A 72,089-nucleotide genomic window follows, 5' to 3' on the forward strand; every position below is an offset into this window, starting at 1 on the left:
CCATGGTAAGGAGGCTTAGCTCAAGCCCTTTTGAGTGTTGTTAAAGTGAACTGAGCTGTTAAGACAGAGCATCTGGACTTTGGAGGTGAATTGAGACGGTAGTGTTGGTGGTATGTGTTGCTGCCCTGTTAAGCTTTGTTTCCCCAGAAACAGAAGCTGTGAGCAGGAACCCCTGGAGCCTACTGTCAGGCAGGAGCTTAATAATGGAACAGTGTGTATGTGTATATATATATATATATATATATATATATATACACACATATATATATATGTGTGTGTGTGTGTGTGTGTGTGTATGTATACACACACACACACACACACACACACACTCTGAGGGAAGCATTTTGTTTTGGGGGCTCACTCATTGGAAGAGTGTATAATTTGGCCAGACAAGACTCTGGGTAGCTGTCAAGAAGCCTCCCAGGTTTGAAAATCCAGATGTTGGTGCTTTTCTCTCTGGTAACTATGTACATATTGCTATGGACAGACAGAAGCCCTGTCTGCTGATTTGTGTTATTTGCTCTGTTTATATAATTTCTGCTTGTAATTTCTGTTTGTGTTTTCTCTGAGGTTCAGGGTGCTGACTTTTTCCCATGAACTAAGTGAATGATACATGTATGTTTAATTAAAGTGAGATTGTAAACCCCTTAAAGTTGTTTTCCTTAGAAAAGCAGGTCAAAGAACCTGTGACAGTAGCCCTCCTATGTGCTGGTGTTGTTGGTCTTACACCTCCACAGCAGCTGCAATTAACAATGTTGTTACAGGGGTGTTCAGGGAGAACTTAGCACCTCTGGAATGACAGCTTAGCCAGCTCTTTCCAGCCCACTCATCCACCTGTGGTGTCCACTTGTTACTCGACTCTTACCTGGGGCTCCACAGAGCTGTAGCATGAACAGCAACCAAACTGTGGTGAAACCATCTCAGCAGACAAGGTAAACCAGACTGAGGGCAACCAGTGGGTGTCAAATATGTCAGAGTGTTAGGGGAATGTGAACCCCAAGGATGTGAACACTTCCCCTAGTAGAATGGGTGGATGAGAATAATTTGTTCCAACACCCATAAAAGAGACTGAAGTAGGTACTGTGGAGCACTTAGAGCTTGGTCAGACATGAGAGATACCAAGGTCATCCACTGCATCTTAAGTCATCATCAGTTGTCATGTCTTTTGTCTTGCCACTGGAATTTGATTACTCTGGAAGAGAGAGTCAGGCTGATGATTTTGTATAACCCTGCCTCACTTAAATCCAATTCATGTGTGAGGCATGACAACACACTGTGATGTCATAGGTCTTCTTTGAAATGGACAAAAAAATTTCCATAAAGTGTCATGAAAGGGCTAACCACATGACAGTGTTAAACACAATAAGTTAAAAGAAAATATCTCTTTATCCAAGACAACTGGTGTGATAAAGAAATGTAAAAGGAGATTATTACACTCAGTGACACTTGATATTATATTATTGCCTTTCAAAACCCATCATACTATTCTCAGTGTACAGATTTTAAACCCAATTAACCTGAATCTTCATGCCTTACCAACAAGTTTCTAAGAATCTGATTCTGATCCTTACCACCTCACATACTGATCTTTGTTGCCCAATCATTCCATTATCAGTTATTGCTTGCTATAGTCCTGATTTCTCTCTTGCCTTTAAACCTAGTGTCTTGGTCTCAACTGCCTGACCATTTGCAATACCACTCATTCCTGCTGTCGGGGAATTTTTCAGTCTGGGATCTTGAAGATCACTAGAAATATCTCATACACCAATTGGATCTGGTGACTAGAGGATGAATATCTTGAACAGCAAAACTGAAAAGAAAAATATTTAAGAATATGGTAAGGAAAAACAATTTCTTATAGTAGCTTTAGTTTCTTAGGGTATGGATTTAGTGTGTGTATGGTATCTGTGTACATGTATTTATATGTATATATATATATATATATGTATGTACATGTGTATCTCTATCTATATGTGTATATGTGTGTGTGTGTGTGTATATATATATATATATATATATATATGTATATATGTCTACACACACATACACACAAAGATATATATTAGACCTGCTTGGTAAATAGAGCCAGTTAATAGTGTTCTGAACAAATTTATAATAGATAAGTAATGTCTTTCAAAAAGATAAAGTATTACAGGAAATTGAGTGACCAAATGGGAACTAAAAAGAGGGGCTTTCTAGGAGAATGAGTGTCACACAGGAGGTAGCTTGTGTTATTGGGGTAGAAAACATTCTTCAAGAGCAATAAAGAGGGAGATGATAAGATATATTTATATTTTTTTAAAGATTCCATTTGATTTAAGACATCAGAGCTGAGGTAAAGATTTAGAGAAAGCTACAGAGGTCTTCTATCCAACGAGGCTGATTCTCTTATCTTGAACTCCTAGATTCCATACGTAGAATCTGCTTCCTATTTCTAATTATAGACAGATGTGCAACTGATAAATTGATTAATATGTAAATTTATGTTAAATATCTATAAAGTTATGGATAGTGGTATATAGATATATTAATATAGATGAAAAAAAATGAAATTACATATTCCACCATACTTGTATCACATACGTATTGTGTAGTTGTATCATGCATCAACGTTTGCCAAAATTTCTCTTGAATATATACTCAATGACTATGTATTAAAGCTAGTTAGATCTAAGAAGGGAAAGGTTAGAGAAGACCATGATTATGGCAAGCATGTTCCTTTGAATTGAATGGAAGTATGAATTCTAAATGGGGAAGTTTTATAATAGAGGGATCAGTGATAATATTTAATGCATATGAGTAGCGCATAGTCTACAGTAAGTAAGCAAAGTTAAAGTAAGTAGACAAGTACTTCATTTTGTTTCAGATTAGAGAAGTATGGGATATCATCATCATGATCTTAGTTGTAGTAGTAGTAATATTTATACTAAATTGATATTTTATCAGACATTTAGGGCTTTTAAGGCATTTTTACATATGTTCTCTCATTTGTTACAACCACATAGGGCTGATAGTAGCATTTTTATAATGATTAAAAATATGACACACAGATATTTAGTGATTTTCCTAGGGTTCAGAGCTCCACTGACTTGAGATTTGAACCCAGATCTTCTGATTCTAATACATTCTAATCAATCTCTTATCAAATACTTTTATTTCTGTCAATGTAACATATTTTGTACATACCCCTTTCTTCTGACATAGCCACCAACTTGCTGTAGATACCTCGTCTCATTTTGTGTAGACTATTGCAATAGCTTTTTTTTGTTGGTCTCTGCCTCAAGTCTCTCCCCCGTCATTACATCCACCACTCAGTAGTGAAAGTAATCTTTCCAAATCACAAATATAATCATTTCTTCCCCCTATACAGTGAACTCCAATGGCTGCATATAACTCCAATTACCAGAACTTATAGAGCCCTTTAAGTTTGCAAAACACTTTACAATTATTATCTCATTAGATCCTCACAATAACTCTTGGAGCTCAGTGCTAATATTTATTCCCATTGTGCTGATGAAGAAAATTCAGGATTAAGTGACACATCTAGTAAGTGTCTGAGGCAGAATTTGACCTCATGTCTTCCTGACTCCAAGTCCATGGCTCCATCAACATCACCACCTAGCTGTTTCATATCCGAAATAAAATCTTCTGTTTTGTGTTCAAAGTCTTTCATAACCTTCCTATATGGCCCCTTCTACCTTTCCCACCTTTTTACACCCCTACTTAGCCCTGTACACTTTGCATTCCAGTGACACTGGCCTCCTTTTCATTTATTCCTTGAGTAAGATATTTAAATCTGTGCTGTCTGGGCATTTTCATTGGCTAGTCCTCCATGCTTACAATTTTCTCTCTCATTTATACCTCCTGTTTTCCCTGGCTTTCTTCAGATTCAAAGTAAAATCTTACCTTCTACAGGAATCCTTTATTGATGTTCCTTAATGCTGGTAGTGCCTTCTTTCTAAGATTTACACACACACACACACACACACACACACACACACACACACACACACACACACACAGACATTTCCCTGTTGTCTCCTCCATTAGAACATGAGCTCTCTGAGAGGAAGGAATGCTTTGTGCCTTTGTTTGTGACCCCTATGTTGCTTTTTACTCAGGTGATGAGGAAGTGACTTCAACATTATAAGTCTTTAGTCCCTTGATCCAATTAAGTCTTGAAGAATGTTCCAATACCTATTCAGGAAAGAAAGAAAGATAGAAAAAAAGAGCCTAATTTAATGGGTGGGAGAGGAGTGGTCAGGAAATTGGTCTGGCCTGAGATACCTAGTATAAAATCATGCATAACCAAGTGTTTCATAAATATCATGATGCTGATTAGAGTTGATTTTGGCCAGCAATATTTATTTCAAAAAACTGAAACAAAATCTTAAGTTTGAATCAGTGCCTCCAATCATTCTTTCCCTCCATCCTGTTCCTCCCTACATACAATTCACAAACCAGTTCTAAAGTAATTGGAGACCTATATGCACCAGATTGTGATTAAGGGAATTTTAATTCTGTATGAACTTGGTGGGATTCAACATTTTCTGTAAAGATTTTTTGCTGCTAAGGGCAAGAAATACTTTATTTCAAACATCAAAAGGAAAACGTTGCTCATCTCATATGTCCAGGAATATATAACGGCAAGATTACCTCTGGAGATATATGTTAATATTTATTAACTCTCCAATCACATATCTTCCTTCATTCATCACTGAAAACTTTTGAAATTATAGGTGAAAAATATCCTGAAAGATACTAAGCTCAAATTATTGTAGATTTCATTTTTCTCTTTCTAATAACAGTATATTATATTGCTTAATATATTCATACATTCCCCAAAATGAATAAAAAAATCAATCCCTAAGGAACCTAGGGTATTCTGGGGCACCACAGGCCTAGAGTCCTACAGAACTGCAAGTTCTGTGCTCAAACATTTGATTTGGATAGAGTTTATTCCTGGGGTAGCCTACCTTGAATGAGATTAGAATTTCTTCATATTCATTAGATACCCACCCTTGGCACTTGGGGGTGGGGGATTGTACTACTTGTTTCATGTATTGCCCACAGGAGAGAAGAGAGAATTTTATGAAAAGGGATTCAACATACAATATGGGACAGGTAATTTATTCCTACACAAACACACATGCAAAAGTAACAACATAAACAAATCAGTATTCAATTATATAAATCCTGGAACAATCTGTTGGGAGGGTATAGTAGGATAGAGATGACTAAGTTGGCCTGATATCTCAAGTTTGAGGTTGGGATCAAGAAAGATACTCTTAGTCTGTCTAAAAGTCAACAAAAGGAAGTTTACTTAATCCTAGCAGAGGAAGAAAATTTAGTATCATGAACAGTGATTCAGCTGAGGATACAGCATTGATTAAATTGAGCTCAGATTTCTTGACTCTGTGTAGCCAATTATCATCTATCGATTAAATCATAGGTCACTGTTGGAGGGCATAAACTAGTTTTTTTTTTATTATTGTTATTATTCAAAAGTTCCAGAAGCTATCTAAAAAGTCTTAGCTTTAGTCCTCTAGGACAGTGAAATCTTAAGGATGGCCTCAATACCTTTTAAGAAAAACAAACAAACAAAACCATTAACAGAGTCTCCATTGAGGAACAGGAGAGGAAATATGTCCCCTAGCATATCTCCTCCCCTGGTAGAAAGGCAATAATATCTGTCCAGTGGATTTTATGCCATTTCAATGACTTAGGGTTATTACTAAACAATACTGACATACATACAATTTTTGAGGAGACTGACATAGAAACAACAATGACACTGACAACAACAATGTTTATAGAGTACTTACTATGTTCTAGGCACTGTGTTAAGCACTTGACAAATATTTCAGTTGATCACAACAACCCTGGGATTGAGGTGCCCATTTTACAGATGGAGAAACTGAGGAAAAAAGAGCTTAAGTGACTTGCCAGCACCTCCCCCCACCCAGCTAGTGATTATCTGAGGTCAGATTTGAAATTCTGAATATGATGGGGGCCCTCTACATTTCCACCAGTATCCAATGATAATTATACCATATGTTCTTGAAGAGGGCTCTCATGCAAAAGACCCTTAATGTTTACTGAATTGTATTGGGCTAGGTGGCTCAGTGAATTGAATGCTGGGACTGGACTCAGGAAGACCTGAGTTCAAATCTGACTTCATATATTTACTAGTTGAGTGACTCTGGACAAAACATTTAACCCTGTTTTCCTTGGTTTCCTCATCAATAAAATGAGTAGAAGGAAATGGCAAATCATCCCAGTATCTTTGTCAAGAAAATCCCAAATGGGTCACAAAGAGTCAGACATGAGTGAAAAAGACCAAACAGCAGCAACTGATCCTAGTTCACATTAATTTCTCTGTTGCCTAACTGTGTGATGTCCATGAAGTCATGCAAGATCTATAAAATAAGAGAGAGAGAGAGAGATCAGGTGACCTCTATGGCCCCTTCCAGCTCTAAGATCTTGTAATTTTGTAGGAAAAAATAACTAACAATAACAAGGACATAACTGGAATATAGATCTGGTTCTATGGTTGAGCAAGGTACTATAACCATTTAAGACAGATGATATGACTTGGAAAAACCAAGCCTACATGTAAACATTTGTCATATTAGTTTGAATATCCATCAGTGCCCACCCTAATGTCAGCATGAAATTTCTATCAACAAAATTATTTCTTTGATATAGATATTAAAATTAGGAAAATTTTGTTAACAATTTTAAAATATTCACAGCCTGTGATACCAAAAGAAGTGGAGGTAGGCTTTCCTCATTCATCTTTTATATTTTTTTTTTTGCTTTCTCATATTAACATTTATATTTGGATTAACTTCCCAAATGAGCAAAATATTTCCTTCATTTTCTTAGGAAAGTAGAGTCTTTAGGAATAAGATATAAGCTAAGTAATTTCCAACTACTTAAATGTTGACTGAGGAAACTGAGAAGGAAGCCCAAAGTAAAGCTTCAAGGCCATGAGAAAATATGGGAAGGCATTAGGGTTCTGAGTCAAGATAGATTGGAGTACAGCAATAGAAAGCCTCAACGAGGTATAGAAACTAGGGAAATATACCAAAGAAAAAAAAAGTAGAAGATGGAAGGAAATGCATATGGGAAATGGCAACTGAAGGAATATGTGTGTTTATGTGTGTGAGCAATTCTAATAAAATAATTAAGTTTTTTTGAGAAGAATGATCAAATTTGAAGTGAGGTTTTTTTGTCATTAGGATGTTTTGTGACGGTCATAATGTCAGAAGGTGGCCCCACCGAAAATGGAAATTCTTTTGGAAAAGAATTCATGCAAATGAGGTACAGCAGTAGCTGTAGTCATTGCTATCATCAGTAACAAACACTTTGCTGCAAACTCTATTTACCACAGACCTTTATATTAGGGCAGCAAATGGGCTAAATATTTGAGGGATAATATTTGAGGGATTAGATTATCTGACCAAGTAGAGCACCATAATTATGATTTATTTAAAATAATACCCTCTTGCCTTTGATACAATAATTCTTAAATCAGAAATCAGAACTCACAGCTTATAGATACCCATCTACAGGCGGTCTTCAGACAGCCTAGAGTATCTTGGGAAGGGGAACTATGTTCCTAATATTGCTTATAGTCTAAGGTGGCCTCTGCCAAACTGTGACACTTCGTCTCTCTTCTTTTTTTAAATAAATTTGTATTGATTTCTTCTTTTTTGTGTATTATTACAGTTTTATCCAGTATTTCTCACTCTTCCCAAGAGTCATTCTTCATAGCAAATATTATTTTCAAGGAAAAAAAAAATAGAAAAAGAAGCAGCAAATTCAATCAATTCTTTAAATTTCCCTCCTGTTTCTGATGTGAATGTGAAATACTAATGGCCTATGAAAATAATTTCATATGATGATTATTCAATTTTATATTGTCTTTAATTATGATTGTTATAACATCTTTTTTGAAAATATTTTTGATTTACTGATAATGTTAAAATTATACAGCTTTGTTATAATTTGAACTTCAGGTTTGCTACAAATGGATTTTTTATAGCTAATAGATCTTGCTGCCAAAAATAATGGAAGAGGATGTATTTTGTTCTTATAGTCTTATTTTGCAGTCTCACTTTTTCAAAAACTGATATTAGTTCATGCAAACAGATAGATTTCTTTGCATATTACCATATGAAGAACAAATATTCAAATAAATAGCCATGAAATATATAATTAGACATTAGGTCAAACTTAGATAGTAGATTCGATTATAACCTCTCTGGAATATTTAGTAGTATAAACCAATCTGATTCAGACAGGTGGTTATTTCAATTTCACAAAAATCATTTAGTTTAATTGATAGAGTTCACTTACAACTAAAAATAAATAAGACACCTGGCAAGTTACTTTGGATGTTAGCTATATATTATGTATTTTCATAGGAAATAATTATAACATGTCACCATCTATTAATTATTTTAAGCATAACATCTTCAATGATGGAAGGTAGAATTTGCTTAATTTTAAAATGATTGGCATTAATATACACCTCGTTAGGCTCAGACCTCAGACTCACGATTCTCTGTTTTGCTTCAAGAAAACTTAGATGTGCAATTGAAGTTTTCTCCCCTACCCCTTACTTCAAGGAAAGTAATGCAATTTCTTATTTTTTTTTGATTCAATTTTCATTGCTTAAAAAGATATCATAATAGTTTGTTAGTTACTATTCAAATAAAACAAGATGGATAACTTCTCTCCTGAAATTTCATCTTATTTGAGATTTTACTAGAGGAAAAAAAAGAGAAGACAAAGAAAGTTTTGACTAATATGTTATAAAACAGGGTGGGGAACCTGCAGCCTCAAGGCTACATGTGGCTTTGAGGTTGCTGGTTCTCCACTCCCATTCTAAGATGAGTTACATACTTTGTCATTTATGAAATTGGAGGAGCTGCACTAGTGGACAGGAAAAGATACACATATAAACACACACACACACACACACACACATATATATATATATATGTATGTATGTATATATATACACACACATATGTGTGTATGTTTGTGTATATATGTACATATATATGTATAATTTCAAATAATTCATGTGATGGCAGAGTGACAGGAATAGATAGAAGAATTTTGATGTGTATATGGGAAGCATCAAGACACAAGAAATTTCCATGGTAACTTTGCTGTATACTTGGAGGGAATAGCAAGTTTCCATATGCAATCATCTTTTTTATTGTATTACATTATGGAAATGCTTTTCTTGTTATATGAATTGAAAATAAAATAAATTCAAATAAGTATCATAGGAAAATCATAATTAAGTAGAAATAGGAGTATACCAAAACTCCACAAAGAAGAATTAAGAAGCAAACTATATGGGTTCTATGCTTGTCTCTATTGAGAACTCATGGTGTAACTTTGCCCAATTAGTGTAATAGTTCTTGATCTCAGTTTCTTCACCTGTAAAATGATGAAGTGAACCATATGACCTTTAGAATCCCTACTAGTTGTGAGATTTTTTATTCTATATAAAACTGAGCTTATAAACTCTGTGTGTGTGTGTGTGTGTGTGTGTGTGTGTGTGTGTGTGTGTGTGTTGCCTCTGGCAGTCTAGTGAAGCCTATGGACTATTTCTCAGAATACTGTTTTTAAATGCTTAAGATAAAATGAATTACAAAGGAAATTAATTAAATCAAAAAACAGATTTTAACATATTAAAAAGTAAAGTTTATAGAATACAGGTTAAGAACCTGGAAGAACCAGAAATAGAAATCACCTAGAAACCCAGATGAGAATTCAACAATAACAAATTTGACAAAGAAATTAAACAAGATATGGATAGAATGATAGGATGGAGGCTTTTATGGTTTTGTTCAAGTCTATGGATTGGGAGAGACATTATTAGCAGAAAACTGAATGAAGGTATTAAGAAAATATTTCATAAAGTGGAGGCCTCAAAAACTTGACTATTAAAAACAGCGCAACAATGAAGCATAGTGAGAAGCTAAAGAAAATATTCTAAAGAATAACACACTCTTGAGTAGGCCCAAGCCCCAATAAATGATAGGGTACAAGGAAAAGGAAAAGCAGGAAGTCCAAACTTCAGAAAGTGTAAGGGTGGAGAAGGTGTGAAGCTTAACAGATTGTATCATACATTCTAGAATTCTGTGAAACAAAAGAGAATTGGGAAGATGAATGCTGGAGATCAAACTTATTTAAAGTCACATTTTTGATATTTCCAACCTGGTTGGATGGCTCCCTTCACTTGCAGTTATGAAACCCCTGACAGCCCTCTGAAGTACCTCCTATAATTTGAGAGAGCCACACTGACAGGAGAAACTCCTTCAATTAGCATATTGTCACAAGTGGTTTATGAAATATGCATCCCCATCACAATCTACTTGAGAATGGTGCCTCTGGGGAAATCAGCAGCTGTCAGAGAGAAGACAGAGTCAGAAGCCATAAGGATGGAAAAGAGAAGAGAGCAAATGACTTTTAGGATGGAGCTCTATCAACTGCAGGAAGTATGTAGAGGGTAGAAAAAAAATCCAATCAGAGATCCCTAGTGTAGGAATGCGGTAAATGGAAGAAAAAAATAGATATCAAAACAGGAAGGAATGTCTCTGGGACTAGAGAAGAGATGGATAATCTCATGTCCTGTCTTCATCACAAGAATTGTCTGTCTTCGTTGACTTTTAATAGTAGCTAGCAGATTTGCCCATCTTGTAGCAACATAAGTTTAAGTACTTAAAACAAAACTATTGGAATATAATATATTCTACATTATTAACATTGTACAGTGGGGGAGGGGGGGTGGAACAAATCTTGAGCCACAAGTTCTAATTTCAACTCTTCTTCCTAATACCTGTGTGACCTTGAGAGAGTCATTTAATGTCTAGGCACTTCATTCAGTTTCCTCATGTGCAAAATGAGTAAGATGGGCTTGACTGTCTTCAAGGTTCCTTCTAAATCTAAATCTATAATGGCCCTGTGACATATGTCTTGAATGGAGCAAGAGAAAGATTTTTTTTTATTTTCTTCCTTTAATAGAGAACTCACTTGCCATCTTCTTATATTAAAGGCAAACCAGAACACTTGCTTCTAATCTCACTTCATACATTGGGATAGAAGACCAATACAGGATGGTCTGTATTGTTAGAAAATATCTGGCTCACTGTCCCAACTTTGCTCTGCTGAAGGTGACTGTGCTTCCTTGCTCCTTGTTTTGGAAATAATATCCAAAATATAAGAAATATTTCTAGTATATTAGGGGAAATACGCCTAAAAGGAGCCTTTGTCTCAATAGATGCTGGCTTAGGATAGAGGTCACTTTTGTGTTAGTCCTTTCCCCCTGAAACTACTGCACAGATATTTCCTGATTAGGTTCCCATCCCTTTAAGTGATTAACACCATAGCTGGGTTCCTGAATCCTATTGCTCTGTGATTATACTTCCCAGGATCTGAGGCCTCTACTGCCTGATTTTCTAAGTTCTACTTATTTAATGAAGCCTCACTAGTACGTAATTGCAATTCTGTCCTTGTGGTTACTTTCTGGAATATGGAATTTTCTTCCCTACATAGATATGGTATTTTTGTACTCTTCTATGTAATATATAGCAACTAGATATTGCCCAATACTTGCTTGTTTGTTTAGACCCCCCAATAGCTGTCAGATTCTTTGTGCTTGCTATCATTTCTTATCCAATCTCTCCTTGCTTGTCCTCCACCCCACCACCAAAACAGAACAGTCTGACATGATATATTATAATTATTTATCCAGACCAGTGTTTTCACTCATGTAGACAACTTTGAATGAGAAAAGTACCTCTACCAATGAAAACTCAGAAAGTGTCCTGAAACTTAAACTGTTGTGAATTTCAGAGGATTACAAAACCAGTATGTATCAGAGAGTGGTATAAACACACGTCTTCTTGAAATCATTACTCTACCCACCATGCAATATTGCATACGTACATAAATGAGAGAGGCAGAATGGCAACAACAGAAATAGAGATTTAGCTAACTTCGCTTGGTCATGTATTTTGTTTCCCTCTTTAAAGCAGTAAGCTTGTTCTATTAACACAAATCAAAGCAAAGATCAACAAAGTAAAATAAGTTTCTTTGTATTTAAAATTTTAGACATAGAGCTTAAGCCTGTGTTTAGCCTGGATTGATTACTTCCTTTTTTAGAAACAAAAAGACCTTGATTGCTATGGATTTAGGGAAGACCAATTACCTGCCCAAGGACAGGAATTATTTCTCCTGAGCAATACAGCTTGGATGATCCTAAACACTGGGAAAAGCAAAAGCTAGGTAAAATAGAAGACACTTTCAGGATAATCTGGGCTAATTGGGTCTTTCATTAAACTTTATGTAAACCTATTTTTCATTTCTTCCTGTTTTTTGGGGAAGTGATTCTGTTCATGATTTTCTACTGCCATTTACCTTAAAATATTGTAAATGATTTTGTATTCTAAATGACTGTTGTGTTTGTCTGAGATATCTCTGCCTGGAAAGTATATTAAGTATTTGCCACCTGAGGAGCTTTCTATACTTTTTTTTGGAATTCTTCATTGTGAGATTTGATTTATGCTGGTTAAATTTCCTTAGGAAATGGTTTTAGCCTTTGTTGATCTTTTACTCATGCCTCATTTTTTTCAGCATTAACAATTTGTTGAAAAAGTTCATTTTGAAGATACTTCAGTCATACATTATCTAGTCATCTTTTTTCCCTTTTTTCTGATTTGCTAATGATTTTTAAATATGTATATATTGACAACTCAGTTCTCAAATCATATCGTGTCTCTTTTCTCATCTCTAATATCCATTCCCTTCCCTCTACCTCACATTTCCACCACTTTTGTTTAAATCTTCATCACCTCTCAATCAGACTATTATGAGTATCTTCCTAGATGTTTCTCCGCCTTATCTCTCCTCTTGCTAATACTTCTCCACAATGTTTAAGTAAATTCTCTAAACTGTAAAACTGAAGATATTTTCCTGCTGCTTAATAAATTTCAGTATACTTTCCTATGGCCTCTAAAATAAAGTCTATAATCCTCAGTTTAGCATAAAATCTTTAACAATTTACGTGCAACCTACCTGGCCAGTTTTACTATATGTTATACTCATTCACATACTCTATAATCCACTCAAACTGGCCTTCTCAGTATTACTCATAGATGACAATTCATCTTATGATTCAGTGACTTTGCTTATATCCATGCCTAGAAGAATTCTCTCTTCATTTTTTTCTCTTACAATCCCTAGTTTCTTTCAAAAATCAACCCAACTGACTCCTTCTAGATGAGAACTTTTCTGATCTCACTCATTGCTAGTGTTTCCCATTCCTAAAGTATCTTGTATTTGTTTTTGTATATACTTATAGGTGTGAATGTATGTCTCTTGAAATAATTTAATTTAATTCTTTGAGGGCTATAAATGTTTGATGTTTGACTTTGTATCCCAGCTCCTAATCCAGTATCAGGAACATCATAAGTAAATGTTTACTGATGCAAAATTTCCAAATTCAGGGGATGAGTCCAAACATTGGATTTGAGATATTATTTAGTATGTAGGCTCCTTAAGGTTAGAAACCAGTTTGGCTTTGTATTTTCTGTGCCTAGACAAGTGCCTTATATAGAGGAAGCACTTATTTTTTTTTAATTATATCAAAATGTATGACAGTTTGATGACCATTTTACCTGACTACATGTAACTTAGAAAAGTTTTCATAGCAAACTTCTTCTCAAGAACAGAATCAACTGAAAAAGAACATTTCATAGCACTTTATATGTGCATAAAGCTCCTACTACTACACACACATTGTGACAAAAGAAAATTGCACCTGATTAGTATTTGATTCCTAGAGGCAGCTTCCTTCCCTAACCTCTTAGCCAACTTAGGGTAGGCCCAGGACAAAGCTATCCCTGGAGTTGTTTGAAACCAACTTCCCTCATGAAGTTTCCATTTCATAGAGGAAACTAAAAATATCCAGTCACATAGAGTTTGGACTACTCAGACTTGGTGGGTGCCTTAGGCCCCTCAATTTCCAAAACCCTGATAACATAATGATGAGAGACATTTCCAGGTGGAGGGGAGATAGGACTGCATCCAGAAAAGCTAAATACCACTGTATTCTTGTTGCAGACTCTTGCTGTGTTACAATAAAGCAAACTTCCTTTGTTAAATATTCAATAACTTAACCATGCTTCCCCAAATCAAACACAAACTAAAAGATCACTGTTATTAGAGCCAAGCATGCAACATGTATGTTGTTGTTTGGTTATTTCAGTCCTGTCTGACTCTCTGTGACCCCATTTTGAGGTTTTCTTGGCAAAAACACTAGAGTAATTTGCATTTCCTTCTCTAGCTCTATTTACAGGCAAAGAACTAAGACTTATAGGGTTAAGTTAATTGCCCAGGATCAGACAGCTAGAAAGGGTCTGAGGCCAGATTTGAACTCATGAAGGTAGGTCTTCCTGATTCCAAGCCCAGTGCTCGATTCACACCCACAACACATACACATACACACAGATATGCATTTATATGTGTATATATGTACATATATATGTTTATACTTTGGCAAATAACTTATTTTTCTATGAAGTAACCATGATCCTCTATCACTACATAATGTATAACTTGCTTCTTCAGTATTCCATACTTCCTCTATATTATAGAGGAAGTATGGAATATTCAATGAAATACTAGATTTGGTAATATTTCCTCATTTTAAAAATGGTAATAACACTTGCATTAGTTATGTCACATGGGTAGGTGAGGCACATGGCAGATAGGTATAAAAGTGGATAGAGTGCTGGCCTTGGAATCAGGAAGACTAGCTCAGCTATACTTACCAGCGGAGTGACTATGGGGTAATTATTTAATATCACCGAGTTAAATTTTCTCTGAAGTAAATGATAATATATCATATGCTGGTAGCACCTCCTTCACAAGACTTTAGTGAAATTAAAATATGATACTATCAAAAACTTTCATTTAAATACCAACTATCATCATATGCACTGGTATTTATTTTTTCATAATATTTCAACTTGAATTTGCAACATTAGGACATTTCTATGATGTAAAGTTCTCAAATACAATGCCAGTCTAATTTGTTACCTAAAATATCGAATGGCTCAAACTTTCTCTAAGATTTAGAATCAGAATACTTTTTTTAATGTATGTCTGCGTCTTTCTACCAAGTGAGAAACTGAAGAAGCAAGTTATTCTATAAACACTGTCATTAACTTTCATGAAGTTAATAAAGGAGACAGCTACAACTTAACTTCAAGGTTGACATTTAGGTAATAATTGGAATAATTAATTAATTACTAACTCTTTAATATGTCTACCAGGAGACATGGTAGAACTATGAATTCCTAAATACTCTAGGAGTCCATAGATATAAAGAGATATTAAAATACAGTCAATTTGCTTCCTGTTTTGACTGTCCTTGGAGTGCCTCCAAAGAATTGGCTAAAAAGCATTACTTCTAGAGGAGGACAAACATCTTAGATAATCAGAGAACAAGATGAACATTTCTGCTGAATACAGCACTTATTTCTTTTCATGTAAACATCATGCTTTAATGTATATCTAATAATACCTAATCTATCAATGTATGAATAATGAAGCTTTTAAAGTTTTAGATCCTGACAGGGTTGCCACTTTGCTGTGAGGAGGAATACATGCCTATAAACCACTGAAAAATGCTGTTCATTTTTCAGCTGAGGTAAGGAGACATTTGTACTTATTTGTGTTTCCATTAAAATAATGGCATACTTTTTCTGGGGTAGGGGGAACACATTTAAAGGCTATCAAGTATATAATGAGTTTGTACCCTTGATTTTCATTAGGGACAAACAAGTGCTGAGGCTACTCTTCTTAGGAAGACCAAATTAAATTGGAAAGGATAAATGATAGATTTCTCTGTAGCATTTTACTAAAGGGACATTGCTAAATTTAACCTTTATAGAACTCTAATTTTGAATTGCATGGGACAAAAAGAAATATGACTCTTTGCAACCAGATTCACATAGGAATGAATTCACAGAGTAAAATAGCATGGATTACAAATTTTAGACCTTGGGGGATTTCAGAGATCATAGTGCTTGATCTGTAGGAAATCTCAAAGGCTATCTATTTAAAGACTCATAGGAGCATAAAACTAGCTCTTATAGGGATGTGAGGCCATCTAGCCCAACACCCATAGATGAGAGAAATAGAATGTAGGGAAGTTAAATGACTTGGTTAAAGTCACTGTTTTACTGAGATACTGAGTGGAAATTTTAACCTAATTCTTCTGTCTATAAATCTAGAATTATTACCACTTGTATTATGATATATCCTTTATGAAGTATTATTAAGAAGGAGAGAAAATCAGTGATACCAAATACTACAGATGATCCAAGATAATAAAGAATTAGTATAGGCCATAGGATTTAGCCTTTAGCATATTATTGGTGATCTTGGAGATAAAAGATTAATTGGACTTATCAACATATCAATAAACAATAATTTATTAAGCATCTATTATATGCTAGGTAATGAAAAAGACATAAATAAGATTTTAAGTATTTGGGGAATGGGTGGGTGGTGAAGGAGTAGAAGCACTAAGTGTAATGCCACTTTCTAGCAGAAGGAAAAAATTAGACAAACACATATATCAGACAATGGAAAGAATGAAAAGGGTTTCAGCTATTTTGTGGTAGACTCTGGTTGGAACAGCTCTCTTAGGTACACATAGCATTGCATATGTAATCACAGGAGATGGATTGAGCCCTGGATTCCTACACATTCTTTATGTGATTTTGAGTAAATCATTTTGCTTCTGTTGTCTACAGTTTCTTCATTTGAAAAGTAAGATAGAATAGATATCTAAGTTTCCTTCTAGCTCTAAATCCTAAAATTGACCAAAGTCAGTAAGACCCAATGTATAAGAAGATTTATTATGCTATTATATAGAACTCAGAGTCAGTTAAAGTTTACAATTAGCCAATGTTAGAGCACAGGAAGATAGTATTTTTACAGAAAATATAAATGTTTGAGACCTCATAACATGCACATCATGCTTAAAATCTTCATTTGTTGCTTCCTATATGTCCAACTAGCATTCACCCTTAAAATGGTCATTTCAAACCATAAAGTAGGACACAATGGCAAAACTGGTGGTACAGTCTGAAAAAGTATAATGATAATAATAATAATTGTGATTACTCATTTTTGTCCGGCTCTTTCCTCACAATGATCCTGTGAGTTCAATGTGCAAAAATCATTACCTATATTTCCATAAACAAAGATACTGAAAACCAGAGAAAATAAATGTCAAAAGTGTTATTCAGAACCACATATGCTATTCTCAGTGTTATTATATATTCTAAATAATATTGTTGCATCATGACATTGGGGTAATATAGTAGATGATGAGTGATGACTTAACTTGTGAGGGAATTGGATTTAAGTGAGGCACAGTGGAACAAAGTCTTCAGCCTCATTCTTTCTTCCAGTCATTGAAGTCCAGTAGAAGGAAAATGTCAAGATGACTAGCAATAGCCTGGGATAAAGTGGATAACCTTGGCATATTCAATGTCTGACCAAGCTCTTAGTGCTCTATAATGCCTGTTTTAGCCAACTTAATGGCCATTGGAACAAATTATTCTCATCTATCCATTCCACTAGGAGAAGTCTCCATATGTCTGGGGTAGCCTTTCCCCTAAGTCAGCAATGAGTTTGAGGCCTATCAATTACTCTCAACCTGGTTTAGCCTATTTGCAGAGATGGTGTTATAAGGATATGACATGCTGTGCATGCTAGAGTTTCTTGGGGCCACAATTGAGAGTTGGGTGACAGGTAGACACCAAAGGTAGATGAGCAGTCCTGAACTCCTGTTCAACAAGCCCTTACAACAAAGGTGCTAGTTCTCCATGAGCACCCCATATGTTTCATTCTAAATAATAGTATATTATTTATATATTATATATAATGTAATATATAACATAATATAATATATAACATAACATAATATAATATATATTTATGTATTTATATATATAAAATATATAAATAACTCCACCATTGACTTTGAAAGTTACAATAGTTTATATGTATATATACCACTTTATGGCAACAAACATTTGACATATTGTTCCATTTAACAATGTGCAAGGCATTGTAAGAAGCACTGGAGGTAAAAAGACAAAATCATATGTGATTACGGTTATCTAGAAGCTGATATTTTACTGACTTTGTAGTATTAAAGAAGCAATATATAAAGTATACACATATATAGTAGGTAGGTTGAAAGGTAGCACAAACATTTATTGAGCACTTACTTTGGGCCAAGCATGGTAGTAAACCATGAGGTTATAACTACAATCAAACAAGTTAGGAGCTTATATTCTAAAAAGGAAGACAAACATGAAGAGGAATTGGAAATTACTTGGATGTTTGGCAACATAAGGATTAACCTTATCTAGCAAAGAGATAGTCAGTAAGAACTTCCCCTGGAGTCCTAGGGGACATAGTTTGAGGTTCCAGTGGGAGAGGTCTGTGTAGATACAAAGAAAATCCTGTTGCCAGCACTGTAAGCATAAGCATACAAGTTAATTTAAGGAAGGAGAGAACTTTAATAATTAGAAGCGTTGTTCAGACTTCATATAAAAGGCGGCACCTGAGGTAAGCCTTGAAGGAAGAGAGAAATTATGAAAGGCAGAAACAAAGTGAGAATACATTCCATGAATGAGGGATGGCACATGAAAGCATGCTGAAGTAGAAGACAGAGTGGTGACCTGCATCATTAGAGGGGGATTTTCTTACCTGGAAGATCTCTATACCAATAAAATGACAGGTCCAATCCCTATCCCTAAGCCTGACTCAAAATCAAGAGTTCTTTAAGCTATAGTGACCTAAATCTGTATGAAGGTGGGGAGAGGGATCTTATCCTGTTGACACTCAAATTTTTGATGTACCTACTGCTAAAATGCATCATTTTTTTTCAACAAAGAGATTCAAGACAAAAGATGAGAGGTGGTGCCAAAATGCATTCACAGGAATTTAACAATACTAAAACTACTACTTTTTTCATCTTATCCAATAAAATTCTAAATTACACAATTATACCAGATTAACCATACTTTCTCTCATCCAGGCATCCTATTCTACCAATGAAGGAGTATAAAATAAACTGACAGCTTTGGAATTTTAATAGCACATCCCATCTCTGTGGTCCTGTGGTCATGTAAACAGAAAAGATCTCAAGTTCCTAAAATAAATTAACCACCCCTGTTCCTTCACACACAGTAAAACAGCCTCCATAATTCCATGGGTAAATAAACCTTTATTTCACAAATAAACTCTGAAGTTGTTTAAATATAAAAGAAGAGCTATCTAGGAGGCAATGTTGAACAAAGGAACAAGAACTACATATATTTGGAATTAAACTCCTGGAGAGCTCATCAAATTTTAAAAGGACTGTAATAGAAGATTTCCTAATGTTCATATCCACAGGACTAAGTATTTGACAGGGTTTGAAGCAGTTGAGCTTCACATAGGTTCATATTAATAGGATTTCTGAAAATTATAGTCACACTCTCTTGTAATGCAGGAAAAGTTCAATTTATTTTAAAAAATTCAAGTATACGTGAGTACTGGGATCCTGTGAGGCTGACTTTGTCTGTAGTTCTTAATATTTTTTTGTGTCATGGATCCATTTGATAGTCCAGTGAAGTTTCTTTTACTCTTCCTCAGAATATATTGCTTTTTTTACATTCATAATTAAAGAAAATGTTCAATACCAGTTAGAAATTAATGAAAATAGTGGTATAATTTCTTCTCATCCAAATTAAAAAGCTCCCTAAAATCTATCCATGTTCACATTAGGTATCTGTTAATCCTTGGTTAAGTGCTTCAATTTCTGAGATTAATTTTGTTCCCCACCTCCTCTGTTCTTGACTAGCTCTCCTGTTAGAAGCGAGAACCTCCTTTTACAAAGTTGTCAGGCTTCTGAAAAAAGCTTAGACCTCAACCTGGATTTCTTCCATTCTACCCCCTCACTATGGATTATGTAAGGGTTGAAGGTGAAAAATGAGACTTTCATAGCAAAAGTGGAACATCTGGTTATTTATAACTCATGAAAAAAATCAATAATATTTTTGATTTTTTTTTACCAACCCCATCTCCATCTCCTGTTTAGTATCTTAAATATTTTCTGCTTTACTGGCTCCTTTTCTTATGTCCTCAAATTGACACTGATCTCCCCAATCCTTACTTGTTGGTGTAGGAAGGAGGACAGACTACCCTTCAATTCTCCCTCTTAGAGTCTCTTGCTTTCATCAAGGTTGAGTTCGTATGCTACCTGTTTCTTATAGGAGAATATGTTCCTTTTTTAACTTTGCATGTAAATGCCAATACCTATGCCAGTGCTTCATATACAATAGGTACATAATAAATATTCATTATTGTGAATAGTGTTCTATTCCCTTCAAGGCTATCATTATAATTGAATTTATCTCAATTCCTAGTGGTCTTCTTGAATATGGTACACCCATGAAGCCTCATTTTCCTCCTTAATCTCCTATAACCTGTCTGCCATACATTTGGTAGAGTGTCTTCTGCTTTCTGTGAAGATTTCATTTTTAAATGTCACCAACTAGTGCTTAAATGTCTCAGATATGGATATATCTTAGAGTTTAAGGGGACTGCAGAGGCTATCAAGTCATAATTATTCAAATAACCCTAAAAACCTCTAGTCTTCCTAATTTTTTTTTTTAATTTAAGTGGTTATATTTTTTTTTAAAACCACTCCCACTCTTTTTGTGATTTTAAACTAGCTTAGTTGCCCTCCATTTTGCTCCTTTCTATTTCCTCCATCATATTTTATATATACTTTTAACACTAAGTTTTCATTCATTTAACTTTCTATTTCTTCTTCATGAACCCTTTCTCTTGAATATGTCTTAAGCTTTTGTGGAGATTAAGGATCATATTTTATCTTACTTTCTCTGCTCTCTAAGGCCTGGAATCATAAACTTATACTAACACAATGACCTAACTGTTTTTGGAGTTGGAAAGGCCTTAGCAAGATTTCAATTTATTGATAAAATATTAGCTAATATTGACAAAGCACTTTTAATATTGCATCTTATTTGAGCCTCCTAACAATCCTGTAACTAGGTACTATTATTATCCTCATTTTACATTTGAGAAAACTTAGATCATGAGATCTAAAATGATTATTCTGGGTCATATACCTAGCAAGTGTCTAAAACTTCCTGATGCCAAGACCAGCACTCATGTTCAATACATCAACTAACTACCTTCATTTGAAAACAAAAAAAAAAATAAATAAAAAGAAAGAAAAATCCTAAGTCTAGAATATGTAACTAACTTGCTAAAATCACTCAGTGACAGTGGAAATAAGAAAATTAGAAGTCAAGTCTCTAAAACTCTGAACGCAATTTTTTCCCCACTATAGCAACCTAATACAGTGTTTTGCATATACCAGACATTGATCAAATATGTGATGAATAAATTAATGTATTTGTAAATTGCAAATTCAGTATATTTCTCTTAAGTTGTCACCTCTCTGAATTTAGTTTCTAGATTTTATTGGGTGAAAATTATTAAAAGAAAAAGACAGGGGCAGCTAGGTGGCATAGTGAGCAGAGCACCGGCCCTGGAGTCAGGAGGACCTGAGTTCAAATCGGGACTCAGACACTTGACACACTTAACTAGCTGTGTGACCTTGGGCAAGTCACTTAACCCCAATTGCCATGCCCTCCCCCTCCAAATAAATAAACAAATAAAGTTTAAAAAAGAAAAAGGGACCCTTTCCCCCAAGATGGCGCCAAAGGCGAAGAAGGAAGCCATTGTCCCCCCCAAGACAGAGGCCAAGTCCAAGGCCTTGAAGGCCAAGAAGGCAGTGTTGAAGGGTGTCCACAGCCACACAAAGAAGAAGATCCAAACATCCCTCACCTTTCGGTGACCCAAGACACTAAGACTTCGAAGGCAGCCCAAATACCCTCGGAAAAGTGCCCCTCGCAGAAACAAGCTGGATCACTATGCCATCATTAAGTTCCCCTTGACCACTGAGTCTGCTATGAAGAAGATTGAGGACAACAACACCCTAGTCTTCATTGTGGACGTCAAAGCCAACAAGCATCAGATAAAGCAGGTGGTAAAGAAGCTGTATGACATTGATGAGGCCAAGGTCAACACACTAATCCAGCCTGATGGAGAGAAGAAGGCCTATGTCCAACTTGCTCCAGACTACGATGCTTTAGATGTTGCCAACAAAATTGGAATCATCAGACTGTGTCCAGCTATCCCACTCCACCTACAATAAAAAGTTTGCCAGTAAAAAAAAATGATAAAATGTGTTTTAATAATGTCATAACACAAATGAACCTATGTTAAATTAATAAAACTCTATCAAAAACTAAAATTCAAGAAAAGAAAAATATAACCGTGTTTATTTTTTAGTAACAATCTATATTTATGTAAGATTAATTTCTTTAATTAGTACTTCATTGGATATGATTTCACGCATGTGGATATTCCCACACCTGGGTCAAATCACAGTATGCCTAGGTCTTTTCACTTTGTGTCATTCTCACTGACATCTTTCTATAAATCCTTATTAGAGACTTAATCAGTATCCTTGAGACCTGCCCATGGTTCACTCAATATTTCATGTATAACAAAGCATTACTCAGACTATCCATCTATTACCTCTCACCCTTGCTAAATGACATGCCAACAACGTTTTTTTCCTGATCAGACGTGGCCTTGATATCTTTTATGACACTTTTTCATGAGCAAGTCATCATCAGTAATATTCTGCAGCCTACTTACACTGTCCTTCACTCTTCCATTGTTATGTGAAAAATGATGTGAATTTGTTATACTCGTAAGATGATAATATTCTGTTTTACTACTATAAAATCAGAAATGAATGAAAGAAAATATCACTTACCATAAAATATTATGCTATGTGCTGGGGATACAAATCGAAAAGGAAGAGAGCATCCATATCTAATATTCTGATAAAGAAAATAAACCTATGGGAGGTTCTAAGTGCAAGCGAAAAGGACTAGCCTTGTGCAGTACATTAGGTATAACCATAAAGTAGATGGTAATGCATCTTCTTTAATGTCATTTCTACTTAGTTTCTCATGTTGAACAATTTGACAGTATCAAGGTCTTTGGCCATGAGAATTTCTTTTCCTATTTTTTAGTAGCTCTGGCTGCTGAGAGGATGGGTGCTTTTATCATATGAAGAAACCTTTGTTAAACACATCTCCTTTTGGAGATGACATAAGGCTTTGCTCTACCAGCCACAACTTTGAGGGTGAGGTCCAAACAGGGTTGATAGTGGGGAAATTCTTGATCTTCCTTGGACTCTTAGTCTCACATGCCTTTTGGTACGAGTTCTTCAAAGATTGGTGGTGTTAGGGATGATGGGTCCACTATACAGAAGTATTTCTCCTTTGAATGGAGTGGGTTCTGTCCCAGAAGAAGGGTCAAGAATCTGCAAGATTGCTTTTATTCCCAGAACTCTTGGGCACAGGGTCCTGAGCTGTCTCTGAAAAAGTCTTAAGGGAGGTGAGGTTCAAGGTGGGGAGACAGTGGTTTCACCCACCTGGCACATAGTAATTTCTGTCTTTTCCTCAGGGTCCCTGGCTTCACCTGAAAGATACCAAACAATCAATGAGTACTAATTAAGCACCTACTCTGTTCTAAACACTGTGCTAGGTACTAGGGATAGAAATACAGAAAATTTAAGAAGCAAAAAGTTAACAATTTGCTCTGAAGGAGCACACACACTCATGGTGCAGACAACAACTACAGATAAAAGTATGTTCAGAATAAATAAAAGAGAACAAATAAAAAGTATTTAAATATAAAATAGTGTGGTAAGAAGGCACTAGCAGTTGTTGTGATGGTTGACCTTCATCTTTAAGAAATAAAGGGATTCTCTAAAGTTTGGGTAAGGAAGAATCATATTCAATATGGCACATGGGGGTGACTTACAAAAAGTGATGGATGGGAGATGGAATGTAGAATGTTAAGAACAGAGGCAAGGGAAATTTGGCTAGATTGTAGTTTATGATTACAGTTTATGGATAATGAACCTAATAAGATAGGGAGGAGTAAGGTTCTAAAGGTCTGTGAAAGAGAGGAGTATATATTGATTCTAGAGACAATAGAGTGTCACTGGAGTTGATTGACGACAGGAATGACATGATAAGTTTTGTGTTTAAGGGAGATCACGTTGGCAGAAGCAGAGATAAACTAGACAAGGAAGACAAGGTAGGGAGACCAATTAGGAAGCTGGTTCAATAATCCAATTGAGAGGTGATGAGAGCCTGGGGTAAAGTGATAGTTGAAGAGTAGATGGAAGAAGTTAGAGGTGAGAAATAGTGTGACTGTAGAAACAGCATGAGTTAGCAATTGATTGGTTATGTGGAGTGAGAGCAAGTGAGGAATTGAGGAAAAGGCCAAGGTTATGAATCTGGTATGAACATGGTTGAGTGACCATGCCATTGAGGAGAACCTATAATGTTCTAGGGCCTGATACAATCAGCATATTGTCATTTGAAAACAGAACCATTTTGTGTATGTGGATAGATAGAAAGATAGATAGACAGACAGACAGATAGATTGTAACAACAATGTTGCTTGCAGCTACAATGGCCGTGTAAGACCAACAACAAGAGCACACAGAAAAGCTGATAACACAGGTTCTTTGATCTGCTTTTCTGAGGAAAGCAACTTTGAGGGATTAACAATCTCAGTTTAATTAAACATACATATATCATTCGCTCAGTTCAGAGGGAAAAGATCAGCCCCCTGAACTTCAGGGCAAACACAAACAGAAATTACAAATCACATGTATTATGAACAGAGCAAATAACACAAGCCAGCCTATCCATAGCAATGCATAGTTACCAGAGAAGCACCAACATCTGAGTTATCTATCAAACCTGGAGGTGGGAGCTTTTTCAATGGCTTGCCCAGTTTCATCATTCTTTCAACGAGTGTACCCCCAAAAGTCAAGCACTAAACTTCCAGTATATGTACCCAGTTCAGTACCCTGAGGGCTCCAGGCTCACCATTTAGGGTGAGAAATCACTAATACCAGGCTGTGGGAAAGCACCACATTATATACAAATCAATAACTCCTGATTGCCCCAGTGCTGAGAAGCACTCCAAGGCAAAAGATCCCACTTTACCTGCCCCATTCAAACAAAGGCCAGACTCATCAAAGGCACTTAAGAGAAGGACAACAAAAATCCTACCCTGATTACCATTCCATAGATAGATTGAGATAGAGATAGAGACAGAGATAGATATGTAGAACTATTTCTATCTATATGTGGATAGATAGAGATATAATACAGTACTCCAACTTTGGTGATCATGTCCCTTTTTTTTTTATTCCACCTTGATAGACAACATCAATAGTTAATGGAATAAAATTCTTTGCTGGTCAAAACTGTCCTCAAATCCTGCATGCTTTTAGCCTCAATGAGAGAAGTACAATATTTTCAATATTGTATTTTTCATTACATTAGATTCAAAATTAATGAAGTTTAAATTGATGGTTCTGCTGTTGTCAATGACAAGAATAGCTTATCAGTGAAATGACAGTGGATCATTCAGATATTCCATTTAAGATCAAGATGATATGGATTATTTCAGTCTCAGGGCAAGCTCTCAGAATTATAGCATCATAGAATCTCAGGGTTATAAAGGAGATCAGGGATCATCTAGCCAACCAATGCCTTACAGATAATTTTTTTTCCCACAATATACATTACCTCCAGAGGCTTTCTACTTTTGGACAACTCTGATTGTTATAAAATGTATTGGTTTCTTTATATCAATTCAAAATCTATATCTGCAGTTTCCCTACTTCTGCTCTCTGGAGACATGAGAAATTAGTCTAATCTCTCTTCCAGTTGATGGATATTTGAAGTCTATTTCAGGCTAAACATTAAGTTCTATTCTCATTTATCCTTTATTTTTGAAGAGGACCAATAACAGCATGGGGTGGTCTTGACTCACAAGTGAAATGGAGTTAAGTGAGGCAAAGTCATACAAAGTTGTCAGCCTTACTTTCTTTTCCAGTCATTGAAATCCAGTGGCTAGACAAAAGGCTAGATGACAGGTGATGCCCTGGATTCAGTGGATGACATTTGCCTCTTTGATATCTGACAAAGAGCTAAGCTCTTCAAAATTCTTGCTTCAACCATCATCATGGCCATTGGGGGAAAAACAATTGTTCTCATCAGTCCATTCCAATAGGGGAAGTCTTCATATGCTTGGGTAGACATCCCCCTAATTCTTCAATAGGGTTGAGGTCTGTCATGTTCCTTTGACCAGTCTTTAAGTGGCTAGACATTCCCCAAAATTCCATTATACTCCCCTGCATAATATCTATATTCTCAGTATCCTCCCTAAAATATGGCACTGAATTTACTTTTGCTCTTATCAAGGAACTACCTATAAAGATAGCTTATTCTGAAGTGACTCCCATGTCAATAACCAGATATGCCTTCTCTTTTGAGCTATTCCCAGGAATTCCCAGGGATTCCAAGGTATGCTTTTGGCAGTCTGCTGAAGCCTATGGATTCCTCAGAATAATGTTGGGTTTTTTTAAAGGGCATATGATATTTATTTTTTTAAAGAATATTTATTTTTAGTCTTCAACATTCATTTCCACAAGATTTAGAGTTACAAATCCCCACTACCCCCCACCACCCCATCTCTCCCCTTGTTTGGTTAAGCTAAGTTAGGTTCGGATTCAAGCTGGCAATAAAGCACATTCCCGACCAAACATAGTTTTATCAAAAGACAGGAAATAAGAAACACAGTTAACACAACAAAGACAAAGACACAAACAACATAGATTCATCACCTCCCAGAGGAACTCCAGCACTTGATCCTCTCAAAGTTGAGGAGATCCCAGCTACACAGATCAGCTTGATCAAGGACCCCAGAAAGGAAAGTGGTCCCAGGCAAAGTGTCCTCCCCATGGGTGAGATCTCATGTGCTTGTTCCATGTGGAGACTTTTATAAGGAGCTGAACAAAGAAAGCTTTTCCCACCAGAGAGGGGAGACTCACTGCTAACTGTCCTGGATGTTCTCCCCCAGAGAGGGTAGCCACTTCCCTTGGGAGGGGAAGATTTTGTCAATCATTTTGTTTTTGAGAACTGGCTAGGTCCTCAAGAAGCACTTTCAGAATTTCCTGTCCTTTGTTCAAGACCTATCTGTCTCCTAGTGGTAGTGTATTCCACTCTTTGTTTGGGCCCATCAGCCAGAGAGGAATGTCTGAGAGGTACATTCTGACTGAAGGTTTATCAGTTGGAGAGGAATGACTGATTCTTTATTCCAAGCCAGAATGTCTAAAAGGTCATTGCAAGAAGAAAGGGGGAAAGGAATGTCCGACATTCCAAACCAGAGAGTCTTGTGGGGGGGGGGGGGTGGAGGGAAGGAAGAAAACCTGGTTTACACTATAGTATGGAAGATCTTCTGTAATGATTTATCATTTACCCCTCCCCCCACCCAAAGATTGCATGTATTCTGATTGTCCCTTTCCCCAGTCTGCCCTCCCTTCTATATCACCCTATATCCCCACTTATCTCCTTCCCCCTTACTTTCTTGTAGGACAAGATAAATTTCTATACCACATTGCCAGTATATCTTATTCCCCAGTTGCATGTAAAAAATGTTTAACATTTGTTATCAGATCTTTGAGTTCCAAATTCTCTCCCTTCTTCCCTCCCCACCGACCATCCTTGAGAAGGCAAGCAATTCAATATAGCTTATACATCTATCATTATGCAAAACAACTTCCATGTTGTGAAATACTAACTCTATTTGCCTCCACACCATCTTGTCCCCCATTTATTCAAATTTCTCCTTTGATCCTGTCCCTTTTCAAAAGTGTTTGCTTCTGATGACCTTCTCTCCCAATCTGTCCTCCATTCTATCATCCCCTCCCCTTATCCCCTTCCTCCCTACTTTCCTGTAGGGTAAGATACCCAGTGGAGTGTGTATGTTATTCCCTCCTTAAGCCAAATCCAATGAGAGTAAGGTTCACTCCTTCCCTTTCACCTCCCCACCTTCTCTTCCAGGATAACAGCTTTTTCTTGCCTCTTTTATGTGTGATAATTTATCCCATTCTATCTCTCCCTTTCTCCTTCTCCCAATATATTCCTCTCTCATCCCTTAATTTTTTTTTAAGATAGCATCCCTTCATATTCAACTCACCCTGTGCCTTCTGTCTATATTCCCTTCAACTACCCTAAGTCTGAGAAAGGTCTCATTATGTACAAATATCATCTTTCCATGTAGGAATGCAAACAAAATGGTTCAACTTTAGTAAGTCCTTTATGATTTCTCTTTCCTGTTGACTTTTGCATTCTTCTCTTGATTCTTGTATTTGAAAGTCAAATTTTCTATTCAGCTCTTGTCTTTTCATCAAGAATTCCTGAAAGTCCTCTATTTCATTGAATATCCATTTCCCCCCTGAAGTATTATACTCAGTTTTGCTGGGTAGGTGATTCTTGGTTTTAGTCTTAGCTCCTTTGACCTCTGGTATATTATATTCCAAACTCTTCAGTCCTTTTATGTAAATGCTCCTAGATCTTGTGTTATTGAGATTGTGTCTCCACAATACTTGAATTGTTTCTTTCTAGCTATTTGCCATGTTTTCTCCCAGAACTGGGAAATCTAGAATTTGGCTATAAGATTCCTAGGAGTTTTGCTTTTGGTATCTTTTTCAAGAGGTGATTGGTGTATTCTTTCAGTTTCTATTTTACCCTCTTGTTCTAGAATATCAGGGAAGTTTTCCTTGATAATTTCTTGAAACATGATGTCTAGGCTCTTTTTTTTATCATGGCTTTCAGGTAGTACAATAATTTTAAAATTATATTTCCTGGGTCCATTTTCCAAGTCAGTGGTTTTTCCAATGAGATATTTCACAGTTTTCTTTTTTTTTCATTCTTTTGGTTCTGTTGTATAATTTCTTGATTTCTCATAATGTCATTAGGTTCCATTTACTCCATTCTAATTTTTAAGACATTATTTTCTTCAGTGAGCTTTTGGACCTACTTTCCCATTTGGCCAATTCTGTTTTTCAAGGCATTCTTCTCCTCATTGGTTTTTTGGAGCTCTTTTGCCATTTGGGTTAGTCTATTTTTTAAGGTGTTATTTTCTTCTGTATCTTGGTGGGGGGGTGGGGGGGTTATCCTTTAGCAAGCTGTTGACTCATTTTTCAAAATTTCCTTGTGTTCCTCTCATTTATTTTCCCAACTTTCCTTTAATTCTTTTACTTGATTTTTAAAATCCTTTTTCAGCTCTTCTATGGCCAATGAACAATTCATAGTTTGTTGGAGGCTTTTGATGTGGGATCTTTAACTGTGTTGTCTTCTTCTGGCTGTATGTTTTGATTTTCTTTGTCACAAAAGTAAAATTCTATAGTTTCTCACCAAAGTAAGACTGTATAGTTTTTTTTAAGCTATCTCCTCATTTTCCCAGCAAATTACTTTACCTTTGAGCTATTTGTGAAGGTATAACTCTGCTTCCAGAGTGGACAGTTGTCTCTCCCAAGTTTCAAGGGTTTTAAGCTGCTGTTTTCAGAGCTACTTGTAGGCACCTGAAAATTTTCAGTTCTTCTGAGGCGGTATGATCCAAGGAGAGATTTTACTCCTCTCCTTGTCTGTGCTCTGGTCTGTGAGTGACCTCAAACACTCTTTTCTGCCTTGGAACTGCTACTAAGAAACCTTCTCTATAGCCACCACAAGCTCTGCCACACCAGTACTCCCCCTCACCCCAGGACTGCCAACCAGGCCTGTGACCCATATACAAGTAGGGCAAAGCAAAGGAATCCTGGCTCAGCACCAGCAAAAAGATCCCTGTACTCCTGCTCTGATCAACCACTTGATAACCGGATGATAGGTATCACATCACTAGGTAATAACACAAGCATCATAGTAAGGGCTCATCTCCTGTAGATTAACAATTTGAAATGTGCTTTGGCCATAGCAACCTATGGAACATAATAGTTACACAAAATAGGCGATATATATATATATATATATATATATATATATATATATATATATATATATATATATATATATATATATATATATATATATATATATATGTATATATATAGTATGTATGTATATATGTATATGTATATATGTATGTGTGTATATATAGTATATATGTGTGTGTGTATATATATGTATATATGTGTGTGTGTATATATCTATATCTATATCTATATATCTATATCTATATACATATATATATATATATATACATATATATATTATATATAAATGTGACACACATATATATATATATATATGTATATACATATCATCCATAAATATTAAATGAACTGTGAGAACACAAATGAAATATTTTTCCAATGACTAGAAAGTAAAAAATTCTAAAGGAACTATATGATACCAATTTTTGACATTCTTCCTATAAATGAAACCAGAAAACAAAAGGAATTTGAAACTAAATGGAAGGATTTGTTTAGTTGTTCAATCATGTCTGACTCCTTGTGGACCACACATACCGTAGCATTCCGGGCTATCCTCCACTGTCTCTTGAAGTCTGTTTAAGTTCATGTTCATTGTTTTGATAACACTATCTAACCATCTTAACCTCTGCTATTCCCTTTTCCTTTTCCTTCAATCTTTCCCAACATCAGGGACTTTTCCAATCAATCCCTTATTCTCTTTATGTGGCCAAAGTATTTAAGCTTCAAATTTAGTATTTAACCTTTCAGTGAATATCCTGAATTAATTTCTTTACAAGTATTGACCTAATTTGTCTCCTTACTGTCCAAGGTACCCTCAAAAGTCATTTTTAGTATCACAGTTTAATAAACCCCTCAATTCTGTGGCACTCAGGTTTCCTTATAATACAACTCTCATAGCCATACTCTCCTATTAGGAAAAAAAAATATACCTATACATTTGACTATACAGACTTTTGTCATCAGTGTGATATCTCTGCTTTTCAGTATGTGGTCCAGATTTACCATAGCATTCCTTCCAAGAGCAAGCATCTTTTAATTTCATGGTTGCAGTCACCATCTGCACTGATCTTTGAGTCCAAAAATATAAAATCTGACAATATTTCAATTTCTTCTCCCTGTATTTGCCAGAAATTAATGGATTGCCAAGATCTTGGGGTTTTTTGTTTGTTTGCTTGCTTTTGTACTAAGCTTAAAGCCAGGTTTTACACTCTCCTCTTTGACTCTCATGAAAAGGCTTCTTGATTCTTCACTTTCTGCCATCACAGTGGTGTTATCTGCATATCTGAGACAGTTGATATTTCTCCCAGAAACCTTAATTCTGGCTTTTGATTCATCCACCCTGGCATTTCACATGATGTACTCAGCATAGAAATTAAATAAAAAGGTAACAACATATGCCCTTATCATACTCCTTTTTCAATCTTAAACCAATCAGTTGTTCCACGTTTGGTAGCTAACTGTTACTTCTTGGACCACACACAAGTTTCTCAGGAAACAAGTAAGATGATTTGGTACTCCCATATCTTTGAAAACTTGCCACATTTTGTTGTGATCCACGTGGTTAAGCCTTCAGGTAGTCAATGAAGCAGAGATAGATGGTTTTGTTTATTTGTTTGTTTCTGGAACTCCTTTGATTTGTCCATAATCCAGAGAATGTTACTTATTTGGTCTCTAGCTCCTCTGCCTCTTCAAAAACTAGCCTACTCTTCTGGTAATTCTCAGTTCACATGATGTTGAGGAATCTTAACAATAACCTTGCTAGTATATGAAATAAATACAATTTTTCAGCCATTTGAATATTCCTTTTCATTGCCCTTTTTTAGGATTGGGACATCGACTGATATTTTCCAATCCAGTGGGCACTGTTGTGTTTTCCAAATTTGCTGGCATATCAAGTGCAGTACTTTTAAAGCATCATCTAGCATCATCTTTTAGGATTTTAAATAGCTTAACTGAAATTGAAAGATGGCTCATGTTAAAGAGGCAAATGAATGAGTTATCTTTATTGTGCATTCAAATGTAAAAAAAAAAAAAGAACATGATTTATTGCTTCATGGCTTCCCCCTTGGAATATAAATTCTTATTAGTCAGCATATTTTCCATCTTTGTGTGTATCCTACTATATAGCTCAGTTTTTGGAACATGGTAGGCAGTTAATAAATACTTATTAATTGGCTGATTAAGGACCCCAATTTTTTCTCTGAATCAAGGCCACCCAAAAAAGTAATAATGCAGAAGTCTTTCAGTGATTCTATGTGGCTATGAATTTTTTTTTCATTTTTATTTTTAGTATACAACACTGCGTTCCACAAGTTTTTGAGCTCCAAATTTCCACCCCCTCCTTCTCCTCTCCACCCCCCAAGACAGCATGTAATACAATATAGGTTCTACTTATACCTTCACATTAAGCTTATTTTCACAATAGTCAAGTTGTAAAGAAGAATTATAACTAATGGAATGAACAAAAGAAACAAAATAAAAGAAGAAAGAAAACCAAAAAAGAAAAAAAAAAAAGGAAAAACAGAGAGAGCAAATAGTTTGCTTCAATCTGCATTCAGATTCCACAATTCCTTCTCTGCATGTGCATAGCTTTTTTCCATCTTGAGTCTTTCAGAGCTATCTTAGAACCTTGAATTGCTGAGAAGAGCCAAGTCTATCAAAGGTAGTCATCTGTATCAATAATTAAGGTGGGACTTCTTGCTGTTCTTCTCTTAAGTGCCTTTAGTGATTCAGGCCTTTGTTTGAAAGGGGCAGATAAAGTGGGATCTTGTCTTGGAATGTTTCTCAGCACAAAGACAATCAGGAGTACAGGGTGGTACTGGGGATTAACTCTCACGTATCCTCAATGGGATTTTTCACTGTTCTTTGTTTGAGTGCTTTTCAGCAGTCAAGTGCTGCAGGGCCCTAAAACAGGTACATAAGATCCAAGGTTGGTATCTGACTTTTGGGGGCACACTCATAGAAGGAGGATTGAGACTCTGGGCAAGCCGAAAATGCCCCTCAGCTTTGCTAACCCAGCCCCATTGGTTCTTCTCTGGTAACTAGGTATTGTGATTTGATCAAAGTCTGTCTGTTGATGTTTGTAATTTCTGTTTCTATTTGCCTTGAAGTTCAGAGGGCTGATCTTTTCCCCCTGAACTAAGTGAATGATATATGTATGTTTTATTAAAGTGATATTGTTAACTCCTTGGAGTTCCTTTCCTTAGAAAAGCAGATCAAAGAACCTGTGTGTTTCTGTGTGCTGGTTGTTGGTGGGTCTACAGTAGCTGCTAAACCGAATTGTTGCTACAAAAGTAGCTAGAGAGCAATTTGGAACTATGACCAACGGACTATAAAAATGTCCTTTGCCCAGCAATACCACTTCTAGGGCTATATCCCAAAGGGATCATACAAGTGGGAAAGGAGCCAGTGTGTAAAAAAAAAAGTTTATAGCAGTTCTTTTTTTTTTTATGGTGACTAACTTCGATAGACTTAACTCCTTTCATCAATTGCTCTCTAGCATGGCTGCATCAGTTCACAATTCCATCAACAATGTAACAGTGTTCCTATTTTCCCACATCTTCTACTGCATTTATCATTTTCTTGTTTTGTCATGTTGGCCAATCTGACAGGAGAAATGTGATACCTAAGAGTTGTTTCGATTTGCATTTCTCTAATCAACAGTGATTTAGAGCATTTTTCCATATGGCTATAGCTATCTTTAATTTCTTCCTCTGAAATCTGCCTGTACATAATCCTTTCACCATTTATCCATTGGGGAATGACTTGTACTCTGATAAATTTGACTCAGTCCCCTGTATATTTTAGAGATGAGGCCTTTATCAGAGACACTGGTTGTAAAAATTTTTTCCCAATTTTCTGCTTTCTTCCTAATGTTGGTTGTATTGGCTTTGTTTTTACAAAAACCTTTTCAACTGAATGTAATCAAAATTATCCATTTTGCATTTTGTAATACTCTCTGTCTCTTGTTTGGTCATAAATTCTTCCCTTCTCCATAAATCTGACAGGTAAACTATTCCTTGCTCTCCCAAGTTGCTTATAGTATCATCATTTATATCTAAATCATGAACCAATTTTGACCAGTTTCTGCTGTACTCTTTTCCAGTTTTCTCAGCAGTTTTTGTGAAATAGTAAATTCTTATCCCAGAAGCTGGATTCTTTGGGTTTATCAAAGAGTAGATTACTATAGTCATTGACTACTGTGTCTTGTGTACCTAACCTATTCCACTGATCCACCACTGGTTTCTTAGCCAGTACCAAGTAGTTTTGATAACTGCTGCTTTATAATACAGTTTAAGATTTGGTATGGCTAGACCACCTTTCCTAGCATTTCTTTTCATTAATTCCCTTGATATTTTGGAATTTTGCTTTTTCCAGATGAATTTTGTTATTATTTTATGTAGTGGCTATGAATTATTTTAAAAACTGCAGTCTTAAAGAATCAAAGATGTATATCATATAAGGGGCAAAAGGAAAAAAAAAAAAACATAGCAGTCATGATTAGGCAAAATGGCAGCCTAATTGACTACTCAAAATCACCTACATGATGTCAATAGAATATGCATGAACAAGGAATAATAGATGAATACTGGGTCTGGTCTACTGTACTTGAACTCCTTTTTTTTTTCTTTTCATTCTTTTCTCTTTTTCTTTCGTGTCCTTTCTTTCTTTCGTGTCCTTTCTTTCTTTCGTGTCCTTTCTTTCATGTCCTTTCTTTCTTTCTTTCTTTCTTTCTTTCTTTCTTTCTTTCTTTCTTTCTTTCTTTTTGAAAATTTTTGTTCTTTTTATCTTGCCCAGGTAGAAGTAAAGCAGCTAGGCACATTTCTGATCTCAGTGTTGATCTGTGTGTACACTTTATTCTACCATCCTATTTTTCTAACTTTGGCCAGTTCCTCTCTTTTTAAACAATCCAGCAATCTTGCCTTATTAAGAGATCACCATATTTGTTCCAGACTTAGTAGAGACACCCAGTTAACTTTAGCCCTATAGAAGCTCAGACCTCCTGAATTCAATCAATCCACCATTCTTAACCTTTCTAGTGCAGATAATACAGGTGTGTAGACCACTTCCAGATATCCTTTATCTTTTATGTACTTCATTAATTAACCGGCATAATATTTTTCTTTGAAAAATGTCTTCATTTTCTTTCCTTCCTATATCCTCTCAAAGAGAAACAAAACCAAAAAGTTGTAAAAATATGCAGAAGAAAGCAATACAAATTGGCAATGTCCAAAAATCTGACTTATTGTGAATATTGCATCCTTTATCTCTATTAATTCAAAAGGAGAATTCTTCATAATAAGTCCTTTGGAATCATGGTACATTGTTGGGTTGATTAGAATTCTTAAATCTTTCAAAGATGTTGACTTCCCAAATTTTTATTTTACTAAAAAATTTTCTCCTTGTTCTACTCACTACATATTAGTTCATAACATTTGTATGATATTAAGAGATCTAGAGTATAGAGCTAAAAGATCACACTGTGAATGAGTTATTTGAAGAAGTGGAAAAGAAACTAACAGAATGAGATGAGAGGAATAATTTGTGATCTATACCACTGGAGTGAAAACCCACCTTGATGAGATCACAGAACTACCAAATTATCAGTTTCAAGGGACATCATTGTCTACCCACTAGCAGTCTTTGCAATAATGAGATGTTATATGAAGTTAAGCAAATTTTAAAGTCTTTCCTCAAAAGAGAATTACATACAATAGTTACAGATAAGAATTAGGTTTTTTCACTATAACAGCAATTCACCCTGTATCTGATGCACAGGGGAAAAAAAAAAACAACCTAATTAATGCAAAGCTTATCTGGCTACTTGTTTATTTGCTATTCAGCTTACAGTAGGATTCTTAACTCAGTCCCTCAAGGCTATGATTAATGGTAAGGGCCAGAGAAAGAAACAGATAAGTCTGAGGCTATAAAATAATTAGAATAAAAAATACAAGAATTGCAAATCTTATTTTTTTTAGGACATTTCGAGCATCAGACTTCTGAAAAATAGCTGTGTCATCAAGTGATGTGCCATTGGTGTCTATCATTTAATGAAGTAGAGATGTCTCTTCACTTGCTTGGGGTCAGCTTAAAAATCATATTTGTTTTCTTGAAATTAAAACAAATTACACCTTGCAAAACAAAGTATTTCCCTTCTCAAAAAAGACAGACTGTTGTCATCTTTGGTGATATTACCTGCTTTGAAAATGGTGTGTCTGATGAGGCTTGTCTATAATTACGAAACGTTAACTAAACTCCTCCCTCTTTAGAAACAGATTGGGACAACAATATCACAGTAAATCAGAATTCTACCATCAAGGGATGTGATAAGCTGCACTGTATTACTCAGTAAATCACAAAGTCCCGCAATAGAGATACTCAATAAGCTCCTCAGTGCTGCATAATAAATCATGAGGTTTGACAATAAAGTTGCACAATAAGCTCCAGTGTATTAGTCACTAAATCATGAGCTTTCACAATCAAGTTAGAGGATGAACTCCTTTCTTTGTTATATCTGCTTTCATTATGGGGCATCTATCAGTCAAGGATAAGGCCTCCTTCTCCTCCCCAGCTTCTTCCATTGGAAATGCATGGGCTGCTGAGAGAATTATGTATCACTTTTAGTTTCATAAAGGAAAAAAAATCCACACGCCTCAGTTGTTCCCAAATAATATTTTTTAATTGTTAACCAAAGTTCATTCCATCAAGCTATATTAGCCAAAAATACAAAATTCATTAATTTTAAAGAAATTAATTAGAATGATACTTTCTGTAAACCAGATTACCCCCACCCACCCACCCTGAAAGGAATATATATTCTAAAGAGACCATGCTGTAATTTTTCAATAACAATAATGGAAACTATATATGCTAGATCTCTTCATGTAATTAATCTTTTTGGGGGAGGGAGAGAGGCTCTGAGGTGGGTTTTCAACCTGTGATTTCAATGGTGTTAGGAACTCCCCCTATCAAAGCAGAAATAAAAATTTTCTATAATTTATAGCCTTGGGACACTGTCAGGAACACAGAGAGGGGTAAGTTACTTGTCCAGGGTCATAAATGACAGGCAGGTCTCATGTCTTCCTTGTGCTGAGAAATCTATCCACTACATTCTACATTAACTCTATGTCTGGCTTAAGTATGATAGCACATAATAGCAATGAAAACACACATTTAGTAAAGTATTACAAGTAAATCAGATCCATATACATGGTGAATTACAGTTACATAATATCATACTTATAAAAGGGCACATATGAAAATCAATTCTTTTTTTGTAGCCTGACTTTTTTTTGTTACTTTATTTAATGTTTTATTTAAGCCAGGTACATGGTAAAAACCATTTTAACATTGCTTTTTAAAACTTTGAGCTCCAAATTCTCTCCCTTCCTGCCTTTCCATCCCACCCTACCCCAGCCCCTCATTGAGAAGGCAAGCAATTTGACAGATGTTATACACTAGCAGTCATGCAAAACATTTCCATAATAATCCTGTTATGAAAGAAAACATGGACAAAAAAAGAAATCCTCAAGAAAAATAAAGTAATATATGTATGTATATATATATATATATATATGTATGTATGTATATATATATGTATGTATGTATGTATATGTATGCTTCAATCTGTATTCAGACACCATCAGTTCTTTCTGGATGCATAGAATTTTTCACCATAAGTCCTTCAGAGCTATCTTGGATCATTGTATTGCTGAGAATAGCAATTCATTCACAGCTGATCATCATACAATATTTCTGTTACTAGGTAAAAAGTACATTTCGCTTTGTATCAGCTCATGTAAATCCAGGTTTTTCTGAGGGTGTCACGCTCATGATTTCTTTTTTTTTTTTTTTATTTAATATATTTATTTTTCAGCATTGATTTTCACAAGAGTTTGAATTACAAATTTTCTCCCCATTTCTACCCTCCCCCCCACTCCAAGATGGTGTATATTCTGCTTGCCCTTTTCCCCAGTCAGCTCTCCCTTCTGTAACCCCACTCCCCTCCCATCTCCTTTTCCCTTCCTTTCTTGTAGGGCAAGATAAATTTCTACACCCCATTGCCTATGTATCTTATTTTCTAGTTGCATGCAAAAACTTTTTTTTTTGTTTTTTTGAACATCTGTTTTTAAAACTTTGAGTTCCAAATTCTCTCTGCTCTTCCCTTCCCACCCTCCCTCCCTAAGAAGTCAAGCAATTCAACATAGGCCACATGCATATCATTATGTATAACCCTTCCACAATACTCATGTTGTGAAAGACAAACTATATTTTGCTCCTTCCTAACCTATCCCCCTTTACTGAATTTTTTTCCTTGACCCTGTCCCTTTTTGAAAGTGTTTGTTTTTGATTACCTCCACCCCCATCTGCCCTCCCTTCTATCATTCCCCCCTTTTTTTTATCTTCTTCCTCCTTCTTTCCGGTGGGAAAAGATACCCAATTGAGTATGTATGGTATTCCCTCCTCAGGTGAAATCTGATGAGAGCAAGATTCACTCATTCCCCCTCACCTGCCTTCTCTTCTCTTCCTACAGAACTGCTTTTTCTTGCCACTTTTATGCAAGATAATTTACCCCATTCTGTCTCTTCCTACCTCCCTCTCTCAATATATTCCTCTCTCATTCCTTAATTTGATTTTATTTTTTAGATATCTTCCCTTCATCTTCAACTCACCCTGTGCCCACTCTCTCTCTCTCTCTCTCTCTCTCTCTCTCTCTATATATATATATATATATATATATGTAAATACCTATACATATATACATACATACACACTCACATATACATATATATATATATACATATATATATATATACATAAACACATACACACATATATATATATGTATATATATGTGTGTGTGTGTGTGTGTGTGTGTGTGTGTGTGTGCATATTCCCTTCAGCTACCCTAATACTGAGGTCTCATGAATCATACTCATCATCTTTCCATGTAGGAATGTAAACAAAACAGTTCAACTTTAGTAAGTCCCTTGCAATTTCCATTTCTTGATTACCTTTTCATGCTTCTCTTGATTCTTGTGTTTGAAAGTCAAATTTTCAATTCAGCTCTGGTCTTTTCACTGAGAAAGCTTGAAAGTCCTCTATTTTATTGAAAATCCGTATTTTGCCTTGGAGCATCATACTCAGTTTTGCTGGGTAGGTTATTCTTGGTTTTAATTCCTGCTCCATTGACCTCCGGAATATCATATTCCAAGCCCTTCGATCTCTTAATGTAGAAGCTGCTAGATCTCAGGTTATTCTGATTGTGTTTCCACAATACTCAAATTGTTTCTTTCTGACTGCTTGCAGTATTTTGATCTGGGAACTCTGGAATTTGGTGCCAATATTCCTAGGAGATTTCTTTTGGGGATCTATTTGAGGAGGTGATCGATGGATTCTTTCAATTTCTATTTTACCCTCTGCCTCTAGAATATCAGGGCATTTCTCCTTGATAATTCCTTGAAAGATGATATCTAGGCTCTTTTTTTTATCATGGCTTTCAGGTAGTCCAATAATTTTTAAATTATCTCTCCTGGATCTATTTTCCAGGTTAATGGTTTTTCCAAGGAGATATTTCACATTGTCTTCAATTTTTTCATTCCTTTGGTTCTGTTTTATAATATCTTGATTTCTCATCAAGTCACTAGCTTCCACTTGCTCCAATCTAATTTTTAAGGTAGTATTTTCTTCAGTGGTCTTTTGGATCACCTTTTCCATTTGCGTAATTCTGCCTTTCAAGGCATTCTTATCCTCATTGGCTTTTTGGAGCTATTTTGCCATTTGAGTTAGTCTATTTTTTAAGGTGTTCTTTTCTTCAGTATATTTTTCAGTATTTTGGGGGGTCTCCTTTAGCAAGTCATTGACTTGTTTTTCATGGTTTTCTCACATCCTTCTCATTTCTCTTCCCAATTTTTCCTCTACTTCTCTAACTTGCTTTTCCAATTCCTTTTTGAGCTCTTCCATGGCCTAAGACCAGTTCATGTTTTTCTTGGAGGCTTTTGTTGTAGGCTCTTTGACTTTGTTGACTTCTTCTGGCTGTATGTTTTCGTCTTCTTTGTCACCAAAGAAAGCTTCCAAAGTCTGAGACTGAATCTGGGTGCATTTTTGCTGCCTGGCCATGTTCCCAGTTAACTTACTTGACCCTTGAGTTTTTCAGTGGGGTATGACTGCTGGTAGAGTAAAGAGTACTGTGTTCCAAGCTTAGGGGTATGCACCAGCTCTTCCACACCAGCACTCCTCCTTCCCCAAGAACCTCCAACCCGGACTGGACATAGATCTTCAGCAGGCTCTTTATTCCTGCTCTGATCCACCACTTAATTCCTCCCACCAGGTGGGCCTGGGGCTGGAAGCAACTGCAGCTGCAGTTCTGTAGCTGCCCCACCTCCACTGCCCCGGGGCAGTGGCCGTAACACGTACTCCTTCTTTCACTCTGTCCCCTGCAACTTTTCCCAATAACCTTCTCTGTTGTCTTTGGTGTTTGTGGGTTGAGAAGTCTGCCAACTGCCACAGCTCACTGATTCAGGGTGCTAGGACATGCTCTGCCCAGCTCCTGGTCTGTTTGGTCCATGCGGCCCATGCTGGGCTCTGCTCCACTCTGCTCTGCTCCCAGCTCCATGTGCAAAAGACCTCACCCAGCAACCATCCAGGCTGTCCTGGGCTGGAGCCCTGCCTCCCTCAGCTATTTTGTGGGTTCTGCAGTTCTAGAATTGGTTCAGAGCCATTTTTTGTAGGTTTTTGGAGGTACTTGGTGGGGAGGTCATGCTAGTCCCTGCTTTCCAGCTGCCATCTTGGCTCTGCCTCCCCCCGCTCATCATTTCTTATATCACAATAGTATTCCATCACAATCACGTAGCCTAATTTGTTCAGCCATTTCACAATTGATGGACATCCCTTAATTTGAAATTCTTTGCACCAGAAAAGATCTGCTATAAATATTTTTGTACATATAGTTCATTTTTTTGTTCTTTTTTCCCTTTCTTTTGGAATACAGACTTAATTAGTGATATTGCTAGGTCAAAGGGTAAATTTTTATAGCCCTTCAGGCATAGTTCCAGATTGCTCCACAGAATGGTTGAATGAATTCACAACTCTCCCAGCAGTTCATTAATGTCTCATTTTTCCCACGTCAACTCCAACTTTGGTCATTTTCTTTTTCTGTCCTATTAGCCAATCTAATAGGTATGAGGCAGTACCTCAGAATTGTTTTAATTTCCATTTCTAAAAATCAAAAGTGATTGGCAGCATTTTGTCAGATGGCTTTAGATAGCTCTGATATCTTCATCTAAAAACTGTTTATATGTGTTGATCATTTATCAAGTGGGGAATGGCTCTTTTATATATTTATCTGACTCAGTTCTCTACATTTTTGAGGAATGAGACCTTTATCAGAGAAACTTACATCATTTTTTTCACAGTTACTACTGCTAACTGTATTCCCCTCTATCCAGTCCCCCCATTTTTTCTATTCTATCTCTCTTTTCACTTTGTCTCTCTTCAAAAGTGTTTTGCTTCTGACTATACCCTCCCCTAGTCTGTTCTCCCTTCTTTCACCCCCACCCTTCTCTTACCCCCTTTCCCTCCTACTTTCCAATAGGATAAGATAGATTTTGATACCCAATTGAGTATGTGTGTTATTCCCTTTCTGAGACAATTTTGATGAGAATAAGGTTCACTCAATCCCCCTCACTCCCACTTTCTTCCCCTCCACTGTAAAAACATTTTTTATTGAAGCTTTTATCTCAGATAATTTACCCCATTCTACATCTCACTTTCCTTTTCTCCCAGTACATTCCTCTCTCACCCCTTAATTTTATTTTTTAGATATCATCCCCTCATATTCAACTCACACCTCTGCCCTCTATCTATATCTACACCTTCCAATTGCCCTAATAAAGAAAAAAATTCTTATGAGTCACAAGTATCATCTTCCCAAGTAGGAACGCAAATACTTTAACCTTATTAAGTTGCTTAGGATTTATCTTTCCTGTTTACCTTTTTATGCTTCTCTTGAGTCATATCTGAAAGTCAAATTTTCTAGTCAGCTCTGGCCTTTTCATCAAGAATGTTTGAAAGTCCTCAGTTTCATTGGATGTCCATGTTTTCTCCTGATGGATTATACTTAGTTTTGCTGGGTGGGTCATTCTTGGTTGTACTCCTAGCTCCTTTGCCCTCTGGAATATCATATTCCCAGCCCTCCAATTTTTTTTAATGTAAAAGCTGCTAAATATTGTGTTATCCTGACTGGCTCCACAATACTTGAGTTATTTCTATTTGGCTGCTTGCAATATTTTCTCCTTGACTTGACCACTTTGGAATTTGGTTATAATAGTTCCAGGACTTTTCATTTTGGGATCTCTTTCAGGAGGTGATTGGTGGATGCTTTCAATTTCTATTTTACCCTCTGGCAGTGTTCCTTGATAAATTTTTGAAAGATGGTGTCTAGGCTCTTTTTTTTTATCATGGCTTTCAGGCAGTCCAATAATTTTAAACTATCTCTCCTGGATATATTTATCAGGTGAATTATTTACCCAATGAGATATTTCATATTTTTTTCTTTTTTATTATTTTGGTTTTATTTTATTTTGTTCTTGATTTCTCATAAAGTCATTAGTTTGCATTTGCTCAATTCTAATTTTTAAGGAATTATTTTCTTCACTGAGCTTTTATACCTCTGTTTCCATTTGACCAATTTTACTTTTTAAGGAGGATTTTTTTTTCTCTTCAGTGATTGTGTGTGTCTGTGTGTGTGTGTGTTGTGTATCTTTTTCCATTTGGCCCTTTCTGCTTTTTAAGACTTTCTTCTCCTCACAGGCTTTTTGGACCTGTTTTACCATTTGACCTAGTCTGTTTCTTAAGCTGTTATTTTCTTCATTATTTTTTGTATCTACTTTACCAATCTGTTGACTCTTTTTTTCACAATTTTTTTTTACATGACTCTCATTTCTCTTCCCAACTTTCTATCTACCTTTCTTAATTGATTTTCAAAATCCTTTTTTAGCTCTTCTATGTCCTGAGACCAATTTATGTTTTTCTTGAAGGCTTGGGATGTAAGATCTTTAATATTGTTATTTTCTAAGTGAGTGTTTTGATCTTCCACTTTTTTCAGTTGTTTGCTCATTTTCTCAGCCTATTACTTGACTTTTAACTCTTTGTTAAAGTAGGGCTCTACTTCCAGGGAGGAGAGCCCACTATCTCAAACTTCAGGCATTTTGTGCAGCTCTTTTCAGAGATACTTCTAGGGAACTGTAAGTTTTCAATTCTTCCAAAGTGGTACAATCTAAGAGGTATTTGTTGCTCTCCTCACCTGTACTCTGGTCTGTGACTGACCACATGCACTGTGACAAAGTTCCCTGCTCCACTGTGGCCACAAGCTCTGGTGTATTAGTGCTCCTCCTTGCCCTGGGACTGCCCTCCCAAGACTGTGACCTATATTTGAAGATGGGCAAAGTAACAGAGTTCTGCCTCAGTGCTATTAAAGAGACTCCTGTAATGTCTTTCTGCCTAGTTGTTAGATCCCTTTACCATCTGTGGGCTAAGAGCTCCAGAAGCAGTAGCAGACACTGTTTAATTAATTTTTCCCTAGTGATGAATTTCTGCCCAATGAATTAAGTATATTCTTCTATTGATCAGATTTCATCATTAAAATCATTATAATATGAGGTTACCTTATTTAAGTTTGGTGCTCTTTTGTTATGTGAGTGCTCAACTGTTTGACAACAGAGATATTGGTCTTTTATAGGGCCAAAATTAGAGTATACTAATTTGAAACCCAAAGTTATTAAGAGTTGTCTGGAGAAGACTAGGAATCTGCCTTCTTGAGGAAATACTATTTAAAACACTAAAATGATATAATAAATGTAACAAGCATAAATCCAGTTTAAAATGATCATTTTTTTTTTTTTTGTGGAGGGGAGAAGGCAGGGCAGTTGGGGTTAAGTGACTTGCCCAAGGTCACATAGCTAGTATATGTGTCAAGTGTCTGAGGCCAGATTTGATCTCAGGTCCTCCTTATTTCAGGTCCAATGCTCTACTCACTGTTCCACCTAGTTGCCCTAAAATGATCATTTAAAGGGCTTCTTTGACAAAATAAAAAGTTCATTTAAAAAGAAAGCACTGTATTCTGAAATATAAAATTATTATATCAGTAAGGAAAGGAGTCAGCACCTTCCTGATGTCCATCCACCTTTGTGTCTCCAGAGAGAAAGAGAATTTCAATATATAAAGCCTAGGGCTATTTGTCCAGAAGCTCCCCTTTATCTTTCCCCACTGTACAACTATGTTATTTATAGCAAAAACTCACTCAGTGTTCGATAAATATTGGCTTATTTTATGTGAAGACAAAGTTCATTATAAGAGTATGCAGACAGCAAATAAAATTTATGGCTAACTGGTGCTAGTTTCTGAGGCAGCAGTGAAGCTAAGAAGGTGAGGGACTGTTTCTTCAACTCAGTAGGGCTGCAAAAATCTGACCAGACAATTGGTTATTGAAGCAGGAGAGTGAGCAGAATGGAGCAGCCTTACATTGTAATCAGCTGTCCATTGAAACTAGCACATTTCTGCATATTCCCAGCATTCTAATATCCACTAGGAAATCAAAAGGTCTCTGGTCCTTCTGATAAGTTTCTGCCTTCAGTGATCTTTCAGTCCCTATACTTCTCGTGAGCATAGTGATAATAATGGGCTACCATTTTAAAAGAAAATAAGCAAAAATAAAAATGACATCGAAACTTCTGTTGAATTAGTGTATTAGATGTTTTTTTTTTTTTTAAGTCTGCAAAGAAATTGTATAACTCTAGTAAAATTCTTCAGGGATTTTAATGAAGAAGTATCATAATAAGCTCATATGAATTAATTTTGTTGTTTCAGAGTTATAAAGCAATGGTGCTCCAAAAGATGAAGTGTAAAGTTTCAGACATTTTATAATACTTCTGAACCATAAATCACTAAGCAGTGTCTCAGAGCAATGTCTCAGACAAAGACAATGCAGATTTTAATTTAATTTAAATAGTTGGATTTTCATTTGGATTGAATTCTACAGCAGCACTTATGATATTAAACATATAATTAGTTTTCTTTGCCTATGCTATGTCTTCAAAGTTATAGATATGTGATCATGCAGGATAAAAATTTCTAAGAAACGAATTTGATATTTAATATTTTATCAGGAATATCCTGTGTTGGTCAACTTGAATTTTTTTTTTGTATGTCTTCTTAGATAAATGTTTCCTGCTATTGAGGATGATTCTATATACAGTGATACAACACATTTCATTATGCCTGTCACATCAGCTCATACAGTATTTGATGACTGATGTAACTTGATATAACTTGTAATAAAGCAATGACTGAAATATGTACATATATATATCACAAAAGGGAGAGAGAGAATACTGGTTTCAAAGGAAAAAGTAGCTTTGTATTCTATTCAGCAATGGGAGCTAATATTAGAAACTCATTTTTAAAAATGTATTACTCTCCTATTCAATATTTAATACCTTTTATTCTATACTTTCTAATTAGATATAATTTATGAAACAATAGAAGCTGTAGAAGAAACCCTTCTGCTGATTCAAGGTTTTTTAAAATGCATAGATCATTGAAGTGGACAGTCTCTACTAATCTAGGTCCCAACACATCAAGTAGAGAGAAAATCAACACTGCTCTATTGAGTGACCATTCATTTTTTATAAGTATAGTAAGATAAACAATATATGAAAGTTTTGGATATGATGACTATTAGAGATCTCTCTATTCATTATGAATTATCATCTTGGCTTATGTTTTAGAATCAAATTTCTATGGCATTTTTATTGGTATGTGACATTTCCTAGAAAATAGGCTTTTTTTTACTTCTTGTTTCATGCTTATCATTTCTACTTACTCTTTATAGAGGGAAGTTGACCAAACTGTTTAAATTTATCACCTAATGCAAATCCTGGTGGTTGTTATCAATAGGCACCCATTATGTTCCCCATTCTTCCTCAATAAGTTCATATTTTGGCTTACATACTTTCCCAACTTCCCAACTGCAGCTCTCTTTTCGAGATCTCACTATACACATTTATACTTCCTCAAATACCCTAACATCCTCATTCCTCAATTTATTTACTTTTCATGACATACTCCTACACTCTACTTCAGTTACACACTCATGTTCATGATTTTTCTTCACTCACCTGTGTTCCATTTCTAAGTTTGTGAACTTTAAAGCTACTTTATTTGAACATGACATTTAATTATTACATCTTTCACAGTGTTTTATGACCCTTAGCCCTGTTCTACATTTTCATTTTGGCCTCCACTCTCCATTCCTCTGTTCTTTCCCATCACTCTTTCACTGCCTACATTGTCCTCCTTTCCCCATATCATCACAGCTATCATCTGGGGATATGGTTCCTGTGGAAAAAAGGGACAGCCATCCCCACCAAAGGCAAATCAGTTGCCACTTGGGCAAACAAATCAGTCTACCTGAAGCAGCAAATCACTCTTCATCAGGATAAGAGTTGTCTCCCACAGAGTTGCCTCTCAGAAAAGTCAATGTGCTCAATGCCTCTACTTCCTATTTTCTCATTGATTCTAAATGATGTTGAATTTTACTTCGAACCTCATCATTAGACTAAAAGTGCTATCCTCAAAGTCATGAATGATCCCTTAATCACCACTTCTATTGGCCTTTTCTCAATACTCATCCTTGACCTCTCTGCAACCTTTGACACTTGCTCAATCCCTTCTCCTAGATATTCTTTCATGTCTAGATTTTCATAACATTGCTTTCTCACAGTTTCCCTAATTGTCCTACCAATCCTCAATATCCTTTGCTGATTATTTATCTAAATTATGTCCATTAATCATGGGTAACTTCCAAGATTCTCACCAGGGTCCTCTTCTCTTCTCCCTCACAGTATGTCACTTAGTATTCTCATCAGCTCCCATGAGTTCAATTATCATCCCTAATCAGTTGATTCCCACATATATATATAGCCAGTCAAACTTTGCATCACCAATCACCTGCTGGACATCTCATACTGGATTTCTCATGGGTATCTCAAAATCCGTAAGTTCAAAACAAGCTCTGCTCCCCCAAATATTAGTACCTTCCTCCTATTTCTATGACATCTTTCTCTATCTCTGTCTGTACAAAAGTGTGTATGCATTTGTATGTATGTATGTATATGTGTGTGTGTTTTATGTACACAGTGCCTGGAACACAGATATTTAATAAATGTTTCTTGATTGATACAAATTACGTACAGTTTATTGTCTTTGTTTTTGCTATTTGAGACCCTGTCTCTGACCTGTCTTTGAGTCATATTTCTTGACATATGATCCTTCATCATAGCTTCACAAATGCTACTTCCCATACTTAATAGTATGGTACATTTCATTGGAAACAACACTTAATTTTGTATATACTGTATCTTTGTTATATAGTCTTGCTGTGTTTGGGCAAACTGAACTTCCTTGGCTAAATGTTCTCCTGAATGTTCAAACAGAATTTGAACTGAGTGTGTAATTATTTTTTTTTTATTTTTTCCCCATGGGGACATCCCTTTATTTTCCAATTTTAAAAGGTAGGAATACAAAGGATTACACATTGTGAACAATTAGAGACCTCAAAGATCATTTAGTAGGAGCCTCTCATTTTAGAAACGGAACTGACTAAGTCAGGGTCACACAGTCAGGTAAAGGCAGCCAGCATTTATTGAACCAGACCTCTCAGGGGCCGTGGGTGGGATTGATCAAGGGTTATAGTTAAGTCTTCTCTTGGCTTTGGGATAGGGCCTGGCTGAGCTCTTAGGAGGGTAGGAGGCCGATGATCTTGTGTTTGGGAGCTGTCCCATCATCTGACTGGGAGTGATGTAGGCCCCCCAATCCCCAGATCTGTGTAGGTTCCAAGTCATGCTGGAGCTGACCACTGGAACAGCCAGAACTCTCTTCAGTTTCTGTACTGAGTCCTGCCTACAAGGGCTGTATGTAAGAATTTCATGCTGTGAAGCTGAGCTGGCCCAGGGGGCTTTGGAGAGCCTGATTCCAGAAAGATGTTCCCAACTGCAAGTCTGATTTCTTCTTCTCAGAGTTTTGTATTATCTGGGCATAATCTATATCTTTTTGAGCTGGGAAGTGCCTGCTGGAGCTCCTTGGGGAAATCTGGATCTTTACCTCCTTGAGTAGATCAAGGGGCATTTCACCTCGGAGATCCAGGGAGGTTAGAAGGCTACACCGTTTCAACAGCTGGGGGTAGATAGGGTAGGGCTCTGTCTGCATCTTATTTTCACAGATTATAATCAGATCCTTTACTTCTATTCTGGCTGCTGGAAGGTAGCAGCTCCACTGTGTTGGTGGTGGCATTGGCAGAGGGTGTCAGGCCCCTTCTCCACGAGGGCTGCTCCCCTCAATGACGGAAGCAAGGGCCACCTGCCGGTTCAAGATCAAGGCACGCTCATGTAACTTACACGTGAAAATGATCTAGGTTAAGATTCCATTCCTCACCATTACATCCCTCAAGGAGGGCAAGTGTTGTTTCTTTGTTTTTCGATCTTTACTCTCTTTCACCCCTGATGCCCTGCCCGATCAAGAGGTTTTAAGCAGTAGGGGCTTAGTCAACATTTGCTAAAGGAGTGAGCATGTGGATTGGTCTGCCAGTGCTCCCCTATTTGGGACTCTCTAAGCTAATGCTTGAGAACCTTCGGTTCTCTGGATTCTTCAACAGGCAGGGGTGGGGGTGAGGGGTGAGGAGAGAGAGAGAGAGAGAGAGAGAGAGAGAGAGAGAGAGAGAGAGAGAGAGAGAGAGAGAGAGAGAGAGATTGAGAGGAGGGGGAAAGGGGAAGGGAAGAGAGAAGGAGAGGGAGAGACACAGAGAGAGAACCTGAGTGTGTCATTAGATCCACATATAAGACATTCTCATTTGTAAAGTCTTGTAACCTGCCCATACCCCCATGTACCTTTGCATTGCCCTTTCAGTAGCCTTTAAAATAAATTCTTCAGAGAATGTCTCACAGCCATACAATATCTTTATATTTTAAAATCACTAGTATACTTGTCAATCAATTCTAAATATAAAATGAGACTTGCCCACAAAAATCTACTAATTTTAGATAATTCAACTTCAGGTCCTTGTTATTTGGAAGATATACACACAATTGAAAAGGCCTGAAAAGTTGATGTCCAACTTTTGGTTGTTGTGCTACTAAATGTTACTAATTAACATGTATTCCATTAAAAAAGAACTGAGGGTAGGTCATTAGGGCCAAATATTCAAAGAAGCAAATTCACTCATCCTTCCCATGCTTTTGAATCATTAACACTAATGGATAGGCACATAGCCTCAAGAAGACAGAGGTTTTATTTCAATGTATACCACATATATCCTGCACTTAAAAATCTTCATCAATAATATAGTCATTAACTTCTACTGTGTTAGCAATTTATTGATAAATGGTGCTTTGGAAAATAACACCAGAAAAAATAGCCACCAGAAGGACTATCTTTTGGAAGGCTAGCAGACAGTGTGATCAAACTGGTTTTAAGTTACAATCTAAATTTAGATATGCCTTTGAAAAGAGACAGCTCTAATGTGCACTGTATTTTAAGTTGGAATATCTGGGTTAAGTTCTTAGTTTTTTATAAGTTGTGTGATCTTAGATAAATCATTTGACCTTATTCTATCTCATTTTTTTTACCTGAAAAATTAGAGTATTAATACCCATATTACCTGTCTCACAGAGTTATTTGGAATGTCAAATGAACATACATATGTACATATACATACATATATACCTATACATACATATATGTGTGTGTATATCATGATGTGTGTATGTTTATATATATGTATAGAGAGATATACATATAACCCAAGCATTTTAAAGTATTACATAAATCCCAACTAGTATAGGGGATGCATAACTCTTCCACAATGTATTGGACTTTGGAGCATGCCATAGTGGAAAAAAAATATGATCAGGAAAAGGACACTTCAATTTGAGTCCCAGGACAACTCTTGAATCTACTAATGACATTTGACAAAGCATTTACCTTGTTTTATTTGTTTTCCTATATGTAAATTGAGAGGATAGGATAAAATATATTAAATTCCTCCTAGCTCTAGCAATTTATGAATCATCACATACAACTGCCTCATTTTACAGATGATAAAATAGAGGCACAAATAAAAAATGACTTGCCAATGGCCACACAGAGAATGTGACAGATGCGTCTAAATAGAGCTTTTAAAAGAAGCACTGTAGAAGTCTGAAAAATAAAAAGGGGATAAAAAGGGAACTTTCTGATATGGGGGGAAATGAAGGGTTCACACGCCTTTGATACTGGTTTCTGAGTGGTAAGGTGAGCCTGACTAAAACTTTCTGATAGAGGTGGTGAGAGTGAAGGAGGACTTAGAAGAAGGTTTAGTTTAGTCCTTGGGGATTAAAAGTGTTGTTTTGATGGATTTTTCTGATTTATCCCATCTTCCTTTTAAAAGTAAATTGTCTTTTTTTAAAATTGTCACTATGTGATTGTGTGTGTGTGTGTGTGTGTGTGTGTGTGTGTGTTGGAAAGCAAGAAAGATGGAGCCTCTGTTTTCATTGGTAAAGGACATTTCAAAGGAAGAAGGCCCCTCTGCCAATGGAAATAGGCATTTTCTCTGTAACATACAATTTTAAAGAGTTGCCTGGTGGCACTGAAAGATCAAATATCTTGCCGAGAGATACATATGTGCTTGCTAGCATCCTCTGTCACAAACTAGGCCATATTTTGATAATTTGTTTTTATTTGTATCTATCCTCTATATTTATTCTCTGTAACTATATATATATATATATATATATATATATAGATGTACATATAAATGCACATACACATAAACATTTATATGTACACATACATATATTTACACATATACCTGTATATGAGTTTATACAGAATAAATTATGAAGAGAATAAATACAAATAAAAACAAAGTAGCAAATATAGCCTAGTCTATGACAGAGGATACTAGCAAGCATTTATGTATCCCTGGGCAAGGTATTTGATTTTTCAGTGCCATATGGCAATTCTCCAAAACTGTAAATTACAGAACAGGTAACATGCACGCAAGCACACACACACACACACACACACACACACACACACACAGCATGTGGTGGTTCGGGGTGAGAGACAGAAAGAGAGAATGAGAGAGACAGAGAGAGTCATTAGAATGTAAGCTAGTTCTCTGTGGGCAGAGATTATTTTGTTCTTTGTATTTGTGTCTGTTTCAACAGTTCGGCCAGCAGCTGCTGTGTGGGTGAAAAACAAACACAAGCCCAACAACAGGAATGCTGCAAGCCCAGGTTCTTTTGATCTGCTTTACTAAGGAAAGCAACATTAAGGGGTTAACAATCTTACTTTAATCCAAAATACAAACATCATTCACTCTGCTTAGGGGGAAAAGCCAGCACCCTGAGATTCAGAACAAATACAAACAAATTACAGACATCAACAGACAGACCTTGTCTGATTCAAATTTCAATGCATAGTTACCAGAGTTTAACAAAGTCCCAACATCTGGGTTTACAAGCTGGAGGGCTCTTAGCTACAGCTGCCCAGAGTCTCCACATCAGCACACCACCAAGAGTGAGAGCCCTAAGCAAATAGCTCTGTTCTCTCTTTTTATGCACTCTTTAGCCACTGTCATCTGAGCGACCAGAACTTAACCTCTTACTATTTGCTCTGGTCTTAGCAACTCCCCTTAGGACCCTGGAGGCTTCACACCCACATTGGCTTAGCACCTAACATCTAGGGGTTTTTGGGCCTACTTGTGAGCAAAGATATAATCAGACCTCACTTCACTGGCCCTACCTGGAGCCCCACCTTATTTAGCAATGCAGTGTCCTACTCTTATTATAATCTTAGGTGCTCAATAAATGCTTCTTGAATGATTTCTTGATTGATATGTCAGAGAAGGACTTTAACCCAGTTCTTGATTCTGATACTAGCTCTCTATCCACTAGTCCCTGTTCTCTACAATGCAGTATCTATATGATTAATATAGCATCTTATCATTGAGAAAATTGAGAATGAGTGATTTCTCAGAGCTTTGACTCATGTTGATACAGACCCCAGATCAGACTCTAGACTCTAGTTGTAGTCATGGGCTATACAATTCTGTTCACAGATGAAACAAATTCAGAGTGGTACTAGGCTACATAATTGGTCACAGAACCAGGACTGGAAAATAAATATACACACTCACTAGTATAAGGCAATTTCCACTGAAATATTTTTAATGTTTGGTCCTAACAGCCATGTATTTTCCTCTATCACTTACGCAATCAACAAGCACTTATAAATGCCTACTATGTGCCAGACACTATGCTAAGTATTGAGGGTACAAATGTAATCAATGGAACCAGTCCTACTTCCAAGTTTACATTTGAATAGATAATTCAGCAAGTATATAAATGTCAGAGAATATATACGCATACCACATAAAGTAATTAAATATAAGATAATTTGGGAGTGAGCAGAGGGGAGGAATGGGAAACATTCAATGTAGATGGTGGTGCTTGCATTCCACATTGAAAAAGGGAGTACTCTATGAAGTAAATGTGACAAGCGAGAGCATTCCAGTTATGGAAGGTTGCTAGTGCAAAGACACAGAAACTAGTGATGGAGTATTATTTGTGAAAGAGAAGAGCAATTTGAGTGGATCTCAGAGTGTGAGAGGATAAAAAGATAGACTGGAGTCATGTTGTGAAGGGATTTAAATACTAAGAGGAGGAGTCTGTATTTTATCCTAGAAGCAATAAGAAACCACTGGGGTTGATTCAGCAGGAAAATAATTAAGTGTCATCTGTAGAAGAGGAAAATCAGCAGTGTGTAAAAAGGAACAGAGTGGTGAGAAACTTGAGACAGGGCAAACAAGCAGGAAGCTATTGAAATAATCCAGGCAAGAGGTAATGAGAACCTGGGTTAAAATGGTAGTTGTGTAAGAGGAGAGAAGGGAACTGATGTGAGAGATACTGGATAGATGTGTACAAAAGAGCATATGGGATCATTTTATGAGTGATCTAGAGACCTGAAATTGGAAAGTTCATCAAACTTCAGAACTAAATGAGACCTTATAGCTCACTAGTCTAGCATCCTCATTTTATAGATAAAGGAAGAGAAGTCTATGAAGGTAAATTGATAAGGCAAAGGACAAAGCTAGTTATATGCAAAGCCAAGATTATAATCCTTATCTGAATTCCTAAAGCACTGTTTTGTTCACTTTCCTGTGAATAAGAGATCATCTTCACTGCCTTGTTATTAAGCGCAATATATAAATGATGGAATAAATACTGCCAGTACTGTTGGATGATTTTTTTTTAAATTAGGGCCCATGAGAAATGATGGAATATTAGAATTTGAACATTATAACAATGAGACTATTCATTAGATAAGAAATTATGACACAAAATTTATATACTTTTGTCATTGTTATCCATTGCTCTCATTAAAAAGTTCTTCTCTCTGTATTCTAGCATGGCACTTTTATGTATATGCCCATTTAAACAAAACAGTCACCAACTAACTGGCTCTTATAGTCAGCAATCAAATGTTTATATGATAACAATCATGAGATTCACAAAAAACCATAGAAATATGAAGCATATTTTTAGCATTATCACAAAATAAGGTGAATACAGAAATTATAAATAACATATAATTATAGTTACACAACAATGTACATCAACCATGTTCCATTTGCAGAGATTAAATAAAATCCAATTTTGATGGAGCTCCATAGTTATGTGGAAATGATCCTTAGTTATTGAAGGCTATTCATGGAGAACAGGTGTTGGTTGGTATGCCTTATCAAACTGGAAATGCTTTTAATGTGGGTCTGGTTTTGCAGTCTGTTGTTTGAGGATCAGTCCAGCAAACATCAGAAAGGTATAATGTCTGAGTAATATTTGTTTTTGCCCACAAAAAGCTAAGTAATAGGATTGCAAACAACCTTAAAATGAAGTACATACTCTAACAAAATTGCAGCTTTTTAAAGTATTTATATAGGAATACAATCATAACAGAATGCTCCAAAAATATAAGGACCAAGCCTCACCCCAAAGAAAACATATGACAACATAACTCCACCTGCTTTTTTGCAGAGGTGGGGGAATGGAATAAGGGTTTTGAAACAATGTGTATGAAAAACTTTACTGACATGTAGGTTAGTTTTACTGAACTATTTTTTTCTTTTCTCTTTATTGATATAAAGAATTGTTCTCTGAGAAGGGGATAAAGGTGATATGTTGGGAAATGTTCATGATGCAAAAAACCAGAGCTATGAATTAAGCATCGCTTAAAAAGAAATAGATGTATTCAGCACTACATTAGAATGTTAGAGGAGATTCAAAGTCTAGACTTCCCATTATGGAGTTTACTCGGGTAAGAGATAATAAAATCAAGTACTATAATTATAATGAGTGATATGTAAGTGCATTAAAGAGTTACAAAGCATATGACAGGGTAGGTTTTTATTATGGGGTATCAGAGAAAACATCATGGAAATGGTAGATTTTTTAAATAGATTTTAAAGGATTGTAAGAATTCAGTCAATCATTGAATCAACGAGTAATTATGAAGTACTTACTATGAAAGAAGTCTGGGTCAGGAATTGGAAATATAAGTACAAACAATAAAACAATCCCTAATCCTAAGGAGTTAATATTTTCAGCAGGAAGATATATATCTATATACAGATATAGATATAGATACATAGGTATAGAGATATATACTTCAGAAATAAAAAATGAACAAATATGAATATATTAAAAAGTAGTTAAATTCAAGGTAGCTTGGAAGAGTAATAACAGTTGGAGAACTGAAAAAAAGGTTTCATGGATAGGATAATGCTTGAGATGTGTCTCTTCAATGGGTAGAAGGCGTTTCAGGTATGTGGAAGAGTATGAGCAAAATAATAAAGGCTTAAGAACACAAAATAGGTAGGTAGAAGTAGCAGCATAACACACTATCGTTTGCCTGGATGCTTGAAAAGGTTAAACATATAAATCATGATATATGATATTGTATATGATATTTGATATTTGACATATATGATATTTTACAAAATATGTGGCATATACAAATATATGCTATATGGCATGTGGTGATATTTTACAAAAGCCAAAGTCTATCTTCTTTGTTTTAGTAGACTACACATTTACAATGTGACTACATAGGAAGTGAAAGTTTTGATTTGATTTAGTCACTTAGAATATTAGCACGGAAAAGTTTCATGAATCGTGATTCTCTATTCCCATCATGTGTATTTAATGGCAACATATGAATTGGAAGCACATTTGGAGATCCCTAAAGGTGCTGATTCACAAAAAAAAACAGCTTATTTGACCAAATTATCCTAGTTCAGCGAAGTTTAGATGATACCTAACTTCATCTACGTCCTAAAATATTGAGTAGCACACAGCAGGCTTGATTGATATGCAACAAATTGCAAATAAAAATGCCCTGCAGAAAGAGAAAAGACATCTAATAAATGTATGATCAGAAAGAATGGTCTGATCATGTCAAAAAAGGGAGAGATTTCATAAAATTTCAAAGTAAATTTTTATAAAAATGCATTCATTTTATGGATGTAAATATAGCTGTAACTTTACAAATTACTGTTCTTTTAAAAATGATTTTGAAAATTATCTGTATATATAACTATTAATTACTATAATTCAAATAACCATGGGCAGCCTTTATATATTATTGGTTTCCTTACAATATCAAGAAAAATCATAGAAAGTTTCCAATTCTGTGGGTTTTAAACCTATGGTGAATTTATGTGAATGTGTGGACAGAAGATGAACAAGCAGACATGAATGAATTATGACATCATTGGAGGAAAGCATATCCATATAAATGAGGCCATAGCTCAAATGGAATATTGTGAAAATATGGTTTACCAGATTAAACAAAAGGCTCACTAAAAGTTAGGCCTTTGGGGTGAATATATTAACACTTTAAAGCAAATATATTAAAACCTTTAAGCTCTATTTTTACTGCAGTAATGCATGACTTCTTTGAAATTAGAGGTTATGGTTCACATAGCCAATGTATTTTCTAATGTGAGTCTGAAGTCCTCTTTTGGTAGGTAAGGTTTCCCTGTGCATGGTTTTATGACTAAGGAGTTTATCTAAAGTACAAAACTATGAGCATATAAAATTTAACAGTAACCTTTGAAGCATAGCATGATGAATTTAAGAAGAATAATGGGTTATTCTCTGGCTTTCATATGATTAACCATCCCTAAGGCAAGAATTTCCTTAAAAGTCTATTCTGACAACTGCCTTCAATATGCTTGGATTAGATATCAAGATGGTCTCTTGCCAAATGACTCCATCCTGCTGAATGAGATGTGAACAGAAAAGAACATTCATTTTCTCTTCCTGATGAAACCTGCCTCAAATTGCTTTGCATAATTCATGAAAAAATGGCCTTAGTGAGACCAGACAATCTTTGTGTATTTATAAGACCTAAGACTGGACCATGAATCCCATTTTAGCAAAATAATAAAAAAGTGATGATCCTTCTCCTTGAATTCCAGCCTGTTCTGAGAGCCTTCCTATGGGAACTGTATAACACCTTTTTCTAAATTATAATTTTACAAAAGTAATTGGTAAAGATATATGCCTTCATTACACATGCTTTTTCTAGAGACAAATGATAACCTATGCTTTCTTCTTTATTTCTGAAATGCTTCTTCATTTTATCATGAAACATTACATCAGTTACCTAATCTAACCTGATATACAAAACTTTTTTGACACAGTCCCTCTCGTGTATAAGACTTTAAAGTTAGCCTTTGTTTATTTACATTATAATAATCACAACCCATTTTGGAAATGAAAGTAAAATAAAATGGAATTTGGGGATATATAAACTAAAATGGAAACAGAATGAGGCTGGGAGATTTATTTGGTTAAGAAGTAGAAAACCTGGGTTCAGGCCTCAACTTGGTCATTGGCAAGTTATGTGACCTTAAGGAATTTATAATCCTTCTGATCCCCAGTGTTTTCAATAATTGAGGAGGCTGGATTAGATAACTTCTAACATTCTGATTTTTTAAACAATGTTATTATAGTCAAAAACTGAAAAATGATTTTCCTCTCCCTATCATTACTTGGCCTTCTGTTCTAATAATAACAATTCTTAATTTATGTGCATTGAATACAAGTATCACTTTGCCCATTTTACAAATAAGTAAATTAAATAAACTGGAGGTAAAATTATTTGTATCTTGTCAGATAATAAGTATCAAGATCCAGATTTGAACCTGATGTGATTACTAAACCCTTTGAAGTTCATTACTTTCTACTATGATAGTCTGTTTAGGTGAAAGTTTATGGATGGTGTCTGATTGATTAGGGAACCTGACTGGAAGGTGTGGCAAACTTCACTCTTTGTACAAGAAATTGCAATGAGGAGCTCTAATATCCAAGATTAATAAACTAAATTATTTTCCAAAGATCATTCACAGTTTTTGATGATCTGTCTTTGTTAGTTTAAATATTATCCTAGTTTTAGGAAATGAGTGGATCATCAGAACTACAGAAATATTACTTTTAAGGAATCCTCCCTAACTTTCTTACTTTGTAAGGAGGTACATATGTAGTGTAGATGGGTCTATCCATTCAAACCAATTTTGTCTTATCTCAATGAGTGCCAAAACATGTTTTGTTTCTGAAAGTATTTGTCGGTGATCCCAAAAAGTCATGTTCTTAATTTGGGGTTCAAAGATTACTGGTGTTCAGAAAGTGAGTCAGAATGGTAGAAGGGAGGGGGTACTGTTTGAGGGGCCTTGAATCCTAGCACTACTTCTTATCCATGTGGCATTGCCTCAATCACTTAACCTGTCTGTCTCTCTGTTTCCTCATCTTTCAAATGAAAGAGTTGAACAAGATGCTATCTAAGGTCCCTTCTAGCTCTAAATCTTTGATCTGAAATATAATATAATAAATTTTCAAAATATTAATTCAGTTTCTCAAATGATCTAACACTGATATAGCCTAACTTAGGTCCTCATAGAATATGACTAGTTGGGTATGTTTTCTCTTTTAATATTGATACAAATGCTTAATGAATCCTATCTTTCCTACTATAGAAATTTTTAAAAACAGCTCACATTGATACAGGATTTTAAATTTGCAAAAACCTTTACTTCTGATATCTCATTTGATCCTCAGAACAACCTTGTGAAGTAAATGCTATTATTATATCTATTTTACAGATGAGAAAACTGACTCAGAGAGATGAAGGGGATTTCCCAGAGTTATATATTGAGTAACATATATGCCCTCGGGTTATTTGAATTCAGGTCTTTCTGACTACTTCCAATATTTTATCACTATGCCACACTACCCTAAGTACTATGTTTTCCATAATAATATTCATTGTCTTACATTTTACAGGGGAGGCATCATGGCAAAATGAAGTAACATCTAGGCTAGGAGAGTGAAGAGAACTGTGTTCAAATATCATCTCTACTTTTCCTAATAGAGTAACAAAAAATAAATCATTTACAACACCCTGAATCTGTTCTTTTATCTGTAAAAGGGATAATGGATGCACCCATTACTTGTATTTACAACATAATTGTGAAGATCAGATGAGGTAATATACTGAAAGCATTTTGTAGATCTTAAAGCATTGTGTACATGTTAGCTATTATTTTTAAATAAATAAATTGCAAAGTGTGTGGGGTTTTGCTATTGTTCTGTCATTTCAGTTATGTACAACTCTTCATTACCCCATCTGGGATTTCTTGGCAAAGGTACTCCAGTGATTTGCCACTTCCTTCTCCAGCTTATTTTACAGATAAGGAACTCAGGCAAACAGGGTTGAGTATTCCAGGGCCACACAGCTAGTAAGTTTCTGAGTCCAGATTTAAACTCAGGTAGATGAGTCTTCCTGACTCTAGGCTTGGTGCTCTATCCTTTGCTCCAACTAACTGGCCTAAATTGCAAAGTAGTATATGATGAATACCAAGGATAGTTTTAGATAGGGTACCATGATGAATGGAATAAAAAAAATATGTACTTCAGATGGTGAAAATAAGGTAGAGAGGGATCTAGGTTGACCTCATGGGTGAGGTTGACGACTGAGCTGGATCTGAAAGAAACAAAGGACTAATTAATGTCAGGTTTTTTTTTTTTTAATAAGGGTATTTTAAACATATATAGTATACGAAAAATAACTTCCCTAACTTCTCTGGACTTTTAGTTGTACAGATTTCTATGCATTTACTGAAAAGACTTGAAACATGTCTCAAAAAAAAGGAAATGGACAGGGACAGTTTTTTAAATATAAATTTATTTATTTTCAGTTTTGAACATTCACTTCCACAATATTTTGAATTCCAGATTTTCTCCCCATCTCTCCTCTCCTCCCACCCCAGGACAGTATGCATTTTATAACGCCTTCTTCCAATCTGCAGTCCCTTCTATTACACCCCCCACCCCGCCTTTCTTATCCCCTTCCTATTTTCCTATAGGGCAAGATAGCTTTCTATACCCCATTGCCTGTATACCTTACTTCCCAGTTGCACATTTTTTTAAAGCCTTGAGTTCCACATTCTCTCCCTTTCTCCCCCCACCCCCACCTTCATTGAGAAAGCAAGCAATTCAGTATAGGTTATACATGTATAGTCATGCAAAACACTTCCATAACAGTTATATTGTGAAAGACTTAACTATATTACCTTCTATCTTGTCCAGCTCTCCATTTATTCTATTCTCTCCTTTGACCTGTTCCTCCACAAAAGTATTTGCTTCTGATTGCCCCTTTGCCCTATCTGTCATCCCTTCTATTATCTCCCCTCTCTTATCCCCTTCCCCTTGCTTTCCTGTAGGGTAAGATAGATTTCCATACTTGATTGAGTATGTTATTACCTCCTTAAACTGTATCTGATGAGAGTAAGGCTCACTTATTCCCTTTAACCTCTGTCCTCTCCCTCTTCATTGTAAAAATGTTTTCTTGTCTCTTTCATGTGAGATGGTTTACTACATTCTATCTCTTACTTTCTCTTTCTCCCAGAATATTGCTCTCAAATTTTACTTTTGTTTTGAAGGTATCATCCTTTCATCTTCAGCTTGTCCTTTTCCCTGTCTACATATATACATACATACACACACATATACACATCTATACATATGCACACACACATATATACATACATATACATACACAATACACATATGCCCATACATACGCACACACACATATATACATATTGGTATGCTACATCTTGTGTTATCCTGATTATGTTTCCACAATACTTGAGTTGTTTCTTTCTGGCTGCTTATAATATTTTCTCCTTGACCTGAGAACTCTAGAATTTGGCTAAAATATTCCTTGGAGTTTTCCTTTTGGGATTTCTTTCAGGAATTGATTGGTGGATTCTTTCCATTTCTATTTTACCCTCTGGTTCTAGAATATCAGGGTAGTTTTCCTTGATAATTTCTTGAAAGATGACGTCCAGCCTTTTTTTTTTGATCATGGTTTTTAGGTAGTCCAACTTTTTTTTTAAATTATCTATCCTGGATCTATCTTCCAGGTCAGTGGTTTTTCCAATGAGATGTTTCATATTCTATTTTTTTATTCTTTTGCTTTTGTTTTATAATTTATTGATTTCCCATAAAGTCATTAGTGTCCATTTGTTCTATTCACTTTCTAACTTTTAAGGTATTATTTTCATCAGTGAGCTTTTGCACCTCCTTTTCCATTTGTCCAATTCTACTTTTCAAATCATTCTTCTCCTCATTGGCTTTTTGAACCTCTTTTGCCATTTAGATTAGTCTATTTGTAAAGTTGTTATTTTCTTCAGCATTTTTGGGGTCTCCTTTAGCAAACTGTTGACTCATTTTTCATCATTTTTTTTACATCACTCTCATTTCTCTTCCTAATTTTTCCTCCATTTCTTACTTAATTTTCAAAATCCATTTTTGAGCTCTTCCATGGCCTGAGACCATTTCTTATTTTTCTTGGAGGCTTTGAATATAGGAGCCTTGACTTTGTTGTCTTCCTCTGGCTCCATGCCTTGATCTTCTTCATCACTAAGTGTATAAGAAAACATCTTTTCACCAAGAAAATAGCCTTCTATAGTCTTTCTTTTTCCTCTGTTTGCTCATTTTCCCAGCCAATTATTTGACTTTTGAGCTCTTTGTTAAGTGCAGGTTGTACTGCCCCAAGTTTCAGGGGTTTTGTGCAGCTGTTTTCAGAGATATCTCTAGGGACCTGTAAATTCTCTCTTCCTCCAAAGTGGTATGATCACAAGTAAGATATTTACTCATCTCCTGGCCTGTGCTCCGCTCTGTGTACAACCACAAGCACTCCTTTCTGCCATGGAACAGCGAGGAACATTACGTCTCCACAACTGCCACCAGCTCTGCCACACTAACACTCCTCCTCACCCCAGGACCAGACCCAGGACTGCAACCCAGTTGAACTGCTCAGTTTTCCCACCATCTGTAGGCTGAGAGTTCCAGAAGCAGCCTCTGCTGCAGCCCTGTGTCTGGGTCTGGGGCCGGACTACACTCCCCTCTCACATACACGAGAGAGCTTTCGCACTGAGTTTCAAAACTGTCTTTGGCATTTGTGGGTTGAAAAGTCTGAAAACTGCTGCAAGTGCCAGTGATTCAGTGCCCTGAGGCCTGCTTCAGTCCTGGTTGCACAACCAGGGCTGGGCTGCGCTCTGCTCTGAGCAGGGTGCAATAGACCATTCCTGTGAGCCTTCCAGATTGTCTTGGGCTGGAAAGCTGCTTCACTCTGTCATTTTTGTGGCTTCTGCTGCTCTAGAATTTGTTTAGAGTCATTTTTACAGGTATTTCGAGGGACTTGAGGGGAGAGCTCAATTAGGGCCCTGCTTCTACTCTGCCATCTTGGCTCTGCCCCCTGACAGGGACAGTTTGGTGCAAGGTTATTCTGATTCTACCCTAACTCAAGCCATCTCCCAGGTTCAAACTATCTCTGCCTCTTGGCTACTTCATACCACAAATAGCTATGGAACAAAAACCCTGGGTCAGCTTTATACTGGAAACAATTAAAGAATAACAGGAGAGACAGGGAGGGGAAAAATGGGACAGAGGCATTGTATTTTAGTTCAGCACACTATATTACCCTCTACTCTCCAAAAACTTTATAAAGGATGTGACTATATTTTATCAAAATTTGGCAAGTTTTAGCTTGCTATATTCCCTTATATTCAATTTTTCAAAACTACTAAAATATATTCTTTCTGATTAGAAGGATATATCTCCACCCCGTCCCCCCCATGTGAGGGATGAGGTAAGGGTGGTACTATAACATGGCACAGTAGAAAGAACCCTAGATTTGTAGTTTGACAATACAGGTTCAAATCCTTTCTCTGTTATTCACTACCTGTGGGAAATTGGGGAAGTCATTTAACTTCCCTGGCCTCTGTGAAATAAGCAACAGATGGGGTGACCCTTAAGGTGTCTTCCAGGTCCAATTCCATGTGAGTTCATGTTAGGATTGATCCAATGATTAAAATGAATGAAGTGGTAGTTATATGCAAACGTTGCACTAGATCTGATCTCCATGGTATGTGAACTTAACACTTCTTTATCAACCATTTACAGTATTTGTTAAATGACTCACTTTACTAATTCAAGCCTTAACAAGATTCCCTTTTAGAAGTGTTAGGGAATGAATGGGTTAAGTAGAATAGTGCAACCATAGAAACAGGGAAGTTATAGATTTTATATTGAGTCCCAGAGTCAAAGAACATAGAATTATAAAAGGAATGAATACATGCAACAATAACTGCTTTGAATTGTAATAAGGCAAGGGTTCTTCAACTGGGGTCCACGGACAAATTTCAAGGACTCTGTGAACTTGGATGGGAAAAATACATCTTATTTTCACTTAAAGGAATTGAAATTTATCATTTACTTTCATCATTGAAAAGCATTATCCTGAGAAAGTGTCCATAGGCTTCACCAGACTTCCAGAGAAGAAAAATAGTTGAAAATCCATGTCATGAGGTCAAGCCATTGTAAGATAACACATAGAAAGATTGCCAAATTTCCCCACAGTAACTGGACCTGTGAGAAAATTCCCTCTACAAATATAGATTATCAGCTTCTCTAAAATTTATTTTCTAGACATTGAGAGGCTAAATGATTTACCCAGAATCACCCAGCCAGTGTGTGTCAGAGTCAGGACATTAAACTAGGTCTTTCTGAGTTTGAGTTCAGCGGTTTATCTACTATGACAAACTGCCTCTCTAAAAATGAGTGCAAATTCTACATTGGAACTTTATAATTAGTCTTCATATAGCCTCCAAGATTTTTAAAGCATTATATATACATATATCTGTATATGTATATCTGTATGTATAGGTATAAATGCATGGATATGTAGTGTTTTGCATACATATGCACATATCTAACTTTTTATTTTTATATAAACACATATACATATGTGTTAGAATATATGTATATATTTATAGCTATAGATGATATTAACTAGATATAGAGAGACAGGTGAGGACAGAGATGATATAGATATAATTTGATACTCAAAAGAATCCTGCAATATAATAAGGTGTCCATTTTACAAATGAGGAAAACCAGGTTCAGATAAATAAAGTAGCTTTTTATACATGGATATAGAAGATTTACCCAGGCCCCTCTGCTATGTAGCTTGCTGTATTAAAGAATACTAAGTGATCGTATATTAGTGACACAGTCACTTATTGTGATAAATTATTCCTAGTTAAAATATAGCATCACAATAATCTACTTCTTAATCATACACAGGATTTGAACTTAGATCCTTCCTGCCTCTGAGATTAGCATGCTTTCTGCCTCAACACTCTTACTATGTCTCGCAATAAAACATTAGAGATTAGGCAGAACTTGATAAGTATTTTCTGATCCCCATAACATTCTCTCAGAAAGAACCAGAGACATAACACCAGTCAATTCTCTTGCATTACCATGACTATTCACCATGGCACAATAAAATAGATTGAAAATGCCTTGACTCATAACTGACAAAATGTATCTTACTAGCCAATAGTACATTTTTGTGTGAAAGTGTAGAAACTGAACCATGTTACAAACCTTTACTGTATATATATATATATATATATATATATATATATATATATATATATATATATATATATATATATATATGTGTGTGTGTGTGTGTGTGTGTGTGTGTGTGTGTATATACACACACACGCACACACGCATATATACACACACACATATACACATACACACACACATATATATATACACATATATATACACACACACACATATATATCTGTATAGTATTGTGTAAATACATTAAAGAGATTTATCATATATTTATCCTACATAGGCTAAATTTAATTATATTGCAATAAAGGGCTAACATGAAAACTGTATCACAGATGATCTTAAGTATTATTGATTTAACTATTTTGAACTCTCTCCCTCTTAAACATATAATATAAAAAGTATATTTATCATAATAAATTATATTAGATTTATGGCATCACAATATTAGCATTCTGGGTTAGAAATAAAAATCAAGGGGTAAACATGAACTTGAAAATAAATTATTTATTTTATAGTTGTATAGAATTACATCAAATCAACTAAAAGTTAATTGGTTCACTCTTCCAAAGTCACATTTCTTCCATTTATCTTTGTATCTTCCTTGCTGAAATCACATGATGTATTAAATTCCAATTCATTTTCTAAAAGTCAAAACACATCGTGATTTTATCCTTGATCCTTCTGAAAAATGTGTCCCTGCATCACTTTGAGTGATTCACTTAGTTGGTCTAAAATGCATGCTTTATAAGGAAATTGCATTTTGGAAATAGCTTTCTCTTCGAAAGACTGCAATTGCACATTTGTGATCTTGTTAATATTGAATTATAGTACCAGAGTACAAGGTTTGAGGGATGTGCCAAATTAGTCTGCGATATTTCAACCTAGAGCTCATTTTTATCTTGGTCTATTACAATCATGGAATTATACAGCTTTACAGATGGAAAAGCTCATGTGTAAAATGAAAGGGTTGGACTAAATGACCTCTGAGATATTTCCTTTTAGCTCTGTACCCATGCTGTACCCATCCTGTGATTCCTTTATCCTATAGATCATGTTACCCCAAACCATATTTTAATGGTGAGGAAACTAAGGCTTAAGAAGATGACATGGCCTATGGCATGCCATGCATATAAAACTTGAGTTCAAATCTCTCTCTTCTGACTTAAAAGTGTCACTTTAATGGATTATTGCTTCCTCATTTAAAAAAAATGGCCCCTGAGATGCCTTCCAGAGTATAATTTATGATCCTAAGATTTGTTTCAGATTAGCACATTGCTAGCATAGGTATATAGTATGTACATAAATGTTTATCTATACCTATAGATATAATATATATAAGATATCTATACCTATAGATATCTATATATAAATTTATATATAGATATAGACGATATAGACATACATATATACACGTTATTCAGTTGTTTCAGTAATGTACAACTCTTTGTGACCCTATTTGGGGTTTTCTTGGCAAAGATACTGTTGTGGTTTGCCATTTCCTTCTCTAGCTTGTTTGACAAATGAGGAACTGAGGGAAAAGGGTTAAGTGATTTGCCTAGGATCACATAGCTAGGAAGTGTCTGAGGCCAGATTTGACCTCAGGAAGATGAGCATTCCTAACTTCAGACCTAGCACTCTATTTACTGTACCACCTAGCTGCCCCTGTATGTGTGTGTTTTTATGTATGTATATATGTGTATGCATATATGTCTTTAACACAATGTAGTAGTTAAAACATCTATATGGCAACAAAAGTAACTTGGGAGAGCCAATCCTTTTAAACAAATGTCAAAGTCACTGCATTTAAATGCAATAACCTATTATGGTTAAGGCTAAGATGAGTTCTTTGTTATTTTCTTCAATGTACCAAATAAAACCTTGCTATACTATCTAAGATTGCACAATATGAAATCTCATTTCAATACTATAGCAAGGCTCTGTATTTCAGGTAAATTATTAAATGTGAATGAATCTTTTAAACAACTGTTTCTCTTTATTACAGTTTATAGGAAAATGTTCAGAATAAGCTATCCATCGCATGGCCATTTCCTAAAAACTAAGATAAATTAATACTTCAATTTACTGCAAACAAAAGAGATTTGTGACCAATGGAAATGAGGTTTTTTTTGTCATTGTGCTATATAAATTTGACCTGTCAACTTTAAAATAAAAAGTTGAAAGGGACAAAACAAAAGGAAATTGAGGCATACCATGGGTAATTTAAACTCTCACTGACTTTTAAAATTTATAAAGGAAACATTTGTAACAGATCAAGGTAACAAAGGGACAGTTAGTCCAAAATTCTCATTAGTAAATTCATGTGGTCCGAGGCAATCAGTCTGCTACCTTCCTTTGTTTTCTTAGCTAAGACCTAAAATACAATGAAAGGGTCATATTTATACAAGTTAATGAACACTTTCAGTGAGAAATAAATATTTTTATTCTTCAGAAAGACACAAGACATAAATAGCAAACCCTTTTGCAATCTGTATCCCAATCCCTTCATTGTCTGACTACTTTATTCCAGTTAACTCACACACATGAGCTGGTTACTGGATTGAGGATTTGTACTGTGGATATTAGAAATGCTTCTTTTCAAACTTTTTGATGTAATATGTACCTGCTCAAACCCTACAAATTTTTGATTTGCTGAAAATATATTTTCTTAATACATATGACTTAAATGTAAGGTTTCATCCTTTAAAGAAGATTTATCTTTTATTTTGACTCATCTGCAACATTTGCTGTTGTTTATATATTAATTTCACTCTGTTTCCACTCACAAGAAAATTCAGAATTATTTAAAGATATATGTGGTCATATATAGGGTATGGAGGGTTAAATAATTCTCTAAGGCTTTCAATTTTGGGCAGATTCCTAGATATCTATATCATTAGTGAGGTAAAAAATGAACTAGAATGCATACTATGTATTTATAATATGCATATTTAATATCCACATGTATCACTTATAGGCATATTGTATATTATATGTATATGTATACATGTATGTGTGTACATACACACAGAGACACACATAATATGTGTTTTATATACATTTTATGACAACCAACAGAAGAAAATATGGGAAATATTTGTTAAAATATTTTTTGTTAAAATGTTTCCAACAAACTGGTATAAAGGCTAGTAGTATCATCATATTTGGACATTAATATCATAGTATCAACTGTGGTCACAGAGGAGTCAAAATTCCACTAAATAGAGAAAGGATAAGAAAAGCCATCAGGTTAGACAAAGTATGTATAAAATAAATCTCTGTTTGAGGGTTCAAGGACCAATAAACAATGTATCTAATGACTATACCAACAGCACAGAAAAAATTACAGACCCTTATTGTCTGTGCCAGAAAATGTGATCAAGAGAATATCAATAATTGCCAAGCTATGTACCCACTTTGCCACATGCAGAATGTATTTGCTTGTCACCTCCACACAAATCAAAGGTTGCACGATAAGGGTATTGGCAGAGGATAATCAAATTTGCTGGTGATATGTTCACCATTATTCAATCCATCAATGACAGTCACATCATACATCATTAAAAGATTTAGAGAAAATGAGATACGATTGGCTCATTTTTTCTTTAATTATGAAAATACATACATATATATATATATATATATATATATATATATATACATATACATACATATATACATATACACACACACACACATTTCTGGGAAACAAGATACTACACACTTCATTATATAACAAAGTGTCTCCCGTTTGAATACCAATGTTGTCTACGATTCTTTGGAAGATATAACCGCAGCAATAATCCTGTTTAATCTGATAAGGAATAACAAGTGAGGTATACAGTAGTGAGATTTAAGTTCAAAAACGATGTTCATGACTGGGATGAAAGAGATGTGAAAAAGAGAAAAGGTCAAGGTAAGCTTCTCTGTGGATACTGAAGTCCTTCTGATGCAATTTGTGGATGGCATTGTGCTGACTATATCCATCCCCAAAACAATTTGCAGCATCTTGGAAGAGTTTTCTATTTACTCAAAGGAATTTGTCCTGTCCACACACACAGGAAAGACCATATGTGTAGTGTCTATTGGTAAGATTTAAATATGCATTTGCATAGATATGCTAAAGAGTTCATTCAATTATCCGTATATCTGGGATAAAGAGTGAAGATGGAAAATTTGGAATATTTCTACTCCAAGTTCATCATAAAAGCAAAGGTGTACCTTTTCATTAACTACAGTTGGCCAGTGTTTTTATATGGCAGTGAAATATGGAATATCACTTCCTTTAAAGAGGAATAAAACAGGGACAGTGTATGAGCATTTCGCAAAATAATGAGGAATTCTAATGATGAGCAGAAGTAAAGGACATCACCAGTGTATTGACGGGAAGAGAAGAAAGTTTTGTCATGTGGCAAGAGCAAGAATGGCAGTTACATAGTCAAAGAACTATAAGAGAACTAATTATGATGTGTGAAAGTGAGGAATTCTGAAGAATATTGGGTACATCTCCCTGTGGTGAACTTTTGAGAAAATGTGGACAAGAAGTTCATAGGATGAACAGCCATGGATGAGTTACAGTTTATATCAGTGTTGTGAACTCCTAAATTAAAGAGAGGCTTTTCCAGTGAGGAAGTTCTTCTGCAACTGCAGATTTGCAACTGTTTGGCAACTTTTAGTCTTGAAGAGTTTCCTAGCTCACTCAGATAGTATGTGACTTGCCTAGAGTCACACAATCAATATATGTTACAGGTAGAACTTGAACCCAGGCCTTCTTGATTTGTCATCCAAGTCTCTACTATCTCCAGGTGAGTTGTAGGTTGACCATGGGGACGTACTTACTTAAAATGGAGGTTTCCAGAAGAAGATACCTAACTGTGCTATTGTATTAAAAATAGTTTTTCTCTTCATAAATCCAGGCAGGCTTCACAGAATCACAGAATCCAGATTTGAGAAAAACCTCAGAACTCATCAAGTCGTATATATGGGTATGTCTATGTATGTGTATATATGTGTGTATAATGTGTGTAATATGTATCTGTGCATATGTGTTGCATTGTATGTATGTGTATTATGTATACATGTATCATGTATGCATTGTGTATGTATAGGTGCATATATGTGTGTCTGCATGTATGCATTGTGTAATTATATATATGTACATGCATGTATGTTTACATTCATGCATATGTATGTGTGCGCTATATAGTCATGTGTAAATATGTATGTGTATACACATATACATGCATATACACATACATGCCAGAAATGCCCTCTACAGTATTCCTAACAAATGTTGATTCAGCCCTTCCACCAGTGAGCAAGAGCTCATTGCTTCTAGAGTCAATCAAATTCAGTTTTGTACAATGTTAATTATTAGGCACTTCTCTAGGGTTCATACTTTATTATTTCCTTCCTCTCTGCAGCCACAGAGTATAAGGCAAATCCCTCTTCCATCTAGTATACTTTCAAATAACTGAAATCCTACACCTAATAAGTCCTCTACAGACAAAATATGTTGAATTCCTTGATCCTTTCTATGTATGCCATGGTCTTGAGTCCAGTCACTCACCAATGACCTCTCAATTGCCAAGTCTGAAAGCCTTTTCTCCGACTTCATATTCTTTATCCCCTTTTCATCCTTAGATAATGTTTTTATCGCCCTCTGCTCCTTCATATTCACCCTTGTCCAGGGTTTTGGGACACCACTTCCTCCTGTTTCTACTATGTATCAGACTACTCTTCAGTCTCATTTGCAGCATCCCCATTTATTTCATGCCCTCTAAATATATGTATCCCATAGAGTTCTGTCCTGGGCCCTGTTCTCTTCTCTTCTCTCTCTATAATACTTTGTTTTGTGATCTCATCAGCTCTCATGGATTTAATTGCCATCTTTATGCTGCTGATCCTCAAATCTACCTCTCCTGCCCTATCCTATCTGCTGACCTCCAATTCACCTCCAATGCTGACCTCTAACAGTCTTTCACACATCTTGAACTGGAACTCCAACCCTTAAACCCAACATGTACAAAACAAAACTTATTCTCTTTCTCTCTAAATTCTTGTCTACCTCCAACCTTCCTTGATACTGTGCAGGGCAACACCATCCTCCCATTCCCTCAGGCTGACAAACCAGAGGTCATCTTTGACTCCTTACTATCACCCCTATATTCAATCTGTTCCCGTGGCCTGTCAATTTCAGTGTGTAACATCTCAAATATAGTCCCTTTTCTTCTTTAACACTGTTAGCACTCTGGTGAAGATCCTCCTCATCTCTTGCCTGTTCTATTCCAATAGCGTCTTGGGGGAGTCTGTCTGTTTCAAGTCTCTCTCCACTCAAATTCATCTTCCATTTGGGCAAGAAGGTAATTTTCCTAAAGGACAAATTTACCTCTACTCAATAAACTTCAGGGGCTCCCTATCACCTCTGGGATTGAATATTTTATCCCTTGTTTGACATTCAAAGACCTTCATAAACTATTCCACTCCTGCCATTCTTACATCTTACTCTTCACCCTGTATTCTTTGTCAGTCACACTGGACTCCTTGCTGTTGTACAAACAAGATACTTCATTTCCTGACTGAACATTTTCTCTGGCTATCCCCCATGCCTGAAATGTTCTCTCTCCATCTCTGCCTGGTGGATTGCCCAGCTTCCTTTAAATGTCAACTAAAATCCCATCTTCCACAGGAAGCCTTCTAATTCTAGTGCCTCCCTTCTTTCAACTATTTCCTATTTATTCTGTATGCATCTTGTTTTGTACATAATTATTTTCTTGATGTCTTCCCCATTAAATTGTGAACTTCTTGAGGATAGTAACTATCGTTGCCTCTCTTTGTAACCCCATTTAGCTCAGTACCTGGCACATATAGATGCTTAATAAACATTTACTTTCTAACTTACCTATGGGCATGCTCTAGTTTGTCAATGTCATTTAAAAAAATGGTAGCCATAAATGAAGCAAAAACTGTAAATATTATTTTATTAGACAAGGGCATAGTGGGACTCTTCCTTAGTTCCCCTATTCTGGAAACTATGCCTCTATGATTCACAATGAGCTTTTACTAAAATCCCAAGAGCTTTTTAATAGAAACTGTTGTCTAGCCATCGCTGACAAATTGTGTACCTGTATAGTTGGTTGTTTTTACCAAAAGGCTGGAATTTGATTTTATTTATAAGATTTAGTTCATAGTCAAGCTTGTTGAGATGTATTTTGATACTGAATCCATCATACTTTATGGTGGTGATTCCTCCCAGAAAGAATAGAAGAAAAAGTATTTAGCCATTACCTCAATATTTCATGAGTCTGTAATTTCATCAGTATTACTATATCCTCTATTGACACCAAGTATTGTTCACTCTATATTTTAATAGAAAAGCCTCTGAGAGTTGCTGTGGACAAAAAAATCACTGTATCCTGGGCTTCTTGATGAGGAACTTCTCCAAACCTAGCCAACAAGTACATATTCCAAAGCTCATATGCAAAGCTTTTCAAGGTTGGCAGGACAGCAAGAGCTACTGGTCCATTCACATAGCTTTAGGGAAACCCAAGTCACACATTTTGATGACACATCAGAATTGGACTTTATTCCTAACAGTAGCCACTTAAAATGAGTTTTTCTATCTGGCTTAGAGATAGAAGGTATCTTTCTTCCTGCTTCTCTGTGGTAAAATCACACGATAGCAAATGGAATTGGGATCATGGGTGGACTGATGCTACTTGGCCTGAAGCTGGCATAGGGTAATATGATCTTTCTTGTATTAAAATTGAATTTTATTAAGCCAGTAGGTAGTGGGAATAATAAAGCATTTTTTACATGGATGAAGAATCCATGCCACCCCCACCCAAGTAACCTTGAAGAAATTTCATGCAACTCCACTTTTCTTTTATATAGGTACTTGGTAGAATTAGTGG

General features: G+C 35.7%; 1 pseudogene; it reads left to right on the forward strand.

The window, feature by feature from the left end:
- The first annotated feature begins 21,847 nt into the window (after positions 1–21,847).
- On the forward strand, positions 21,848–22,312 carry LOC118845355 (annotated as a pseudogene).
- Positions 22,313–72,089: the final 49,777 nt, after the last annotated feature.

The sequence above is a fragment of the Trichosurus vulpecula genome, chromosome 4, assembly GCF_011100635.1.
Source record: "Trichosurus vulpecula isolate mTriVul1 chromosome 4, mTriVul1.pri, whole genome shotgun sequence".
NCBI lineage: Eukaryota > Metazoa > Chordata > Mammalia > Diprotodontia > Phalangeridae > Trichosurus > Trichosurus vulpecula.